At 38.8% G+C, this 72,089-nt stretch overlaps 1 protein-coding gene and 1 long non-coding RNA gene across 4 annotated transcripts; one reads left to right on the top strand and one right to left on the bottom strand.

Annotated features, from left to right (window-relative positions):
* The first annotated feature begins 14,037 nt into the window (after positions 1 to 14,037).
* On the top strand, positions 14,038 to 59,592 carry VSIG4 (V-set and immunoglobulin domain containing 4). Its single transcript, XM_043570331.1, has 8 exons — positions 14,038 to 14,214; positions 20,301 to 20,657; positions 21,394 to 21,675; positions 50,861 to 50,923; positions 51,454 to 51,531; positions 55,982 to 56,086; positions 58,520 to 58,541; positions 58,880 to 59,592. The coding sequence occupies exons 1-8, from the start codon at positions 14,160 to 14,162 to the stop codon at positions 59,130 to 59,132; spliced, it is 1,215 nt and encodes a 404-aa protein (XP_043426266.1). The 5' UTR covers positions 14,038 to 14,159; the 3' UTR covers positions 59,133 to 59,592.
* Positions 59,593 to 62,344: 2,752 nt separating this feature from the next.
* On the bottom strand, positions 62,345 to 66,358 carry LOC122477385. 3 transcript variants are annotated; one of them, XR_006295686.1, is made up of 5 exons: positions 66,234 to 66,346; positions 65,024 to 65,282; positions 63,582 to 63,640; positions 63,015 to 63,402; positions 62,345 to 62,764 (listed from the first exon to the last, which is right to left on the bottom strand). It is a non-coding gene; the product is annotated as an uncharacterized LOC122477385 (long non-coding RNA). The 3 variants fall into 3 exon arrangements; XR_006295687.1 differs by having other exon boundaries at positions 65,024 to 65,278; positions 66,234 to 66,344; XR_006295688.1 differs by lacking the exon at positions 65,024 to 65,282 and having other exon boundaries at positions 66,234 to 66,358.
* Between the last annotated feature and the right edge of the window lie 5,731 nt (positions 66,359 to 72,089).

The following is a 72,089-nucleotide window of genomic DNA, read 5'->3' as shown; positions in this document are numbered from 1 at the left end:
CGGACTCTTCTGCCTCCCTCTTCCACTTTCAAAGTCCCTAGTGATTGCATTGACACTACATGGATAATCCAAAATAATCTCAATGTTGAAGGAAGCTGATTAACAACCTTAACTCTACATATAAATATAAGTCTCTCTTGCCAAGTATTCTAGCATATATGTACAGATTCTGGGAATTAATGGAAATTTGGGGGGGGCAGTATTCTGCCTACCACACTCTCTGCCCCATGACACTTAATTTTAACAGCATGGTACTCATCACCACTTCTCACATTATATCTAATACTCTTATTTTCTTGTTAAACATGCATGTAATCAAAACAATCAGATAATTTTATGATGGTTGTTAAAGCATTTCCCGTTCTTCAGAGACAATTATTTTCAAACATTTTAACTGATTTTGGGGGGGATTTTCACTTAATAACTCTAAATAACATCCTTATATTGCTACCCCTCCTTTCATCTTTTATAAAAGATGAGATTCTAGCTCCCATTTTGCTCCCTTTATTCCATTCACCCCAATCCTGCACATACACACTCATGCATATTTCCTGTTTTCCCATTCTTCTAATAAATTCATAAATAATTTTGGTGATGAAAGCAAGATTTGTCATTTATTTTGCTGAGACTTCATAGCTAAGCTATATTATATATTTTACTTTTATTTTCCATATTTTGAGTTGTTTGTTTAATATCTATCTCTTCCCATTAGAGACTAAGCTCTATGTCTGTTTGGTTTTATATTCCCAGGACCTGGTACAGTATCAGAAATATTGAAGATACATAATAAGCATTTGTTCAGTACCTACTCTGTGTCTAGTCTCATGTGTGGGCTTTTGTACCCAAACCTTGTAAAGCCAGATCTAGCAGGGTCTTTAATGACAAACTATGTCTGTGGTTTTCAAACTAAGTTATAGACCCCTTTCAGACAAAAGACATGTTAGAACCCTAATAGATCTAGCAGATAAAATCAGAGTTATAGTGGTTAATGTGGGTTTAGAGAATTGAAACTGGTAGTATATGGGTAAATGTTTAAAAACAAGCTCTCTGAAGAAAAAAGAAAAAGAAGCCCTTGCTTATGGCATTTGATGATTTTTTTGATGTAAATTTTCTACCATGGCTGATTTCAAACTATCAACATGATGTTACTGAGCATTGATTTGGGATGAAATATGCACAGTTAGTTCTTCAGATTTGATTTGTCTCCAGTACCCATTGGTTGAAATAGTCACATAACCCCCCCAATTCTCCCTATAGTGACACTTTTACGGGACTTCTGGGGATCCCCAGAATGTAGCTTCAAAATCCATGGGTGAATATGACATTGTTAGGATACATATTGGAACACTGAGGCCCAGAGAAGGTGATAAATACAGGCCTCCCCATTCCCATTCCGATGTTTTTTACATTATTATGCTGTCAATAGCCTAATAGTCTCCCTAATAGTCTCCCATCACCCCACCTCCCGTTTTTCCATCTTATTCCATTGGTTTTATGCCAACAGATTTGGCCCTGAAATACCTTCTTGAACAGCAGCGGCAGCAAGTGCTGGCCACACTCTAAAACCTTCTATAGCTACCATAGAAGCTTATAAGGTCAAGTTGAGGCATCTTGGCTTAGTTTTCAAGACCCATCACAATCTTCTCAAGGTTTTCCTGTCCTTACTTTTCTATATATACAGCAAGCTAAAGTCTAATATTCTCCCTCTTTACCAGCATTCTTCTTACCTTTGCTGACTCCAGGCTTTTGTTCTCTCTCCTTACTTCTTACCTGGAATTCCTTTCCCCTTCTCTTTGCCTAGCAAATGCTAATTAAATCTCACGTCCCAGCCCATGATCCAGCTTCTCTGGGGAGCCTTCTTAGATCACTGAAGTCCATGGGATTTGTTAACACGTTACTATTTCCATTATGCAAATTAGATTCTGTTTTTCCCCTGTTTCTTAGTATATGAGATATGTTATTGCTAGTTTGCTTTTAACCAAATCTGCCTACCTTTTTATGTATCTTTTGTTAATATTTATATATGCATATATGTGTGTTTACATGAATGTTCATATGTTTATATGTATGTGTTGTCTGATGTTCTGATTGGTTGGAGGTGTCTGTGTTTCAATGTTTTTTTGTGTGTGTATGTGTGTGGCTGTGTATATTTATGTGTCTATGTGACTTGTGTGTCTGTATGCTATATATTTCTGCATATATATTTTGTGTCTTTTGTGTAAATATGCTAATATTTTATGTCTATGGCCATTTCATATATGTGGGTACATCTGTGTGTTTCTGTGCATCTCTGTTATATGTGGTATTTATGGGTTTATTTGTTTGAGTGTACTTGTGTTCTCAGGCAGGACTTGTGTCGACTTCCTCTTTGCACCACTGCTTCCCTCCAGTTCAGTCAAGCCCAAGGTGCACATGCATAGAGAAGGGTCTCAACTAATGTTTGTACACTAATGAATTATTCCATCTGTCTTTTCAACTGTTTTTTTCTACAGTGGTAGGCTATGGAAGTACAAGTAGGCACAGAGTCACAATAACTTCTGAATACTGGGCTTCAAAAGTTATGGGTTGTTTTCTCTGCTTTTCACCACAGTCTGTGAGCTCTTACCATATATATATATATATATATATATATATATATAATCATCTCAGGAAGCATTGGGTTTAAAGATAAGGAAAAGGTGAACTTTCTAGATTAACATAACTGTGCATTTATCCCTCCTTTTCTTTTCAACCACCTCATAATTCTTGGCTCAGTTCAAGTGTAGCCCTAGGGAATGGGGAAGAAGAACACAGACTTTGGAAATAGACCAACATGAATTGAAAATCTCCTTTCTTACACTTAATAGCTGTGTTATGAGGGAAGGTCCCTTGGTGTCTCTAGACTTTAGTTACCTTAACTAAAAAAAAGAAATTCATAATGTTTTCCTTGCAGGGTGCAGCCTAAAGATGTATCCAACCCAGAGCAGAATTCTATAAATGGTTTTTATATTATTTCCTCTGGGAAGTCTTTCCACATTGTTCACTAGATGCTGTCTAAACCATAAGGCTTAAAGCTAAATTAATAATCCACCTTGTATGTACATATGTATGTATGTATGTATGTGTGTCCACTGGTGTGGTCCATACATGTGTTCTGACACTATCTATACTAAAATTTCAATAAGCCAAGGGTCATGCCTAAAATTTTCTCTCTCTATGTTACAACATTCAGAGAAGGTCTGGAAATACTTCATAAGTGGTCATCAAAAGAATGAAAAAAAAAAGAATAGCGTGATGCTTAACAGTATCATTTTTGGAGACATACAGAGATGGATTTGGATCTTGTCTAAGCAGCAATTGATTTCTTGTCTAACAAGGCAATTGATTTCGCTATTCTAGGCTTCAATGTCATTTGTGAAATGTTGATTTATTTAATTAATTCATTAAAAATACTGTCTATGACTCTTTATGGCACTGTTCTAGACACCGGGGAATATAGCAGTGAACATGCAAAACAAAATTTCTTCCTTTTGTGAGACTTATATCCCAGAGTGGGAAACAGACAACAAACAAGTAAACCAGGAAATATATGATACGCCAAGTAGTGGTAAATTTTATAAAGAAAAAGAAAAGCAATATAAAAGAGTAAAGGGCGACAAAAGAAGACCATGACCAGCCACTGTGCAGCCCCCAGTCACATGGCCCCAGCTACCATTGTGAGTAGACCCAAGATATGCCCCACCATCACTGTGCACCACATCCAGTCTTGCACTTTTGGCCACCCCAGCGAACAGACCTAGCCACTGCATCACTTTCGGGGAGCCAGCATAGGACTAGTGGCCCAGCAAAATAGTTGAAGCACTGCTGCCTCACTCCCATGTTCTCCGACAAGCACACCCCCTCAGAGTTGGCCAGCCTGTGTCCCACTAACACTACAGAGAACAAACACAGCCCACAAAAGGCAGAGTCAGTGCAGACATCTGCAATGAAAGTAAAAGTGACTCAGACACAACTGCAGGGGGTGAGCAACAAATAGAATACTGAAATGCCAAGTTCTGTGACCAGGATACCTGCAAGAAATATTAAAGGGGATTTTTTTAGTGCAAAGGAGACCAAAAGTAACAAAGACAACAAAAGATCAGAAAAAAAATTTCCAGAAACAATGACACAACAAATAAAACAATGACAATAAATACATATCTCTCAATAATTACTTTGAATGTAAATGAACTAACCACTTTAATCAAAACATAGGGTGTCATAAATAATAATAATAATAATAATAATAATAAAACAAGACTTATCTATAAGCTGCCTACAAGAGACTTACTTTAGTCCTAAAGACACCTACAGAATGAAAATGAGGGGATGAAGAAACATTTATCATGCAAATGAATGTCAAAAGAAAGCTGAACTAAGAATACTTAAATAAGACAAACTAGACTTTAAAACAATGATTAGGTGTGCCTGGGTGGCTCAGTCATTTAAGTGTCTGACTCTTGATTTTTGCTCAGGTCATGATCTCTCAGTTCATGAAACTGAGTCTTTCATCAGGCTCAGCACTGAGGGTACAGAGTCTGTTTGGGATTCTCTTACCCTCTATCTCTGCCCTCCTCCCACTAATGAGCTCTCTGTCTCTCAAAATAAAGAACTAAACTTAAAAATATATACCATTTAAAAATAATAATAAATAAAAGTAAAGCAAATACTAAAACAAGAAAAAAAGGACAGTATGTGATAAAGGGGACAATACAAAAAGAAATCTAACAATTATAGATATTTGTGCACCCAACGTGGAACTACTCAAATATATAAAACAATTAATACCAAACATAAAGGAACTCATTAATAATAATACAATAACAGCAGAGGATTTTAACACACCACTGACATCAATGGACAGATCATCTATAGAATAGATCAACAAGGAAACACTGGCTTTAAATAACACCCTAAACTAGATGGACTTAATAGTTATATTCAGATCATTCCATCTTAAAGCAGCAGAATGCACATTCTTTTCAAGTGCACATGGAAAATTCTCCAGAATACATCACATATTAAGTCACAAATCAGGCTTCAACAAATAAAAAAAAGATTAAAGTCATGCCATGCACCTTTTCTGACCACAAAGTTATGAAACTAGAAGTCAATCACAAGAAAACATCTGAAAACAATATAAATACATCATGGTTAAAAAACATCTTAGTAAACAATGAATGCATTAACCATGAAATTAAAAAATAAATTTTTCATGTATTAAAAAAAATACATGGAAAAATGTAAATGAAAACACAACAGTCCAAACCCTTTGGAATGCAGCAAAAGTGGTCCTAAGGGGAAGTATATAACAATATAGGCTTACGTCAATAAGCACAAGAAATCTCAAATAAACAACCTATCTTTTCACCCAAAGGAACTAGAAAAAGAACAACAAATGAAGTCTAAAGTCAGCAGAAGGAAGGAAATACCAAATATTAGAGCAGAAATAAATGATACAGAAACTAAAAAATAATAATAAAACTTATAAATGAAATAAGGAGCTGATTTCTTTGAAAAAAATAAAATTGATAAACCTCTAGCCAGACATATCAAAAGAGAGAAAGAGAGAGAGAGAACACAAATAAATGAAATCACAGATGAGAGGGGAGAAATAACCGACAAACATGGAAATACAAACAATCATAAAAGAATACTGAAAAACTGTGTGCCATGTTTAAAGCAGAGATAATACCTATCTTTCTCAAGCTATTCCAAAAAAAAGAAAGGGAAGGAAAACTTCCAGACTCATTCTATTAAGCCAGTATTACTTTGATTCCTAAACCAGAGACCCAGAAAAAAAGAGAACTACAGGCCAATATCCCTGATGAATATGGATGCAAAAATTCTCAATAAGATACTAGCAAATCGAATTCAACAGCATATAAAAAGAATTATTCACCATTATCAAGTGGGATTCATTCCTGGGCTGCAGGGCTGGTTGACCATTCATAAATCCATCTACGTGATACATCACATTAATAAAAGAAAAGAACCATATGATCCTGTCAATCGATGCAGAAAAAACATTTGACAAAATTCAGCATCCTTTCTTAATAAAAACCCTCGAGAAGTCGGGATAGAAGGAACATACTTAAACTTTACAAAAGCCATTTATGAAAAGCCCACAGCTAACATCATCCTCAATGAGGAAAAGCTGAGAGCTTTTTCCCTGAGATCAGGAACATGACAGGGATGCCCACTCTCACCGCTGGTGTTTAACATAGTGTTGGAAGTTCTAGCATCAGCAATCAGACAACAAAAGGATATCAAAGGCATCAAAATTGGCAAAGATGAAGTCAAGCTTTCACTTTTTGCATATGACATGATATTATACATGGAAAATCCGATAGACTCCACCAAAAGTCTGCTAGAACTGATACAGGAATTCAGCAAAGTTGCAGGATACAAAATCAATGTACAGAAATCAGTTGCATTCTTATACACTAACAATGAAGCAACAGAAAGACAAATAAGAAACTGATCCCATTCACAATTGCACCAAGTAGCATAAAATACCTAGGAATAAACCTAACCAAAGATGTAAAAGATCTGTATGCTGAAGACTATAGAAATCTTATGAAGGAAATTGAAGAAGATATAAAGAAATGGAAAGACATTCCCTGCTCATGGATTGGAAGAATAAATATTGTCAAAATATCAATACTACCCAAAGCTATCTACACATTCAATGCAATCCCAATCAAAATTGCACCAGCATTCTTCTCGAAGCTAGAACAAACAATCCTAAAATTCATATGGAACCACAAAAGGCCCCGAATAGCCAAAGGAATTTTGAAGAAGAAGACCAAAGCAGGAGGCATCACAATCCCAGACTTTAGCCTTGACTGCATAGCTGTAATCATCAAGACAGCATGGTATTGTCACAAAAACAGAAACATAGACCAATGGAATAGAACAGAAACCCCAGAAGTAGACCCACAAAAGTATGCCAACTAAAATTTGACAAAGCAGGAAAGAACATCCAATGGAAAAAAGACAGTTTCTTTAACAAATGGTGCTGGGAGAACTGGACAGCAACACACAGAAGATTGAAACTAGACCACTTTCTCACACCATTCACAAAAATAAACTCAAAATGGATAAAGGACCTAAATGTGAGACAGGAAACCATCAAAACCTTAGAGGAGAAAGCAGGAAAAGACCTCTCTGACCTCAGCCGCAGCAATTTCTTACTTGACATATCCCCCAAAGCAAGGAAATTAAAAGCAAAAATGAACTATTGGCACCTCATGAAGATAAAAAGCTTCTGCACAGCAAAGGAAACAACCAACAAAACCAACAGAATGGGAAAAGATATTTACAAATGACATATCGGACAAAGGGCTAGTATCCAAAATCTATAAAGAGCTCACCAAACTCCACACTTGAAAAACAAAACATCCAGTGAAGAAATGGGCAGAAAACATGAATCAACACTTCTCTAAAGAAGACATCTGGATGGCCAACAGGCACATGAAAAGATGCTCAACGTCGCTCCTCATCAGGGAAATACAAATCAAATCCACACTCAGATATCACCTCATGCCAGTCAGAGTGGCTAAAATGAACAAATCAGGAGCCTATAGATGCTGGAGAGGATGTGGAGAAACGGTAACCCTCTTGAACTGTTGGAGTGAATGCAAATTGGTGCAGCCACTCTGGAAAACAGTGTAGAGGTTCTTCAAAAAATTAAAAATCGATCTACCCTATGACCCAGCGGTAGCACTGCTAGGAATTTACCCAAGGGATACAGAAGTACTGATGCATAGGCACACTTGTACCCCAATGTTCATAGTAGCACTCTCAACAATAGCCAAACTTTGGAAAGAGCCTAAATGTCCAGAAACTGATGAATGGATAAAGAAATTGTGGTTTATATACACAATGGAGTACTACCTGGCAATGAGAAAGAATGAAATATGGCCTTTTGTAGCAACATGGATGGAACTGGAGAGTGTGATGCTAAGTGAAATAAGCCATACAGAGAAATACAGATACCATATGGTTTCACTCTTATGTGGATACTGAGAAACTTAACAGAAATCCATGGGGGAGAGGAAGGGAAAGAAAAAAGAGGTTAGAGTGGGAGAGAGCCAAAGCATAAGAGACTCTTAAAAACTGAGAACAAACTGAAGGTTGATGAGGGGGTGGGAGGGAGGGTAGGGTGGTTGAGGGTATTGAAGAGTGTATCTTTTGGGAGGAACACAGGGTGTTGTATGGAAACCATTTTGACAATAAATCTCATATATTATTAAAAAAAAGAAAAAAAAGAAATACTGTGTGCCAACAAATTAGACAACCTAAAAGAAATGAATAAAGTCCTAGAAACATAAACTCCCAAAAACGAAACAGGAGGAAATAGACAACCTGAACAGACCAATAAGCAGAAAAGAGAATGAGTCAGTAATTCAAAAAAATCCAAAAAACAGAGGTCCACGCCACATGCCTTCACAGGAGATTTCTAAGAAACATTTAAAGAGTTTATACCTTACCTTCTCAAACTATCCCAAAAGTAGAAAGAAAGGAAAACTTACACCTTCATTACTTGAAGCCGGCATTACTCTGATACCAGAACCAGATAAAGACTCCACTAAAAAAAGAACTACAGGCCAATATCCCTTATGAACACAGATGCAAAAATTCTCAATAAAATACTAGCAAACTAAATCCACCAATACGTTAAAAAAATAATTCACCACAATCAAGTGGGATTTATTCCTGAGTTGCAATTGTTGTTCAATATGTGCAAATCACAACAGTAAGAGAAAGGATAAAATATATGATCATTTCAGTAGATGCAGAAAATATTTGCTAAAGTACAACATTAATTCATGGTAAAAACACTAAACAAGGTAGGTTCAGAGTGAACATACCACAACATAATAAAGGCCATATATGAAAAACATGCAGTAAAAATCATCCTCAATGAGGAAAAACTGAGAGTTTTTTTTTTCTCTACAGCTATGGATAAAACAGGGATATCCACTCTTACCACTGTTATTTAACAAAGTACTTGAAGTCCTAGAGATAGTAATCAGACAACAAAAAGAAATAAAAGACATCCAAATCAGTAAGGGAGAAATCAAATTTCCACTATTTACAGATGACATGATATTCTACGTAGAAAACCTGAAAGACTCCACCCAAAAACTGCTAGAATTAATACATGCACTCCGTAAAGTTTCAGGATCCAAAATCAAAGTACATAAATCTGTTGCATTTCTGTACACCGATACTGAAGCAGCAGAAATTGAAATTAAAAAATAAATCCCATTTACAACCACACCAAAAATAACAAGATATCTATGAATAAACCTGACCAAAAAAGTGAAAGATCTGTACTATGAAAAGTATAAAGTGTTAATGAAAGAAACTGAGGATCAAACAAGGAAATGGAAAGACATTCCACACTCATGGAAGAACAAATACTGTCAAAATATCTACACACTATCCAAAGCAATCTACACATTTAATGCAATCCCTATTAAATAACACCAGCATTTTTCACACCGATAGAAAACTCCTAAAATTTGTATGGAACCACCCACTCACATCAAATACCTTAAATAGACAAAGCAATCCTGAAAAGAGAAAAACAAATCTGCAGGCATCAAAATTCCAGACTTCAAGTTATATTGCAAAGCTTTAGTGATCAGCACAGTATGGTACTGACACAAAAAATAGACACATACATCAATGGAACAGAATGAAAATCCCAGGAATGAACCCACAATTATATGGGCAGTTAAACTTCAAAAAGCAGGAAATAATATTCAATGGGAAAAAGACAATCTATTCAACAAATGACGTTGGGGAACCTGGATAGCCACATGCAGAAAAACAAAACTGGACCACCTTTTTTACACTATACACAAAAATAAATTCAAAATGGATAAAAGACCATTTCATTGTATTTCAAAAAATGTGAAACAGGAAACCTTAAAAATGCTAGAGGATCACACAGGCAGTAACCTCTTTGACATCAGCTGTAGCAACTTTTTTGGATATGTCTACTGAGGCTAGGAAAACAAAAGCAAAAATAAACTATTGAGATTTCATCAAAGTGAAAACCTTCTCCATAGTGAAGGAAGCATTTAACAAAACTAAAAGGCAACCTATGGAATGGGGGAAGACATTTACAAATGGCATATCTGATAAAGGGTTGGTATCCCAAATATTTAAAGAACTTATAAAACTTAACACCCCCACAAAAATCTCAACACTGAAAAAATCCAATTTAAAAATGTGCAGAAGACACGAACAGATATTTTTCCAAAGAAGACATCAAGATGGGCAACATACACATGGAAAGATACTCAACATCACTGATCATTAAGAAAATGCATTTCAAAACTAAAATGGACTATCACCTTACATCTGTGAGAATGGTAAAATCAACAACACAGGAAACAATAGGTGTTGGTGAGGATGTAGAAGAAGTGGAACCCTCTTGCAATGTTGGTGGAAGGCAAACTGGTGCAGCCCCTGTGGGAAACAGTATGGAGGTTCCTCAAAAAGTAAAAATACAACTATCCTATGATCCAGCAATTGCACTGGTAGGTATTTACCCAAAGAATTACCAAAATATTAATTCAAAGGGACACATGCACCCTTATTTTTCTAGAGCATTATTTACAATAACCAAGATATGGAAGCAGCCCATGTGTCCATCCCAGATGAATGACTAAAGAAGATGTGGTATTTATATACCATGGAATACTATTAAGCCATTAAAAATAATGAAATCTTGGGGTGCCTGGGTGGCGCAGTCGGTTAAGCGTCCGACTTCAGCCAGGTCACGATCTCGCGGTCCGTGAGTTCGAGCCCTGCGTCGGGCTCTGGGCTGATGGCTCAGAGCCTGGAGCCTGCTTCCGATTCTGTGTCTCCCTCTCTCTCTGCCCCTCCCCCGTTCATGCTCTGTCTCTCTCTGTCTCAAAAATAAATAAAACGTTAAAAAAAATTTTTTTTAAAATAATGAAATCTTGCATTTGAAGCAACGTGGATGGAGCTAGAGAGTATTATGCTAAGTGAAATAAGTCAGGCAGAGAAACACAAATACCATATGATTTCACTCATATATGGAATTTAAGGAACAAAACAAATGAGCAAAGGAGAAAAAAAGAGAGAGAGAGATAGGCACACTACGAAACAGACTCTTAACTATAGAGAAAAACTGATGGTTCCCAGAGGGGTGGTGGGTGAGAGGATGGGTTTAAAAAATAGGTGATGGGGATTAAGGAGTGCACTTGTCTTGATGAGCACAGGGTGATGTTTGGAGCTGTTGAATTACTACATTGTACAACTGAAACTAATATAGTGCTGTATGTTGACTAAATGGAATTAAAATTAAAACTTAAAAAAGTAATATAATTGTAATATATATAATATATATAAATAATAATATATAATATATATATATTTATAATATAAAAATGTTAAAAATAGAACTACCCTAGGAGCCAGCAAGGACATGGATAGAGCTAGAGAGTATAATGCTAAGTGAAATAAGTCAGATAAAGACAAATACAATATGATTTTGCTCATATGTGGAATTAAAGAAACAAAAAGAAAAACAAGCATAGGGAAAGAGAAAGAAATCTAGAAGCAGACTCAATTATAGAGGAGAAACTGATGGTTACTAAAGGGGAGTTTGGTGAGGCAGCGTTAAATAGGTGATGAGGATTAAGGAGTGCACTTGCTGTGATGAGCACCAGATGTCTTATGGAAGTGTTGAATCACACTATTATCCACCTGAAACTAATATAACACCATATATTAACTAAATGGAATTAAAATAAAAATTGGAAAAAAGGAAAGAAAACAATATTTTTTATTAAATATGTCTCTGTGCTTGAAGGGGAAAAAAGAAAAGAGCAACAGAAGAGACATAAGAGTAAGTACAATACCCACCATGAAAGTACCAAATGATATAATCCAAAAAAAGTGCTTAGTACAGTGCATGGAAGAGTAAATGATCAAGAAATATTAGCTGTCATTGTTATAGTCGTTATTGTATGTATGGTGTAGTTTGATTTTTAAAAATCAGAAACTACGTAAACATCAAGTCTAATAGTGCTCATGTTACAATTGGGGAAGCTGAAGTTCAGATTTAACTTGCTCAAATGCTCAGAATGAAGTAGATGCAGAACTAGGCCTTTCGCTAGGCTTCTTGACTTCCCCTTCACTGTCCTTCTCAGGGTTACTGATCTCAACTGTAGAACAGGAATTCTTCCCCAGAGAAAGGCTGTGCATGTTTCCCAGGAAATTTCTTTATCTTCACATCTATAAACTCCTGAGAAGAGGCAAGAGGCAGTTCAAAAATACACTTACCAGGGACCCTGGGTGGCTCAGTTGGTTAAGTATCCAAACCTTGATTTCAGTTCAGGTCATGATCCCATGGTTGTGGGATTGAGCCTCATATCAGGCTCTGTGCTGACAGCCCGTTTGGGATTCTCTCTCTCCCTCTATCTCTCTGCCCCTCCCCAGTTCTCTCTCTCTGTCTCTGTCTCTCTCTCTAAAATCAATAAATAAACATAAAATAAAAACAGTCACCAGGCCAGACAAATTAACACCAGTTCAATGGGACATGGATTTTTGGTAGGCTCTTCATCAGGAAAGACTGTAAAGGAGAGGTGTGTGTGTGTGTGTGTGTGTTGGTAGTGGTGGTAGGGTATTAGTTCTAAAATACAAAAGGAGGGATCTCTAAAATTCAGGGTTCGTTGTGTGAGGACCCAATGGAAATCAATGACTGGAAGTTCAAATGAGGTGGACTGAACCAAAAATCAAAGGGCAACCATACAAGAGGGATTGAATCTGGGAGGCAGAGGTGCTTGACAGAATTCCATGAAATAATAATATTAGACTCAAGAAATGCTGGAGTCTCCTCTTAGCCTTTGTCAAGTCCCAAATCACCTGTATATAACTACCCCTTGGCAATCATGTGTAGGAGATAATGTCTGTCCTTGGGGTCTTACTCACCATTTCTACGAAGTTCACCCCTTCTCTGATCAAGGCCTCTCTTATCCTTCCAATCAAAAACAAAAACAAAAACCATAAAAGCAAAGGCCGAGGTTAGACTTTACTTATATTTTGGTATGAATTTATTGGATGTGTTTCTCCTTTTGAAGGTGTTTATATTTTCAAAGCTTGGTAGACTATGAGCAATGCCAAACCTAAGTGTAGACTGCTGGTGAACTTACAGTTGCTCTGGGGTCTATGAAGAGAAGCAGTTAAGCTTGGAGGCTTAATTCCTTTCTCTCTTGCTAGTCATAGACAAGTAGCAATTGAAAATTATTGAAAAGTTCAACCTAATAGAGCATACCACTACAGGTCAATGGACAAGTACACTGGATGTTAAACTTAACTTTCTCTTAAATAAATAAATAAATAAATAAATAAATAAATAAATAAACAAGCAAACAAACCCTAATGAGCACTAATGGGAATATTTACCACCAAAGAAGTGGAGCTATTGGAGGAAGTGATTCAAAAAGCTTCCCAAAGGTGAGACATAGGGATATATATCCCCATAACGACTTTATGCATGGGCTTGCCAATTACTTACGTTTTGATTTACAGAAATCTCTTTCATACACTTAATCTCTTGTACTCTGAAGCCCACAGGCACCCACTGCCAACACTCTGTTCGTTTGCACAGGCATATCAGGCAGGAGTTAAAGGTATGACTGCTAAATATTGCATAGGCCAGTAATGTTGATCTCTCCTCCCTGGGCCTACCAGAAAGGAAAATATCTCTATAGTAGAGGGAGAAAACTCATACCCAAAGGTCATCCCCAGCCTCAGAGTCTTGTGGAAGAAACAGAAAATAAATACATCCTGGGCGATCAAAGACCAGAAAGCCTTATTTGCTCCAGGGAAAGTCAAATCAATACCCTAACAAGGGGAGGAATTGCTTCTCTCACCCTGAACCCCCAATCCCAGGCAGGGGAGGGAGGGCGTACTCACATGACTTGTGCTGAAATAGGGAAGGAAGGAGAATGTGAGATGAGACTGGGAGTCCAAGTGAGAGATACAGAGAAGGAAGGGAAGTAAGCAGGCACAGAAGCTGACAGCCATCATAAGTTCAAGCCTTTGACAGCAGGAGACTGGAACAAAGGAAAAAACTGTCTAAAGCTGTGATGAGGCTCTTACTGGACCTCCTGCTCCTGGGCCACCTAACAATGGTCACCTATGGTAAGGAAGGAAATTGCTATCTGGCCGCTACTGCTGTCACAGGCAAAAGTCTGGGGTGTGGGGATTGAATGGTTACTGAGGAAAGCCTATTCCTGCTGAATAGGTGAGTATTCTCAAACAGTGCTACAGACTCTCTCAGTTTGGGGCAGCTGAAGACTACTGAAGAAGCTAGAAGGTAAGTTTGGGTAGAAATTAAAAAGGATCCTCTCGAAAATATCCACCTGATTTTCTAGTACTTGTCATATCTCAGGGACATTAAGAAGGTGCCCAATGCCACCCAAATCCTTCCTCCATCTTCTTTCACCTGAAATTATGCCATTATACCTTAACTCCTCTATTTCTAGGTCTTGATCCCTGTTAAGATATATAAGCTTCAAGGAAGGAATGTTGTCCAAGAGTTATATAGGACCTTAAAAGTAATCTAGACCCATTTTTCATATTTATGAACAAGTGCTCAAAATATCTGTTTACATAATTCCAGGCATTGAGAGTTCACCACTTCCCCAGACTATCTAGTCTGTGCAAGAGTAGTTCCAAATGTTAGAAGTTCTTCCTTGTGTTGAACTAAATCCACTTCCTTGTGACTTCCATCCTAAAGCCCCAGCTCTATTTCTTGGATATACAAAGAACATATCTACTCCCTTGATGTTGTGACAGCCCTTTAGAGTTCTGAGGACAGACACCATGTCCCTTTGATTTATCTCTTCTCCAAAATAAACAAGCCCTGGCTTCTTCAATTGCTATTCATAGGACTTGGTGGATTCTTACCACCTCTTGCGGTAGCTCCTTTCCCTGTGAATATGGCCCAGTTTGTCCAGGCTACTTGGGGGAAATTAATGCTGGATATATATCCTAAAAGAAGTCTGGCTATCCCATAGAAGCATTATTTCCTTGGGCATTCCCCCATTCTCATTTATATCCCTGAGAATTGAGATAGACTTTTAGGTAACTAAGCATGAGTAATAGCTAAGTGAGACCCAAGATAGGGCAAATCGGTTCTTGCTGCACCTCTGCTTATTCCATATCTTTAGAGGGAGAGGATGGATGGATGTTAGGTTGGTGCCCCTTTGTGGTTAGAAAGAACTCAGTTTTTCACAACAGACTCAAATTATGCTAATCTATCCTGGGCCTTTGTGACCCATCAAATTCTAGATCCTCAAAGCTAACAGAGATACTAAATCAAGTTACCTGAGAGGAAAAGAATGTGCTCCAGGCCACAGAGCATTAGTGGCAGAGTTAATTTTCCTAAATAATAGTGCTTTTTAAAAACAGCAATATTTCATCATCTGCCAGGTTTTAGAATACACCTTTCTACCTTCTCCAAATCTGTTGTTTTTAGCGGAGACTTACAGAAGCAGGACTGGGGCTCAGGGTAACATTCTGTACATGTTGAAGTTAAATTGTGTGTGTTCACGTGAGTACTCTCATGTATATTGTTCCTTCTTCTGCCTGTGAGGTCCTCTAGACATGGAAGCAGAACTTCCTTTTGTGTGGAGTGTTTAACACTATAGATCTAGAGCTCAGAACATACTGAATGGCCAATAACACCTTCCCTCTCCCTGGATCTCAGTGTCTCCAGCCTACTGTACAGTGATTACATCAGCTTGGCTGGCCTCATAGGGCCTCTAGGGGCCAGAATCAGCTGCTGGGTAAAAGACACATGTTGAAATAATAATAATAATAATAATAATAATAATAATAATAAACATTTTCACTTTATAAACATTATAAACATTTTATTAACAGCTATTATCTAAGCCAGGAGGCAACCCAAGAGAGGGAGAGAGGCCACACATGGGGGTGTGGGGTTATGGGAAGATCCCACTCTCTGTGTGATGGTGAGAGGACGAAGATTTAAAAAAGGACCTAAAATTGGCCCTATAAAGGAACTCTTGCCCAGAAAACTAAGTTTTTCCTTTATTTAGGACTATTACACAGGCCCTGCATTTTGCTTTTCTAAGTCCAGTTCCAAGAACAAGTACTGTCCCCTGTTTCTCAAATTAAACTCTTTTCAACAAAGCCCCTTGAGTCAATGCCTAGCCCAGGTCTTTCTCCTGTAGAGGGATAATATTTAGAGAAAATTAAGTTTTTCCCTGAGAAAAGAGAGTAAGACTCTGAAGACCTGGGAAACGCTTTTCAGAAAATAGCCAGCAGATGGAATTTTTTTTCAGCAATGTCAAATCAAGCAACTTTAAACCATGTCAAGTAAGGGGTTACTAATTTCAGTTGTGGCTAGTGGTTTAATAAGGTAAGAAGGCAGTGTAGCATCCAAAAGCCTTCCTTCTAAGCCCGTGGGCCCAGTTCGGCCCCTGCTTTCTGTGTAACTTTTAGATAAGCATCTTTCTTTCTCTTGGCTTGCCTACATGTACCATGAGGAAATGCAACCAAAAGCCCTTGCAGCCCTGCCATTCTAGAAGTCTCAAATTCTATACTGCCTGGTACCTCAATCCCTGTCAAAGCAAGTGCTTTGCCATTTGGTGGTTTTCACGGATCCATAAAAGGCAGAGCATTTCCCCAGGAGATGAGAGTTTCCTGAAATAGATTTTCCCTACCCAGTCTTCCAGGAAAGCCATCTATATTGCTTAATTTGATCAACGTTTCACATTGGCTTCCAAACGAGTCCTGTTGCTATTTATACAGGCTACTTTATCCTTTCTGGCTCCTTACAATCCATGGATGGCCTATTTCCTGCTCATAACTTGGTAGGCTCCCCCTGGTTGGTGAGGGTAGCCGCTTACCTTCCAATGTGCTAACTCCTCCTTCAGGTCATCATTAAAACTGAAAATGATAGGGGCGCCTGGGTGGCGCAGTCGGTTAAGCGTCCGACTTCAGCCAGGTCACGATCTCGCGGTCCGGGAGTTCGAGCCCCACGTCGGGCTCTGGGCTGATGGCTCGGAGCCTGGAGCCTGTTTCCGATTCTGTGTCTGCCTCTCTCTCTGCCCCTCCCCCGTTCATGCTCTGTTTCTCTCTGTCCCAAAAATAAATAAACATTGAAAAAAAATTTAAATAAAAAAAATAAAACTGAAAATGATATAATCTAATTAATCTTATTAGACATATAGAGGACTTCTGTAAGATAAGAAGAATCAAAACAAATATGAAAAGTTTCTCTTGAGGCATGAGACAGGACTGGCAATTATCTACCACCTACTGAATGCTATCCATCATGCTAGGTGCTTTCACACCTAAAAGCTCATTTGATCTTCAAATAGCCTTGAATGGAAGGTTTATTGTTATCTCCATTTTATTGATAATGACCTGAATCTCATACAGGTTTAGAAATTTACTCCATGTCACACAGAGACATGGTGACACAGGTCACATGTTATGATAGACCTTGGACTTCTATTGGTGTTGTTCTTCTTACTACATCATGCTGTTATTCATTATTCTCCTGATCTCATTAGGTGCTTCTATTCACTGTTTCTCTAGGCTCTCTGAGAATCACAAGGAAAGCTGGCAGGTGAAAGTCAATTCTATTGAGGTTACCTTCACTTTGGAGATCAGAGTACATAATGTACAATGTCTTTTTTTTGTGTGTAATGCTCTATGCCTACCATACACTCTGTCGTTGTGCTACTAATGAAGCAGGAGGAAGAGGGGAAAACAAGAAAAAGAAGGAAGAAGATTAGAAACCAGATGGAAGGACGGGTTGAAGGTAGGAAAGAAGAAAGGAGAGGGGAAGAAAAAAGTAAAAGGGGAAAAATACGTAATTCTTAGAACTATTGTTTCTAACTCTGTCCCATGCCCTTATTCTGGAATGTGGAAGTAAAGCCCAACCAATTCTTTTTTTTTCTTTTTCTTTTTCTTTTTCTTTTTCTTTTTCTTTTCTTTTCTTTTCTTTCCTTTTCTTTTCTTTTCCTCCTTTGTCTTCTTTTTTTTTTTCAAGTAGGCTTCATACCCAGTGTGGAGCCCAACACACGACTTGAACTCACAACCTTGAGATCAAACCCTGAGCTGAGATCAAGAGTCAGACGCTTAACTGACTGAGCCATCCAGGTGCCCCAAGCCCAATCTACTTTTAGAAGTGACTTTCAAGATTGAGAAATTGAGATTGGCTATTCATATTCTTGAGAGACCACAGTGGGCTCTGTGAGATAACCCAGGAAGTTCCCAGAAAGGGTAATGTAAGCCAGGCCTTGCAGTTCCCTAAAGTCCCCCGAGAAGGAAGACATACATACATATAGACAAAGGCATGTTCAGCTGTTCCAAATGTCCTCACAGCAGAATGCTGCTTTGTTGTCCAGGAGAAAAGTGTGAGAATGTTTTCAGAAGAGGGGAGACAGATTTGGGAGAGCTGAAAGATTATTGGGAAAGAGCACATTAAACTGGGAGGCTCAGATGGTTTTCATGGGTCTTAAGGCCCCATATGTGTGTTTGCAAGTGACACGTGTGTGTTCATGATGATGATAAGCTGTATTTGCATGCATATGGAGGCCTACACTAGCAATAGCACAGTGAAACTCACCACCGTCTGGTGATAGTTCACCACCAACTAGAAAATGTAATTATTTAACTTCCATTTCCATTACAATTAGTATTGAACCATCTAGGATTGGAAAGTACCTTAAAGAGTAATACTGTCCAAGACATAAACAAAGCTCAGAATTTCCCCCTGACAACTTAGTCCATCAATAAACAGATATGGATAATTATAAAGTTCATTTTTAGGGCAAACCAAAATCCACCCCTATTATGCTCCCATTCATGGGTCTGAATTCTGCTTCCTACACAATCTGAAACTCTCCAGAGAATATGTGGTGGATTTAACAACATGGACTCATGTTTGTTTATTCTTTTCTACTCAAGGATTTTATCTTGTCCAAAATATGCTAGCTATGCTCTAAGAATCTCTGCTGAGGGCACAGACTAGAGACTTGACTTTAGTCTCCCCACTGATAGAAGCCCTGGTACTTGGCAATAAATTCTGGGAGGATGCCCCCATCCTGTCTTCATCTCTTTGACTGAAGCCTGGGAATCTAAGCTACATAAAAGGCTTTTATTCAGTTACATCTCACAGTTTCAAGCTCATTCTTCTAGTACAGACATAAAGAAATTGTCTAAATACAATCCCTCACTCTTTGTCAGATTTAAGTAAAACACAAAGTCCTCAAAATACAACTTTATGAATGGAAATTTCTAAAGGGAGGTGATGGCTCTCTCAACACCCCCAACTTGCCTTCCCCATGTTTCCTTCCCCAGCATTCCAAGGATCAATCTCCTTTTGTTCCTACTACCATCCTTACCATAGCCAGCTCTAGGATTTTATTCATATCCTTTTCCTCTCCAGACATTTTTCTCTCCATTACCCCTCGGGATGGGATTTTCCAATGTACCTTTGGTGAAACCTAAGAGAAAGCAAAAATAAAGAAAAAAAATAAGGAAAAAAGTCAGGCTTTTAACTGCAAGTTTCAAAGTTAACAATAACTAATGATTTTATTAAACAGGAATAAATTTCACACGTTTCCACCTTCAGAGTTGCCCTTTTCAGCAACCTTCCTCCCTTCTAGAGAAGAGCTTAGGGATGAGGACCCAAAAACTGAGCTCTTCTGTGGAGCAATGGGGAGTAAGCAGGGAATATGGCCCTTTCTTTCTTAGCCCTGAAGCCCACATATTTCTCCAGGTACATAATTACATAATAAAATATCCTAAACACAGCTATTTAGCATTTGCTCCTACACTTCTTTTGGAAAATGTTGAAAGAAGGTTTTTTTAATAGACTTACAGAATTTCACAGTTTGAAGAATCCTTAGAGATCATTCCATTCAAACTCTCTACATTATAGATAAGAAAATGGGTCCTCATGGTGAAAAGTGACTTACCCAGAGTCATCTCACAGGAAGGTAGTGACAGGAAAAGGACTTGAAACTGAAAAAAGCTAACGTGTTAAGAGCTTCCTTCTGAGAACAGGTTCTGATTGATGAGAAGGCTGGCAGAGAACAAAATGACACATCAATCTGACAGTATTTTGGAAGGAAATTTGAGAGGTGTTTCTCAGAAGCCTCTTAAGATCTGCCACTTCTATCCTAGCTTCCAGATGGGTGGGCTATCTATGTCTGCTTTCTTCCTCTGTTTCTCCTCTTCAGGCCATCCCATCCTGGAAGCACCTGAGAGTGTGACAGGGCCTTGGAAAGGGGATGTAAATATTCCATGCACCTATGGTCCTCTGCAAGGTTACACTCAAGTCTTGGTAAAGTGGCTGGTACAACGTGACTTGGACCCAGTCACCATATTTCTACATGATTCCTCTGGAGACCATATCCAGCAAGCAAAGTATCGAGGCCGCCTACAAGTGAGCCACAAGGTTCCAGGAGATGTGTCCCTCCAACTGAATAGCCTGGAGATGGATGACCGGAGCCACTACACATGTGAAGTCACTTGGCAGACCCCTAATGGTAACCAAGTGGTGAAAGATAAGATCATTGAGCTCCGCGTCCAGAAAGGTGAGTCACTGTGGGGGGTAGGAAAGCACTAATAGATGAAGGCCAAATAAAGGACTATAATCCTAGAAAACCTTGATAAACCCAGGGAATTTTGTCTACTTGTATACAGACTCTTTTCAGTTATATGTGCTAATCAAGAGAAGTGGACAGGCATAAGATCCTCAGGGTCACCACTCTTATAGTATAATTTAAGAAGTGTTGAAAAGGGCTCCTCATCTTCAAATATTTACCCCTTGAAGTTTCCCAGAAGTTCCAGCATCCACACCCTGGTTTCCCTCCTTGGGTTATGAGTCTTAAAACTCATGAAAATGAGTATATCTATCTAATCATAATATTGGAGAGTAACTAGAGGTTGACAGAAAAGCTCTGGGGAAAGGGATGCTGGGGTCAGCCAAGATAAATATTGCTGACTTGACAATTTATGAAAGCCTGCCCTGGTAATCCAAAATTGCAGATAATCCAAAAACTCAATCTATTGATGCCTAAAAAAAAATCTCTATACATTTTTAAAAAATCAGTTGATTTTTAATTCCAGATAATCCCCAACCCTAGATAACACAAAACAGTACCTAATCGTCCAAAGAAAGATTTTTTTCTTCTCTCCCAAGTCAAGAGCCCCTTTTAGTTCCCTTTGCAGATATATACTTGTTCCTATACACAGGAAGCATGACTCAGCCTTGTCTTCACATATCCTTGTAACTTCTCAGAGCCTCCCCTCTTGTCTTCCCTTTTGCAGTCTCTGTTTCCAAGCCCACAGTGACGACTGGCAGTGGCTATGGCTTCACAGTACCCCAGGGAATGAGGATTAGTCTTCAATGCCAGGCTTGGGGTTCTCCTCCCATCAGTTATGTTTGGTTTAAGGAACAGACTGTCAATCAAGAACCCATCAAAGTAGCAGGGTCGAGTATCTTACTCTTCAAGCATGCTGTGGTGGCTGACTCCGGCTCCTATTTCTGTACTGCCAAGGGCCGGGTAGGATCTGAGCAGCGCAGTGACACTGTGAAGTTTGTGGTCAAAGGTGAGCAATCCTTTCTTTTGGAGATCCTTGCAATCACAGTCCTTGTAATGGAGATATCTTTATTCCATACAAGACAGTTTGTGGGTGTGGAGGGGGGTGGTGTCCTGGGTTGTGCAATCACAGAAAGAAAAATTCTGAACTGATAATCACAAGGCTGGAGACAATGCCTGTAATGTTGTGGGTTAAGAAGACAAAGAGGGTAATGGGGAAAGTGACATTCACTAGGTAATTCATATTTTGCAGACACAATTCACAAGAACTCAGCAGACATTTTATAATTGATTCCCACATCTATCTGATGAGATAGCTATCATCAGCCTAATTTTATGGAAGAAATTGAAAATCAGAAAGGGAAATATATTTGCCCAGGAGCTCACAGCTAGAAAGTTCAAGTTGGAACTTGCATGAAGATGGCATACTCTTTCCATTACATCTAATTGTCTCTTATGTTTGAATATTTATTAGCTCCTGGACACCCTTTGGAATCTATTTTTGTTGTTGTTATTTTCTTTTTTTTTTTTGTATAGTTGACACACAGTGTTACATTAGTTTCAAGTGCACAACATAGTGAATTGACATGTTTATACATTATGCTATGTTCACTACAAGTGCAACTACTATTACATCACTATTACAATATCATTAACTATATTCCTTTTACTGTGCTTTTATCCTCTTTTATTTCCTAACTAGAAGCCTCTATCTCCCATTCCTCTTCACACATTTTTACCATCTTCCCACACTCCTACCCTCTAGCAACCATCAGCTTGTTCTCTGTGTCTATACATATAATTCTGCTTTTTTTAATTCATTTTTTAGATACCATATGAGTGAAATCATATGGTATTTGTCTTTCTCAGTCTAACTTATTTCACTTACCATAATATCCTCTATGTCCATCCATGTTGTCTCAAATGGCTTGATTGCATCCTCTTTTATGGCTATTTAATATTCCATTGTACATATATACACCACATTTTCCATATCCATTTGTCTAACCATGGACACTTATGTTGCTTCCATATCCTGGCTAGTGTAAATAATGCTTCAATAAGCATAGAGGTGCATATATCTTTTCAAATTAGTGTTTTCATATTCTTTGGGTAGATTGCCAATAGCAGAACTAATGGATCATATAGTATTTCTACATTTATTTATTTATTTATTTATTTATTTATTTTTGAAAAGCCACCAGGCTGTTTTTATTTTATTTTATTTTATTTTTTTGTTGGATTTTTTAAATGAAATTTATTGACAAATTGGTTTCCATACAACACCCAGTGCTCATCCCAAAAGGTGCCCTCCTCAATACCCATCACCCACCCTCTCCTCCCTCCCACCCCCATCAACCCTCAGTTTGTTATCAGTTTTTAACAGTCTCTTATGCTTTGGCTCTCTCCCATTCTAACCTCTTTTTTTTTTCCTTCCCCTCCCCCATGGGTTCCTGTTAAGTTTCTCAGGATCCACATAAGAGTGAAACCATATGGTATCTGTCTTTCTCTGTATGGCTTATTTCACTTAGCATCACACTCTCCAGTTCCATCCACCTTGGTACAAAAGGCCATATTTCATTTTTTCTCATTGCCACGTAATATTCCATTGTGTATATAAACCACAATTTCTTTCTCCATTCATCAGTTGATGGACATTTAGGCTCTTTCCATAATTTGGCTATTGTTGACAGTGCTGCTATGAACATTGGGGTACAAGTGGCCCTATGCATCAGTGCTCCTGTATCCCTTGGATAAATTCCTAGCAGTGCTATTGCTGGGTCATAGGGTAGGTCTATTTTTAATTTTCTGAGGAACCTCCACACTGCTTTCCAGAGCAGCTGCACCAATTTGCATTCCCACCAACAGTGCAAGAGGGTTCCCGTTTCTCCACATCCTCGCCAGCATCTATAGTCTCCTGATTTGTTCATTTTGGCCACTCTGACTGGCATGAGGTGATACCTGAGTGTGGTTTTGATTTGTATTTCCCTGATAAGGAGCAACGCTGAACATCTTTTCATGTGCCTGTTGGCCATCTGGATGTCTTCTTTAGAGAAGTGTCTATTCATGTTTTCTGCCCATTTCTTCACTGGGTTATTTGTTTTTCGGGTGTGGAGTTTGCTGAGCTCTTTATACATTTTGGATACTAGCCCTTTGTCTGATATGTCATTTGCAAATATCTTTTCCCATTCCGTTGGTTGCCTTTTAGTTTTGTTGGTTGTTTCGTTTGCTGTGCAGAAGCTTTTTATCTTCATAAGATCCCAGTAATTCACTTTTGCTTTTAATTCCCTTGCCTTTGGGGATGTGTCGAGTAAGAGATTGCTACGGCTGAGGTCAGAGAGGTCTTTTCCTGCTTTCTCCTCTAAGGTTTTGATGGTTTCCTGTCTCACATTTAGGTCCTTTATCCATTTTGAGTTTATTTTTGTGAATGGTGAGAGAAAGTGGTCTAGTTTCAACCTTCTGCATGATGCTGTCCAGTTCTCCCAGCACCATTTGTTAAAGAGGCTTTTTTCCATTGGATGTTCTTTCCTGCTTTGTCAAAGATGAGTTGGCCATACGTTTGTGGGTCTAGTTCTGGGGTTTCTATTCTATTCCATTGGTCTATGTGTCTGTTTTGGTGCCAATACCATGCTGTCTTGATGATGACAGCTTTGTAGTAGAGGCTAAAGTCTGGGATTGTGATGCCTCCTGCTTTGGTCTTCTTCTTCAAAATTCCTTTGGCTATTCGGGGCCTTTTGTGGTTCCATATGAATTTTAGGATTGCTTGTTCTAGTTTCGAGAAGAATGCTGGTGCAATTTTGATTGGGATTGCATTGAATGTGTAGATAGCTTTGGGTAGTATTGACATTTTGACAATATTTATTTTTCCAATCCATGAGCAGGGAATGTCTTTCCATTTCTTTAAATCTTCTTCAATTTCCTTCATAAGCTTTCTATAGTTTTCAGCATACAGATCCTTTACATCTTTGGTTAGATTTATTCCTAGGTATTTATGCTTCTTGGTGCAATTGTGAATGGGATCAGTTTCTTTATTTGTCTTTCTGTTGCTTCATTGTTAGTGTATAAGAATGCAACTGATTTCTGTACATTGATTTTGTATCCTGCAACTTTGCTGAATTCATGTATCAGTTCTAGCAGACTTTTGGTGGAGTCTATTGGATTTTCCATGTATAATATCATGTCATCTGCAAAAAGCGAAAGCTTGACTTCATCTTTGCCAATTTTGATGCCTTTGATTTCCTTTTGTTGTCTGATTGCTGATGCTAGAACTTCCAGCACTATGTTAAACAGCAGCGGTGAGAGTGGGCATCCCTGTCGTGTTCCTGATCTCAGGGAAAAAGCTCTCAGTTTTTCCCCATTGAGGATGATGTTAGCTGTGGGCTTTTCATAAATGGCTTTGATGATCTTTAAGTATGTTCCTTCTATCGAAACTTTCTCAAGGGTTTTTATTAAGAAAGGGTGCTGGATTTTGTCAAAGGCCTTTTTGGCATCGATTGACAGGATCATATGGTTCTTCTCTTTTTTTTTGTTAATGTGATGTATCACGTTGATTGATTTGCGAATGTTGAACCAGCCCTGCATCCCAGGAATGAATCCCACTTGATCATGGTGAATAATTCTTTTTATATGCCGTTGAATTCGATTTGCTAGTATCTTATTGAGAATTTTTGCATCCATATTCATCAGGGATATTGGCCTGTAGTTCTCTTTTTTTACTGGGTCTCTGTCTGGTTTAGGAATCAAAGGAATACTGGCTTCATAGAATGAGTCTGGGAGTTTTCCTTCCCTATTTCTTGGAATAGCTTGAGAAGGATAGGTATTATCTCTGCTTTAAACGTCTGGTAGAACTCCCCTGGGAAGCCATCTGGTCCTGGACTCTTATTTGTTGGGAGATTTTTTTTTTTTAATTTTTTTTTTCAATTTTTATTTATTTTTGGGACAGAGAGAGACAGAGCATGAACGGGGGAGGGGCAGAGAGAGAGGGAGACACAGAATCGGAAACTGGCTCCAGGCTCCGAGCCATCAGCCCAGAGCCCGACACGGGGCTCGAACTCCCGGACCGCGAGATCGTGACCTGGCTGAAGTCGGAAGCTTAACCGACTGCGCCACCCAGGCGCCCCAAGTTGGGAGATTTTTGATAACCGACTCAATTTCTTCGCTGGTTATGGGTCTGTTCAAGCTTTCTATTTCCTCCTGATTGAGTTTTGGAAGCATATGGGTGTTTAGGAATTTGTCCATTTCTTCCAGGTTGTCCAATTTGTTGGCATATAATTTTTCATAGTATTCCCTGATAATTGTTTGTATCTCTGAGGGATTGGTTGTAATAATTCCATTTTCATTCATGCTTTTATCCATTTGGGTCCTCTCCCTCTTATTTTGGAGAAGCCTGGCTAGAGGTTTATCAATTTTGTTTATTTTTTCAAAAAACCAACTCTTGGTTTCGTTGATCTGCTCTACAGTTTTTTTAGATTCTATATTGTTTATTTCTGCTCTGATCTTTATTATTTCTCCTCTTCTGCTGGGTTTAGGCTGCCTTTGCTCTTCTGCTTCTATTCCCTTTAGGTGTGCTGTTAGATTTTGTATTTGGGATTTTTCTTGTTTCTTGGGGTAAGCCTGGATTGCAATGTATTTTCCTCTTAGGACTGCCTTTGCTGCGTGCCAAAGCGTTTGGATTGTTGTATTTTCATTTTAGTTTGTTCCCATATATTTTTTAATTTCTTCTCTAATTTCCTGGTTGACCCACTCATTCATTAGTAGTGTGTTCTTTAACCTCCATGCTTTTGGAAGTTTTCCAGACTTTTTCCTCTGCTTGATTTCAAGCTTCATAGCATTGTGGTCTGAAAGTATGCATGGCATAATTTCAATTCTTGTAAACTTATGAAGGGCTGTTTTGTGGCCCAGTATATGCTCTATCTTGGAGAATGTTCCATGTGCACTCGAGAAGAAAGTATATTCTGTTGCTTTGGGATGCAGAGTTCTAAATAGATCTGTCAAGTCCATCTGATCCAATGTCTCATTCAGGGCCCTTGTTTCTTTATTGACCGTGTGTCTAGATGATCTATCCATTTCTGTAAGTGGGGTGTTAATGTCCCCTGCAATTACCACATTCTTATCGATAAGGTTGCTTATGTTTATGAGTAATTGTTTTATATATTTGGGGGCTCCGCAATTCGGTGCATAGACATTTATAATTGTTAGCTCTTCCTGATTGATAGACCCTGTAACTATTATATAATGTCCTTCTTCATCTCTTGTTACAGCCTTTAATTTAAAGTCTAGTTTGTCTGATACAAGTATGGCTACTCCAGCTTTCTTTTGGCTTCCAGTCGCATGATACATAGTTCTCCATCCCCTCACTCTCAATCTAAAGGTGTCCTCAGGTCTAAAATGAGTCTCTTGTAGACAGCAAATAGATGGGTCTTGTTTTTTTATCCATTCTGATACCCTATGTCTTTTGGTTGGCGCATTTAATCCATTTACATTCAGTGTTATTATAGAAAGATCCGGGTTTAGAGTCATTGTGATGTCTGTATGTTTTATGCTTGTAGTGATGTCTCTGGAACTTTGTCTTACAGGGTCCCCCTTAGGATCTCTTGTAGGGCTGGTTTAGTGGTGACAAATTCCTTCAGTTTTTGTTTGTTTGGGAAGACCTTAATCTCTCCTTCTATTCTAAATGACAGGCTTGCTGGATAAAGGATTCTTGGCTGCATATTTTTTCTGTCTAGCACCCTGAAAATCTCGTGCCAATTCTTTCTGGCCTGCCAAGTTTCAAAAGAGAGATCAGTCACAAGTCTTATAGGTCTCCCTTTATATGTGAGGGCATGTTTACCCCTTGCTGCTTTCAGAATTTTCTCTTTATCCTTGTATTTTGCCAGTTTCACTATGATATGTCGTGCAGAACATCGATTCAAGTTACGTCTGAAGGGAGTTCTCTGTGCCTCTTGGATTTCAATGCCTTTTTCCTTCCCCAGTTCAGGGAAGTTCTCAGCTATGATTTCTTCAAGTACCCCTTCAGCACCTTTCCCTCTCTCTTCCTCCTCTGGGATACCAATTATGTGTGTATTATTTCTTTTTAGTGTATCACTTTTTCTCTAATTTTCCCCTCATACTCCTGGATTTTTTTATCTCTCTTTTTCTCAGCTTCCTCTTTTTCCATAACTTTATCTTCTAGTTCACCTATTCTCTCCTCTGCCTCTTCAAGCCGAGCTGTGGTGGTTTCCATTTTGTTATGCATTTCGTTTAAAGCGTTTTTCAGCTCCTCGTGACTGTTCCTTAGTCCCTTGATCTCTGTAGCAAGAGATTCTCTGCTGTCCTGTATACTGTTTTCAAGCCCAGCGATTAATTTTATGACTATTATTCTAAATTCACTTTCTGTTATATTATTTAAATCCTTTTTGATCAGCTCATTAGCTGTTGTTATTTCCTGGAGATTCTTCTGAGGGGAATTCTTCCGCTTGGTCATTTTGGATAGTCCCTGGCGTGGTGAGGACCTGCAGGGCACTTCCCCTGTGCTGTGGTGTATAACTGGAGTTGGTGGGCGGGGCCGCAGTCAGACCTGATGTCTGCCCCCAGCCCACCGCTGGGGCCACAGTCAGACTGGTGTGTGCCTTCTCTTCCCCTCTCCTAGGGGCGGGATTCACTGTGGGGTGGTGTGGCTCGTCTGGGCTACTTGCACCCTGCCAGGCTTGTGATGCTGGGGATCTGGCGTATTAGCTGGGGTGTGTAGGCAAGGTGCACGGGGGCAGGAGGGGCAGGCTTAGATCTCTTCTCCTTAGGTGATCCACTTCAGGAGTGGCCCTGTGGCAGCGGGAGGGAGTCAGATCCGCTGCAGGAGGTTTGGCTCCGCAGAAGCGCAGAGTTGGGTGTTTGCGAGGAGCGAGCAAGTTCCCTGGCAGGAACCGGTTCTCTTTGGGATTTTGTCTGGGGGATGGGCGGGGGAGATGGCGCTGGGGAGCGCCTTTGTTCCCCACCAAACTGAGCTCTGTTGTCAGGGGGCTCAGCAGCTCTCCCTCCCTTTGTCCTCCAGGCTTCCCGCTTTCTGAGAGGAGCTGTTAACTTATGACCTCCCAGACACTAAGTCGCGCTTGTTGTGGGAACACAGTCCGTCAGGCCCCTCCGCTTTTGCAAGCCAGACTCGGGGGCTCTGCTTGGCCGGTGAGCCGCCCCTCCGCCCCGCCTCCCTCCCGCCAGTCCGCGGAGCGCGCACCGCCTCGCCGCCCTTCCTACCCTCTTCCGTGGGCCTCTCGTCTGCGTTTGGCTCCGGCGACTCCGTTCTGCTAATCCTCTGGCAGTTTTCTGGGTTATTTAGGCAGGTGTAGATGGAATCTAAGTGATCAGCAGGACGTGCGGTGAGCCCAGCGTCCTCCTAAGCCGCCATCTTGCAAAACCCTCCACCTCCCTGCTGTTTTTAACAGTGGCTGTACCAGTTAACATTCTCACCAGTAGTGTATGAGGGTACCTTTTTCTCCACATCTTCACCAACACTTGTTATTTCTTGTCTTTTTGATTTTAGCCATTATAACAGGTGTAAGGTGATATTTCATTTTGCTTTTTCTTTGTTTTGTTTAGTGAGGATTTTTGTTGTTCTTTTGTTGTTTGTGTTTGGTTTTGCTTCATGAAATAAAGCCCAGATATCTACATACTGGGTTTTTTTTTTTTTTTGATACCACCACCCCCCTCCCTTCCATCTTCTTCTAAAGTCAAATGAAAGTTCTGGTTGATGTCTCTGATTGACTCTGGTAAATCAAGGTCTGGCTGTTTTTTACAGAATTATCCTGGGAGCACAACAAATTATGTACATAAAGGTTGCAGGTTGGGGTTTAAACAGCCATCCCAGCAGTGGTATGTCTAAATGCATCTTGTTGCCTTCCAAGACATCTCCTTGGAAGGGAAGATGTTTATTCCAACAAGGCTGCCATTGCCCAAAACATGTTGGGAACTAACTTTTAGGGACTTATCCTCTGAGCCACCTAAAAATTATTTTCTTCAGAAGATAGCTCTGTGTAAGGAAAATGAGCAAGCTGGCTCTCACTCACTATTTGGATTAGGAGATTAATGTTGGTTTGAGACTCCTTTGTTTTCTTGAAAGAATTTACTTCCCAAAGTTGAGTTGTAATGAGTGTGTATGTGTATGTTTTGGTCTGTTAGTTTTTGGGGGAACAAGGGCAGTCTGACTCTTAGAGAATTACATGGCCCAGTTCTCTGAGAGTTGACAAATGGTCAGGCAGAGAGAGCAGACAGAACATGACCAGAAAGTCCAAGAAAGTATACTTCATAAAGTGATAGTTGAAAATTCTCACTTTTCTGTGAGTTGGTTCCTAGCCAATCTGGGAAGGACCTTGCTTACAAACAACCTATCCATTCCTTATCAAAGTTTATGCTTACAGGCAACAAAGTCGTTAGGCACTTTTTACCATTGTCCTTTAGTGATGAGAAAGGAAAATGAGACTCAGAGAAGTTACTTTCAGTCTTGCACCCTTCTCTGCTCTGTGAGCCTTCACCTTCTTTCTGCACCTCAACCTGGTTCCATGATTCTGGTTGCATTTTATCTCTGACCTACATAGCTCTAAATCCTCATTCCTCTGCCTTACACTCTATGCCATTCCACTTATGATATAGCTCTGGATGCCATGCCTTTCTTCACATTCAGACTGCTAAGCTTTGATTTAAAAAAATGCAGAGCTGGGCCCCTGGGTGGCTCAGTCAGTTGAGCATGCGACTGAGCTTGAGCCCCGTGTCAGGCTCTGTGCTGACAGCTCAGAGCCTGGAGCCTGCTTCAGATTCTGTGTCTCCCCCTCTCTCTGCCCCTCCCCCACTCATGCTGTGTCTGTCTGTCTCTCTCTCTGTCAAAAATAAATAAACATTAATTACATTTTTACTGCAGAGGTGCTTTGGCCTCAGTTATCAGTTTACTTTCATGTTCTGTGACACCCACTGCCTATCCCCATACTGTTTACCAACTTGTGAATTTTTGTCCCATTCCTGATAGCAGCTGTTGAGAACACTTTTACTCTATTTTAAGCCTCCAGTTCAGCTCTCATAACATGAGAGAGTACCCAGATCCGTCTCAGATGTGAATTCTCTCAATTACCCTCTCTGTCTTGACATTTCCCTACCAATTCCTTCTTGGAGCAGAGTAAAATATGCCTTTCTCTCCACAGCAAACCCTCCATCTGTGCTTTTAACCTCAGCTAATCTAACTCTCTGACCCACCTATTGAGTCATCACTAACCTTCAAATTATGAAAATTTTAGACCTTTTCATTCACACTCATCCTCTTCAACATCAGTGTAACAGTTGACATTCCTTCCTCCTCAAAGGTCTTTCAAATTCTATCAGCACCACCATTCTCTTTTGGTTCTCCTAAGACCTATCTGACTGATCCTTCTAAGACCCCTCTGCTGGCTTTTCCTTAATTTATCTCTTGGATCATAAATGTTGTCAAAGACCTAGTTTGAAGCTTCGGCAACATCTTTAACTTCCTCCTCCCCTTCCATTTCAAATAATCATCAATATCACCAAGTGCTGTGAATTCAACTACTGAATCAGCTCTCTTATTAAGCTCCTCTTTTCTTTTCCAATACCCTCATTAGTTTCATCATATTTTTTCTTGAACAATTTCTGGGGAATGGAAATAAGGAGAGTGCCAGTTTTTTTTCCAATCGCCTTTTAAATGACTTCTCTATGTCCATCCATTCACACCAAAGCATCAACTAAATCATCATTTATTGAGTATCTATTCTATGTCATGAGATATAAAATCCATGAGGGTCCAGCAAAGTACTTGGCATATAGGAGGCACTTAATGGATATTTGTAAATGAATAGACAAAATATACCACTCCTTCACCTTCAAAAACCTCACCACACTGTTGTCAGAATTATTTTTGCAAAATTTAGATTGGGCAATGTTTATTCCTTCCTCAGAAACTTTCTGTTGCTCCACATGGACACTTCTACAAAAAACAAAGCCTAAACTCCCTTAGTCTGTTCCCAGACAACCTATCCAGACTTATCTTTCCACACCTGTAACATAAAGTGCTGTTCTTCCTACCTGCAATTTTCTTCCTTCTTCTTAGTCTAAAGAAATTCTATCCACCTCCATTGACATCTTTTTGTCAATGAGATATACTTTGCATACTATAAAATTCAACATTTAAATGAATATGATTCAGTGGTTCAGATTGTTGCACACTCATCACCATTATCCAATTCAAGAGCATTTTAAACACTCCAAAAGGAACCACCATGTTCTTTAAGTAATCACTCTCATCCTCCATTCCTCCAACCCCTAGAAATCACTAATCTACTTTCTGTTTACTTACCTTAGAATACTTATCTATTCTGGGTATTTCATATTAATTGAACCATGCAATATGTGACATTTTGTGTCTGGTTTCTTTTACTTAGCATGATATTTTCAAAGTTCATCCATGGTGTAGCATGTATTAGATGTTCATTCTTTTTATTGCCAAATATTATTCCATTGCATGGATATAACGCATGTTATCATTCACTTGTCAATTGATGGGAACTTGGGTTGTTTCTACTTTTTTGTTATTATGAATAATGCTACTAGTAGCAATCATGTACATGTCTTCATTTGAATTTCATTTCAATTCGCTTAAGTATATGAGTAGGAATGGAATTTCTGGGTCATATAGTCACTCTATACATATATTTTTGAATAACTCCTGAACTCTTTTCCAAAGTGGCTGTACTATTTTACATTCTCATCAGCAGTGTATGAGGGTTGCAATTTCTCCTCATTTTTCATCAACTTATTTTGCATTTTAGTTATTAAATTATAACAAACTAAGTGGGTATGAAGTAGTATCACCTTGTTACACTTTGCATGTCCCTAGTGACTAATGATGTTGACTATCTTTTCATGTGCTTATTGGCCCTTTGTATGCCTTCTTTGGAGGATAGATTATTCAAATATTTTGCACATTATTTTTTATTGAAGTGTAGTTTATTGAAGTATACAATAATATATTAGTTTCAGGTGTACAATGTGGTGATTCAACATTCATAAACATTATGAAGTGATCACCATGTATAGTCTAGCTACCATCATTTACCATACAAAGTTGTTATGTATTATTACATATTATTGACTGTATTTCCCATGTTGTGCATTGTATCCCCATGTCTAATTTTATAAATGTAATTGTGCACATTTCAAAATTTGATTGTTTGCCTTTGTAATTGTTGAGTTGTAATATTGTTTCGTATATTCTTTTTTTTTTTAACATTTATTTATTTTTTGGGACAGAGAGAGACAGAGCATGAACGGGTGAGGGGCAGAGAGAGAGGGAGACACAGAATCGGAAACAGGCTCCAGGCTCTGAGCCATCAGCCCAGAGCCTGACGTGGGGGTCGAACTCACAGACCGCGAGATTGTGACCTGGCTGAAGTCGGATGCTTAACCGACTGCGCCACCCAGGCGCCCCTGTTTCGTATATTCTTAATGCTAGATTATTTTCAGATATATTGTTTGCAAATATTTTATCTCATTCTATAGGTTGAATTTCACTTTCTTGATAGAGTCCTTTGATACACAAAAGTTTTTAATTTTGATGAAGTCTAACTTATTATTTTTTTTTCTTTTGATGCTTATGCTTTTGGTGTCATATCTAAGGATCCACTACCAACACAAGGACACAGATATTTACTCCTATGCTTTCTTTTCAGAGTTTTAAAGTTATATCTCATATGTTTAGATCTCTGATCTATTTAGAATTAATTTTTATATATAGCAGGAGATAGAGGGACCAAGCTCATTATTGTATTCTCTGGTTGTCCCAGCATTATTAGTTGAAGAAACTATGCTTGCCCACTGAATGGTCTTAGCAGTCCTGTCAAATATCAATGACCAAAAATATAAAAATTTATTTATGTCTCTCAATTGTATTACATGATCAATATATTGATACAAGTACCACAGTTTTGATTTCTATAGCTTTGTGGTAAGTTTTTATTTTTTATATTAAATATAATTTATTGTCAAATTGGTTTCCATACAACACCCAGTGCTCATCCCAAGAGGTGCCCTCCTCAATGCCCATCACCCACTTTCCCCTCTCCCCCACCCCCCATCAACCCTCAGTTTGTTTTCAGTATTTAAGGGTCTTTTATGGTTTGCCTCCCTCCCTGTCTGTAACTTTTTTCCCCCTTCCCCTCACCCATGGTTCTCTGTTAAGTTTCTCAGGATCCACATATGAGTGAAAACGTATGGTATCTGTCTCTCTCTGCCTGACTTATTTCACTTAGCATAATGCCCTCCAGTTCCATCCACGTTGCTACAACTATATACAATGCAATACTTGGAAATGAGAAAGAATGTAGAAAGTTTTTAAATTGGTGAGTTTTCCAATTTTGTTTATCTTTTTCAAGATTGTTTTGGTTATTTAGGATCCATGGCAATTCCATCTGGAGTTATATTGATCCATATAGGATCAGCTTTTCCATTTCTGCAAATAGGTCATTGAGATTTTTATAGTGATTGAATTTATTCTACAGATTTTGACAGTATTGCCATCTTAATAATATTAAATTTTTCAATCCATGAACATGAGACGTCTTTCCAGTTATTTGAAACTTCATTCAACAATGTCTTGTAGTTTTCAGTTTGATGCTTCTCTCCTGCATCTCCTACATCTCCCCCTTTTTCTTTCATTTGGCAAAGCTGGAGGGCAAAGACAGAGGCTTGTGAGGCATATTTTTGGCTTCATTGCTGTCCTATTCTCCACATTAGGTATATGCAAAGTAATTAGACAAAGATTAATATAAAACTAACAGTCGCAGAAAAGATTAAGGGTTTTATATAATTCATTGGATTAAATTCTGAGATTCGATTAGTTATCTCAGATAGAGAAGGAACACCTCAAATCATCTCAAGTTTATTTTTGAATGTTTCATAGATGTCCTTTTGTAATTGAACTATATCAGCAGAGGTGTACCTTGATTAAGAAGGTGCCGATGCAGGGCACCTGGGTGGCTCAGTCGATTAAACATCCAACTTCGGCTCAGGTCATGATCTCACAGTTTGTGGGTTCAAGCCCCGCGTTAGGCTCTGTGCTGACAGCTCAGAGCCTATAGCCTGTTTCAGATTCTGTGTCTACCTCTCTCTCTGCCCCTCCCCTGTCCATGCTCTGTCTCTGTCTCAAAAATAAATGAACATTAAAAAAATTTAAAAAAGAAGGTGTTGATGCACCAGGTCCCATGATATTGTAGATTGATTATATATGTGGGGGGTGACACAAAAGGTTCCAATCACATTGAAGCTTTATCTGTTGTTGTAAACTAATCAATTGATCTAGAAAAAGTACAGCTTGTTGCAAGTCATATGATTGGCTCTCTATTCGGCTATCAATCAGCCGTTGGTTGTTACACAGCCTTTCTGAATCTTTGTACAAAGTGGGTGGTTTGTACAGTCTGATGCAGTGCAAAACTGGCTGTTGTTGCTGTAGCTGTAATAGCTATAATCCCAAGTAGAGTGGTTACCAGTAAAGCTACAAAAAACATGGGGTGCAGTGTAAGATACTTTTTAAATATTTCATCTATGAGATACATTTCAGGGGAATGTGGCCAAGACCGATCCATAATTACAGGCATCCAAATCCCATTACGTGCCTTAAGGATATATAAGATTTTTTTATACTGATTAAAAGAAATAGTAGAATTAAGACAAGTATAAAAACAACAATTAGGGGCGCCTGGGTGGCGCAGTCGGTTAAGCGTCCGACTTCAGCCAGGTCACCATCTCGCGGTCCGTGAGTTCGAGCCCCGCGTCGGGCTCTGGGCTGATGGCTCAGAGCCTGGAGCCTGTTTCCGATTCTGTGTCTCCCTCTCTCTCTGCCCCTCCCCCGTTCATGCTCTGTCTCTCTCTGTCCCCAAAATAAATAAACGTTGAAAAAAAAATTAAAAAAAAACAACAACAACAACAACAATTATGGCAAGTCAGAAGATTGTTATCAAGGGCCTAATGAGGCATGCCTAATATAAACAGAAAAGGAAGTCTGATACATGCTTGAATTTTATGAGTCTCATTTAATCTAAGAGAGATGGATAATTTATTTGAAGTATTCATTAAGTGGCCTTTCCACGTGGCCATGCCTAATAATCCAGTGCCAATCTTCCAAAGTTCTCAATGAACTGGCCAATCAGTTAAACGTGGGCTGGGGGAAGTCATCCCTCCTTCATGCCATACAATGGGTTCAGATGTTACATCTAAAATGATGTCGTCTTGATATTGAAGCCATCAGAGCTCTCTTTTGGAGTGTTTGATCTGAGCAGAGCCTACAGAGGCCCAGATAATGACGCTTCCTTTGGAAGTGTTAAGAAGAACTCTACCAACCTCTCCTCTACAGAGCTCCCAATTAACCCATTCCTCAGGATTTATAATCTTTCTTAATTGACATCAAGGCAATTTAGGAGGGTAATTGTATATAATTCATTGACTTCTCATGGAGACACCTGTAGTAAGTACAATATAGAGACATTAGTCCCATTGGGTATTTTTGCTATCCATGCCTGTGAATGAAATATAACACAGTGTTCACCTGTTCCAAAGCATATAGGTGGCCCATCTGCACCTACAGAATATTCAGGGATTATTTTTCCTTCTTCTGGTTTAAATGGACCTCTATTATCATAAGGTCCAGGCAATGAGACTGAATCATTTACATAAACTGGGAAAGAGGGATCATCCCATGTAATTAATCTATTAAGAGGTGGATTTGGAATATAAGCCCAATATGTGTGATTCTCTTTAGTATTCATGGTTAAAGTAAGAACCGACATCATGGCAATAAACAGAGTAGTAGAAGTCTTAGGTGTTCCTCTTTTTTGGAGGATCTGTTCTGCTTCTAGAGTCATCTTCTTCATCTGTCCCCATGTTGGAGGTTTGGCTTTCATTGTTTTTTTTTTTTTTTGGTTCTTCTTTTTATCTTTCATTCCAGGCTTAATTCTTCCGTATCTTTCTTCAGTGGTCGAAAATCGTCAACTCTTTCTTTTCACCCATCTGTTCATATCGTGCTTTTAATTGCCAGGCTGGGAGCCAGATATACCCGTTATCTGTGGACACAAGAGCAAATCCTTGACCCCACAATTTAACATACCCAGGGCACCATTGGTTATTATCATTTTTCCAAAATATTGGTTGTGAAAGGGGTCTGGTATTAGAGACTTTGTGATGTTTTTCAGCTGCGGTGAGCTCGTGTTCACCTCTTAAATCAAAAAAAATAAGTGTAAATAATGTTTTCATTAATTGATCCTTTGGATTCAAGGCCATATCCCCTGTTTTTGTTTTTGTCACATGGTTTTTAATGTACGATTAGCATGTTCAATAATAGCTTGACTACAGGAATGCCTGTAGTATGATGAATGCCCCATTTTTGGCAAAATATAAGAAGAGTGTGAGAAGCAAAAGCGGGGCCATTGTCAGTTTAAAGATTCTGGGGGAGTCCCATCATGGCAAATGCTTCTAAAAGGTGCTGAATAACATGGGCCGTTTCTTCTCCTGACAAAGGTGTAGCCCATATAAAACCAGAATATGTGTTTATTGATATATGTATATATGCAAGGCAACCAAATTGTGCAACATGAGTAACATCCATTTGCCATAAATCATTAGGTTGTTGACCTCTGGGATTAACCCCCTAAGAGTACGGAGGAATAACAATGGGCCCACAAGTGGGGCAGTGTGATAATTTCTCTGGCTTGTTTAAGGGAAATAGAAAAGCATTTACTTAAGCCTTTAGCATTAAGATGAGTCATAATGTGAAAATCTTGTGCTGTAATAACAGGAGCTGCCAATAAGGAATCCGCTGTAGCGTTTCCTTCTGCCAAGCGGCCAGGGAGGCCAGAATGAGATCCTATGTGAGTAATGTATATAGGATGGGATTGGTGTTGGAGACAATGTTGGACTTGAAAAAATAAGTCAGACAATTCTGAGCCATCTGAATAAATATTAATGGTTTCCAAAATTTCTTTTAGTATGAAATTAATTGTCAAGTTGGTTTCCATATAACATCCAGTGCTCATCCCAACAGGTGCCCTCCTCAATGTCCATCACCCACTTTCCCCTCCCTCCCACCAGATTTTCAATCATTTGTTTAGAATAGGTTGAATCCGTTAAGATATTGATGGAGGAGGAAACATCCTTAAGTAATAGAAATATGGCAGCGAGTTCAGCCTTTTGTACTGAGGCATTTGGGGATTTTACACATTTAGAAGTAGGACCATAATATGCAGAATAACTGGATTTGTTGGCATCTGTAAAATAATTAGGTCCATTTACATGTACTGCTTGTACAATTCGAGGCATGATAAAGGAGGTGGTTTTGATAAATTCAATTAACTTGGATTTAGGATAATGGATGTCTATGTGACCTATATTATCTGGAACTCCAAGTTGCCCATGAAATGCATTGCTGATAGGCCATGGATATTTGTGCATGAGACAGAAGTACTATAATTGTCTCAGGGTCTTGGGCTGTTATTTCCTTAAGTCTCTCCCGACCCTTAAAAATCAACATTCCTATTTTGTCTAAATATGTAGGTAATTTTTTAAAGGCTTTGTTGGAAAGAAATATCCATTCTATGATTCCATTAGCCTGCCAAAGTACTCCTGTAGGAGAATGAGGTGATGGTAAAATTAACAAGGAAACAGGTAGCGAGGGGTCAACTTGAGTAAGCTGACTGGAAGCAATTTTTTGTTCATTCCATTGTAATTCTTGGGATGCTTCCAGAGTTAATTTTCTAGAGCTATTTAAATTGGAATTCCCTTTAAGTACATCAAAAAGATGAGTCAGTTGATAAGTAGGTATACCTAGAGTAGGACTTAACCAGTTAATGTCTCCTAATAACTTCTGGAAATCATTCAAAGTATGCAAGGTATCTCTACGAATTTGAACATTTTGAGGCATTATTGAATTTTGTACTAATTTTTGACCTAAATAGAATAAGGGACCTTCAAATTGAACTTTGTCTTCTGTAATAATGAGGCCATCTTCTGAGAGGGTTGCCTGAGCTGCTAAAAAGAGTGCATGTAAATCATGTTCCAGTAACGCTAATAGGCTGTCATCCATGTAATGAATGATCTGAGCATGAGGAAACAGATAATAAATATCAGAGAGGGTCTGCAACAAAAAGCTGACAAAGAACAGGACTATTTAACATTCCTTGAGGTAAAACTTTCCATTGAAATCTGTTTTTGGGCTTCTCATGATTAATTACAGGAATGGAGAATGCAAATCTTTCCGAATCTTTAGGGTTTAAGGTAATGGAGAAAAAACAATCCTTAAGATCAATAATTATAATTTTCCAGTCTCGAGGGATAGCAGCAGGTGTCAGAAGGCAAGGCTGTAGAGCCCCCATAGATTGTTTGATTTTATTTATGGGTCGGAGATCAGTCAGCATTCTCCATTTTCCAGATTTCTTTTTTATGACAAAAACCGGAGAATTCCAGGGACTAGTTGAAGGTTCAATATGTCCCGCTTCTAATTGTTCAGAAACTAAAAATTTTAAAGCTGCCAGTTTTTCTTGAGAAAGCAGCCACTGCTCTATCCATATCAATAAGATATGGCGCATAAATGGCTCATCAATAAGCCATCTTAAAGGCAGCACACATTTTTTGTTCTCTGGCAGTGGCCACTAGGATAAATTTGGATATCCTAGACTTGTGGCTTTATGTTTGGGGAAAATATTGAGGGGTGTTTTAATGCCTTGTTGATTTATATATAATCCCTTCAGTGGGTCATATCCCATGGCACACATTATATTTTTACTTTGAGTAAATACAGATGGGAGGGGCGCCTGGGTGGCGCAGTCGGTTAAGCGTCGGACTTCAGCCAGGTCACGATCTCGCGGTCCGTGAGTTCGAGCCCCGCGTCAGGCTCTGGGCTGATGGCTCAGGGCCTGGAGCCTGTTTCTGATTCTGTGTCTCCCTCTCTCTCTGCCCCTCCCCCGTTATGCTCTGTCTCTCTCTGTCCCAAAAATAAATAAAAAAACGTTGAAAAAAAATACAGATGGGATATTAATATATGCACCCCATTGTTGAAGTATATCTCTACCCTACAGATTAATGGCAATGTTAACCACATAGGGTTTAAGAGTTGCTATCTGATCCTCGGGTCCTTCACATCTCATAATCTGTTGACTCTTTCTATTCCCCCTAAGGAGCCAAGTCCTGTAAAAATTACAGGTACATTTTCAACAGGCCAAGATGAAGGCCAAAACTTTTCAGATATGATGGTAACGTCAGCTCCAGTGTCTCCTAATCCTATAAAAGGTTTATTATTAATTTTAAGATGTATTTTGGAGTGAAAATCTTTCAAAAATGTTTGCCAATATAATTGTTTTCCGGTACTGCAAAAACCTCCAGTTCTGATAACAGGATTGCTTTGGCCCTCTATATAAAGAAGAAAAAGTAATTGAGCAATTTTATCTCCTGGTTGAATATTATAAGGGTTATCGGCCGATATCATAACTTGAATTTCATTTTCCTAATCACAGTCAATAACACCAGGATGCACATGAATACCTTTAAGTGTAAGACTACTCTGCCCAAAAATAAGGCCTACTGTGCCTTTTCCAAAGGCCCATAAATTCCTGTTCTAACTTTAACGACACCTAAAGAAGGCTGGGTCTATAGCAGGGAGATCTAAGGCAGGACTCCCAGTTGTTGCATGACAGAGGTCTGTGACCTGTCGATGTTGTGGTGTTGAGACCCATTGCTGGCTGGATAAAAGCTCATTTTGTTTGTTGGGCCCTGAGCTAGGCCCTGTGAGAAGTTTCCCTGATTTTGATCAATATTAAGAGATGGAAGAGGATGCCCATCTTTGTGATATTTGGAATGGCACTGATTGGCCCAATGATATCCTTTTTTACAACGAGGGCATAAAACAGTTGGAGACATTAATTTAGATAGATTATCAGTACTGGTATTATTAACATTATGCTTGTTTTTTTTTAATTTGTCCTTTATTTTTCAACAGTCTTTTTTCATATGGCCAATTTTTCCACAACCAAACCATTTGGTGTTAGTTTTAAAAGGGCCTGTCTGTCTTATAGTGGCAGCAAAGGGGTTCATATTGTAAAGTGGGGTACCAGTATCAGCACATGCTTTCACATAGTCAGCCATGGACCCAGCAGCCACTCTTATAGGATGAAGAGCTGGCTGGCATTCTGAATTAGCATTACATAAGCCACAATAGGAACCAACAAATCTCTTAGGCCTGCCTGAGGAATTGTTTTAGCCAAAACATCTCTTGATCTTGCTACAAAGTCAACATAAGGTTCAGTATTTCCCTGTTTAACATTTACAAATGAGGGGGTAAGTTCCCCTAGAGTAGCTGTACTTTGCCAAGCCATCTTACAGCAATTCTGTACTTGTTGTATTGCTTGATCACTCATACCACATTGATATCTTAGTTGAGAATATTCTCCTTGTCCAAAAAGTTGTTCCTTGTCAATAGGAATATTATCATGAATGTTTCTTTCCTCTTGAATCTTAGTCTGATCTTCCCACCAAGTCATAAGTCATAAATATTCAGCACGGGATAAAACAGTTCTAGCCAACATTTCCCAATCTTTAGGAATCAAGCGTTTGGTATCAGAAAATGCTGAAAGTAAGCCCTGCACATAAAGAGTTAGTGCCGTATTGGACACAAGCCATTTTAAGATCTTTCAAAATTTTTACAGGGATCTGAGAGTATTATAGCATTATAGTTTCCATTAGGATATTGTGCATTTGGTGGAAAAGCATTCAGAGTAACCGGAAATATTTCTGGTACCGGTTGTATCAATTCTAAATCTCCTTCCTCCTTAGCCTTTATCAACCCTCACATCAGAGGTGTAATTATAGGGCCCCCATATCCCTTGGAAAGAACTATTATGTGAGGCTGATCATTAGAAAAAGGATTGGAAGTGACTGGATAGGCAGTCTTTCGTTTAACATGAGTAGGAATTTTTGTATTTTTAGGTAAAGGAGCTGGGGGGTATACTTTATTATAAGGGGAGGCACTATCCTCCAAGTTATCATTTGTGGGTGGTGGCAGAGGCCATTCTGGTAAAGTATCTTCCTCAGGCGCTATAGCTTTGATTTCTTCAGAGGAAGACTCATCCTCCATCCTCAAAACTATCAGATGTAAAATCTGACTCATCATCTTCTTCTTGATGAATTTTTAATTTAGGTGAACTTATATTTTGTTCTGAGTCGGACTGTAAAGGCTGTAAAGCCATCTTAAAGAGCATAAAGACCAAACTTTTAAAGAAATGATATCTCCATTTTGATGAGCACGTCTAAGCGATTTCATAATTAATCTCCATTGTTTAAGGTGTAAAAGATTTTTTCCAGAATGGTTAAACCAATAGCAATGTTTTTTAACCAAGTACCAGAACTCATCAAAAGTTCCTCTTTTCACTTTTACTCCAGAACTTCGCAATAAAGTACGAAGTAATTTAGAGTAAGCTTCATGATCATGAGACAGTGAGTTTCCCATACTTCACTCTCCCAGAGCCGGGACTTACCTGTCCTACAGCTCCGCTTTAATCCTCTGCGACTGTAAACCAAAGTAGTCTGGAAGACTGCCTTAACCTGCTGACTAGGCCAATTGTTGCAGGGAATATAGCTGGAGTCACAAAAGATGAGTCCGCAAAGTTCAGTTAAGTGAAGGTCCTCATACTCGAGTCAGAATGAGGCCCAACTCCAGAATGAAGCTTCTTTTTATTACGATAATTGCTAAAGACTATGTGCATAAAGTCAACTGAGTGTGTTAATCGATCTAATTGTTTTGCTTTTCAAGGTTGAATTTCGAGTTCACTGGTTTCTCTAGCTATAATAAGGGTCAGGTGTGAAGGAGAATCCAGCCCTGGGCAATGTTAATGGCTCTAGGGTTCCTTACAAGCTGCAGCCACATTCAGCTGTGTAAAAATGTCCTAAGGCCTTGTACCTTCTCCAGCCCTTTCCTTTTGAAGTCTTTTCCTTTATTGCTTCCCTCCTGCAACTCCCACACAAAGATCCCACTAAAAAGAAGAACTATACACCAATTTCCCTGTTGAATATAGATGCAAAAATCCTCAACAAGATATTAGCCAACTTGGATCCAACCATACATTAAAAAAATTATTAGCCCTAAGTAAGTACAAAAAGATCAAGATCATACCGTGCATATTTTCAGACCATAATGCTATGAAACTTGAAATCAACCACAAGAAAAAATTTGGAAAGGTAACAAATACTTGGAGACTGAAGAACATCCTACTAAAGAATGAATGGGCTAAACAAGCAGTTAAAGAGGAAATTAAAAAGTACATGGAAGTCAATGAAAATGATAACACCACAACCCAAAACCTTTGGGATGCAGCAAAGGCGTTCATAAGAAGACACTATATAGCAGTCCAGGCCTTCCTAAAGAGGAAACAAAGATCTCAGATACACCACCTAACGTTGCGCCTTAAGGAGCTAGGAAAAGAACAGCAAACAAAACCCAAAACCAGCAGAAGACAGGAAATAAATATTAGAACAGAACTTAATTCCATTAAAACCAAAATAACTGTATAACAGTTCAATGAAACCAAAAGCTGGTTCTTTCAAAGAATTAACAAAACTGATAAGCTACTAGCCAGTTTGATCAAAAAGAAAAAAAAAAGGAAAAGACCCAAATAAATAAAATCAAGAATGTAAGAGGAGAGGTCACAACCAACACAACAGGAAAAAAAAAAAACAATAAACAGGGAATATTACGAGCAAGAATATGCCAATAAAAATGGGTAATCTGGAAGAAATGGAAAAATTCCTAGAAATGTATACACTATCAAAACTGAAACAGGAAGAAATATAAAAATTGAACAGACCCATAACCAGTAAGGAAATCAAATTAGTAATCAAAAATCTGCCAAAAAACAAGAGTCCAGGGCAAGATGGCTTTCCAGGGGAATTTTACCAAACATTTCTGGAAGAGTTCACACCTATTCTCTTGAAGCTGTTCCAAAAAAATAGAAATGGAAGGAAAACTTCCAAACTGTTTCTATGAAGCCAGCATTACCTTGATTCTAAAACCAGAGACCACTGTAAAAAGAAGAACTTTAGACCAATTTTCCTGATGAACATGGATGCAAAAATCTTCAACAAGACATTAGCCAACAGGATCCAACAATACATTAAAAAAATTATTCACCACAACCACGTGGGATTTGTACCTGGGATGCAGGGCTGGTTCAATATCCACAAAACAATTAATGTGATTCATCACATCAATAAAAGAAAGGACAAGAACCATGTGATGCTCTCAAAAGATGCAGAGAAAGCATTTGACAAAATACAGCATCCTTTTTGATAAAAACCCTCAAGAAAGTATGGATAGAAGGAGCATACCTGCAGATCATAAAAGCCATATATGAACGACCCAACACTAATATTATCCTCAATGGGGAAAAACTGACATCTTTCCCCCTAAGGTCAGGAACAAGACAGGGATGTCCATTCTCGCCACTGTTATTCAACATAGTATTGGAAGACTTAGCCTCTGTAATCAGACAACACAAAGAAATAAAAGGAATCCAAATCAGCCTGGAGGAGGTCAAACTTTCACTCTTCACACATGACATGATACTCTACATGGAAAACCCAAAAGATTCCACAAAAAAACTGCCAGAACTGATTCATGAATTCAGTAAAATGTCAGGGTATAAAAATCAATGCACAGAAATCTGTTGAATTTCTATAACAATGAATCAATAGAAAGAGAAATCAAGGAATCGATCCCATTTACAATTGCACCAAAAACCATAAAATACCTAGGAATAAATCTTACCAAAGAGGTGAAAAACCATACACTGAAAATGATATAAAGCTTATGAAAGAAATTGAAGAAGACACACACAAAAAGGGGAAAATATTCCATGCTCCTGGATAGGAAGAACAAATATCGTTAAAATGTCAATACTACCCAAAGCAATCTACATATTCAATGCAATCCCTATCAAAATAACACAAGCATTCTTCACAGACCTAGAACAAATAATCTTAAAATGTGTATGGAGCCAGAAAAGTCCCAGAATAGCCAAAGCAATCTTGAAAAAGAAAACCAAAGCAGGAGGCATCACAATCGCAGACTTCAAGCTATACTACAAAGCTGTAATCATCAAGACAGTATGGTACTGGCACAAGAACAGATACTCAGATCAATGGAACAGAATAGAGAACCCAGAAATGGGCACAAAAACGTATGGCCAACTAATATTTGACAAAGCAAGAAAGAATATCCAATGGAATAAAGACAGTCTCTTCAGCAAGTGGTGCTGGGAAAACTGGACAGGGACATGCAGAAGAATGAACCTGGACCACTTTCTTACACCATACACAAAAATGAACTCAAACTGGATTAAAGACCTAAATGTAAGACAGGAAACCATCAAAATCCTCAAGGAGAAAGCAGGCAAATACCTCTTTGATCATGGCCACAGCAAGTTCTTACTCAACACGTCTCCAGAAGCAAGGGAAACAAAAACAAAAATGAACTACTGGGACCTCATCAAAATAAAAAGCTTCTGCACAGCGAAGGAAGCAATCAGCAAAACTAAAAGGCAATTGACAGAATGGGGGAAGACATTTGCAAATGACATGTAGTCTTTCTTTCCAATATTGATGTGTTTTATTTTTTTATTGCACAATTTCCTTGGTTAATACCTCAGTACAATGGTAAATAAGCATGGTGAGAGTGGACATAATTGTCTTGTTTTTGATCTTATAAGAAAAGCTTTCAGTCTTTTACCATTAAGTACAATGTTTGCTGTATGTGTTTTTTTTAATGTTTTCTTATTTTTCAGAAAGAGTGTGAGCAGGGGAAGGACAGGGAGAGGGGGAGAGAGGTTCTGAAGTGGGCTTTTCTCTGACAGCAGCAAAACCCATGCGCGGCTCAAACTCGAACTGCGAGATCATAACCTGAGTTTAAGTCAGATGCTCAACTGATTGAGACACCTAGGTGCCCCATGTGTGTTTTATATAAATACTTTTATCAGGCTGAGAAAATTGCCTCTATTCCTAGTTTGCTTAATGTTTTTTTGTTTTTTTTTATAATTAAAGAGTGTTGGATTACATCAAGTGCATTTTCTGTGTCTTTTCTATTAATAGAGTGTATTGCATTGATTCATTTCTCGTATGTTGAATCAATCCTGCATTCCTGGGATAAACCCTAATGGTCATGGTACATAATCTTTTTAATATGCTTCTGGATTTTATATGCTTGTATTTTATTAAGTAGTTTTACATTTATATTCATAATGCATAGTGTTTTTTTTGTTTGTTTGTTTGTTTTCTTTTCTTTTGATGTCTTTATCTGCTTTTGTATCAGGGTAATACTGGTCTCATATATGAAGTTGGGAAGAGTTACCTTCCTGGTTTTAGAAAGAATTGGTGAAGAATAGGCATTAATTTTTCTTTAAACTTTTTGTAGAATTCATCATTGAAGCCATCTGGGCCTAACCTTTACTTTGTGGGAAGGTATTGAATTAGAGATCCAATCTTTTTACTTGTTAAATTTCTACCTATTCGAGTTTTCTATCTCTTCTTTTGTCAGTTTTAATAGTTTGTAAATTTCTAGGAATTTCTCTTACATCTTAACTAATTCATTGTCTTACAGTTATTCATAGTATTCCCTTAGAATTATTTTTATTTCTACAAAGTTAGTAGTAAGGTCCTCTTTTTATTAAATATATTAAATATTTTAACAATTTGAGTTTTCTTTCTTTTTCCCAGGTTGGTCTAGCCAAAGGTTTGTCAATTTTGTTGATTTTCTTTAATAACCAAATTTTGGGTTTGTTGATTTTCTCTATTAATTTCCACTTACTATTTCATTTATTTCTGCTAAGTATTTTCTTCCTTCTCTTTGTTCTCTGTTTAATTTGCTTTTCTCTTTCTAGTTTTCATTTTAAGGTGGAAGATTAGATTATTGGCTTGAGAGCTTCCTTATTTTCTGAAGTAGGTATTTATAGTTATTAATTTTTCTTTGAGTACTACTTTCACTGCCTCCAATAAGTTTCAATATGTTGTGTTTTAATTTTTGATCATCTCAAAGTATTTTCTTATTTCCTGATAAGTTTCTTTTGACCCACTGGTTAATTGGGAATGTGTCATTTAATTTCCACATATTTGTGAATTTCTCTAATTTTCTTCTGTTAATTATTTCTAATTTAATTTCATTGTGGTTGGAGAAAATAGTTTGTATTGTTTTAGTTGTTTCAAATTTACTGAGCCTGAATTTGTGGCCTAACATATGGTCTGTTCTGGATAATGTTCCATATGCACTTCAGAAGCGCATATATTCTGCTGTTGTGTGGAGTGCTCTGTATATGTCAGTTAGAGCCATTTAGTTAACAGTCTTGTTCAAGAAGTGTTGTTCAAATCTTAAATTTTCTTCTGATCTTTCATCTAATTTTTCTATCCATAATTGAAACTACAGTATTGAAGCCTCAAACTATTATTGTTGAATTGTTTATTTCTCTCTAAAATTCTGTCAGTTTTTGCTTCTTGTATTTTGGGGCTGTTTTATTAGAAGTAGTTATGTTTATAATTGTAATGTTTTCTTGATGGATTGACTCTTAAAATTATAAAATGTCTTTCTTTATCTCTAATAACAGTTTTTGTCTTTAAGTCTATTTTGTTGAATACTTGTATAGCTACTCCAGCTGTATTTTAGTTACTGTTTGCATGGTATATCTTTTTCCATACTTTCAAAACATTTATGTGTTTGAATCCTACATATACATACAATGCAGTTAGATTGTTTTCTTTTTTAATGTAAGTTGTCTTTTTAAATTTTGTTGTGGTTTGAGTACAGTTGACAAACAATGTTACATTAGTTTCAGATGTACAACATAGTGATGTAACATCTCTATATGTTATGCTATGCTAACAACAAGTGTAGCTACTACTTGTCACCATACAATGCTATTACATATCATTGACTATATTCCCTATGTCGTGCCTTTTATTCCCATGACTTATTCATTCCATAATTGGAAGCCTGTATCTCTTACTCCCCTTCATGCATTTTCCCCTTCCCTTAACCCCCATTCCCTCTGGCAAGCATCAGTTTGTTTTCTGTATGTATAGGTATGATTATGCTTTTTGTTTATTTGTTTATGTGTTTTGTTTTTTTAGATTCCACATAATTATGTTTTCCTATCCACACTACCAGTCTTTGCCTTTAAATGTGATAATTTAATCTATTCATATTTAATGTAATTGTTTACAAAACAATGTGTCTGCCCTTTTGTTATTTGTTTTATATATATCCTGTTATTATTTCATTTTTCAATTTACCCTCCTTTATGCTATTACTGTAAAAGATTACATCTTTATGCATTATAATCACATTAACATTATTGCTTTATGTAGTTGTCTTTTAAATCAGATAGAAAAAAATGAGTTACAAACAAAAAATACACTTATACTTTCTTTATATTTACTTATGTAGTTATATTTTTTGATGTTTTATTTCTTCATGTTGATCCAAGTTACTATCTAGTGTCCTTTTATTTCCAATTGAAGACTACCCATAGGATTCTTCATACAACAAATCTGCTGGTGACAAACTCTCCCAGTTATTGCTAATCTTGGAATACTTTAATTTCTTCTTTGTTGTTAAACTGCAGTTTTGCTAAATATATAATTCTTGATTGAAATTCATTTTTTAGTACTTTGAATATTATCTCACTGTCTTATGGCTTCCATTGTTTCCATTGAGAAATCAGCCATAAATCTTTTTTTTTTACATAAATTCATGTTATTTTTTAAAATTTATTTCTTTAAATTCAAATTAGTTGACATACAGTGTAGTACTGGTTTCAGGAGTGGAACCCTGTGATTCATCACTTACACATAACAGCCAGTGATCATCACAACTAGTGCCCTCCTTAATACCCATCACACATTTAGCCCATCTTCCCACCCACCGCCCCTCCATCAATCCTTAGTTTGTTCTCTGTATTTAAGAGTTTCTCATGGTTTGCCTTCCTCACTGGTTTTATTTTATGTTTCCCTCCCTTCCTCTATGTTCATTTCTTTCGTTTCTTAAACTTTACATATGAGTGAAAATTTAGAATTTCATATATGATGACTTCCTTCTCTCTTGTTTCATTGGCTTTGGCTTTTGATTATGTGTCTAATTATAGATTTTTTTTTCAAAAATTTTTTTTCCTACTGGGGTTCATTGAGCTTCTTATATTTGAAGAATAATGCTTTTCATCAAATTGAGATTTTTAAAGTTATTTTAAAAATAATATTCCATCTGTAATTTTCCATTCTCTCTTTTTAGGACTTTCATTATGTGTACATTGGTACACTTGATGGTGTCCCACATGTCTCTGAGGGACTGCTCACTTTTCCTCATTCATTCTATTTTCTGTTTTTGTGGCTAATTTCAATTGTCATCTTTTCAAGTTTAATGATTTTTTTGCCACGTTAATTAACTCTAGTAAAATTTTCTCCCAATGATTTTTTCTTTTGGTTATTGTAAATTTCAACTGAAGCATTTGTAGATGGCTCCTGTTTTATTATTTATGTCTCTTTTGATATTCTCTATTTGGTTTGAATCAGTTTCATTCTTTTAGGTCTTCAGACATGAAATTTTTAATTTTTGAACAGATTTAAAATAATTTATTTAAAATCTTGGTTTAGCAAGTCTAATACCTATACTATGTCAGAAACAGTTTCTATTCATTGAGTTTTTACCTGTTTATGAGCTGTACTTTCTAATTTTTTTGAATATCTCATATTTTTGTTGAAAACTGTTTTTTAAACAGTTTTTTATATTTTTATATTTTAAACAATATAATGTAGCTATTCTGGAAGGCTGATTCTCTCTCTCTTTCTCCAGGGCTAAATGTTGGCATTGCTTGTTGTCTTAGGTACTGTTTATTTGTTTAGTGACTTTACTGAACTAATTCAGCATAGTCTTTTGTATTCTTTATCATGGATGGCCAACAAAGTCTCTACTAGTTTAGCTTGATAGTTAGCAAATGATTGGATAGAGAATTCCTTAAATACCTAAGACAAACAAATGTCCCACTCTTTTCTAAAGAGCTCTGTTGCCTGTAGACATATGTCCTTAACACTCACCCAGGAAGCTTATAACTGCCATAACCTTCACTCCCTGCTTATGCAGAGCCCCAAGGCTAGCCAGAGGTAAGGACTTATGACCTTCTCATGTCTTTCCTGAACATGAACACAGCACTATGCTTGGCAAGTGCATTCCTTCTAGATTCTTAGGAATGTGTCAGAGATTTTCATAGCCCTTATTGACATTTAATTCTTCAGTTTTTCCTTTTAAACTTTTTGGTCAGTCTCTTGTTTCCCTCAACTGTTATCCATTGCTTCAAGCAGATGTATGACACATATACCCTTTTCCCAAGGGAGAATTTTAGCATGGAGAAATCAATAAAGACAAGCGTTTTGAGTCAGAGAACTGACACAAATGTCAAATAATGACAGTTGCTTGGAAACTAAACTGTTCTGCTAACTCAAGGCTACTAATGGCCTGAGGAGGAGTAATGTTTTTAGAAAAAGTTAAAATGCCACACAATTGCTGTTATTAACAACATTTAGCTGTTTTTATCCTAAAAATGCTCCCTGGATTGATGCAAACCTCTAGCTATTTATTTTTTATTTTGGAAAACAGTTGATTTTCGTTTGTTTGTTTGTTTGTTTGTAAAAAAAAAGTTGATTTTTAAAAACTTTGCCAGTTATTTTATTGATTTTGTAGAGAAGTAAATACCCAGAAGTCATAACTGTACCATTTCCACTGACATCACCCATAGCCACCTTCTTTGTAATACTTCCTAAATCTCTCTCAAGAAAATTGATAGCTAAATTTCATAAGTTATTAAAAGCAAAATATGTCTTTTTAATCAATGTTGAAAGATGCTCAGGACTATAGCTACACATTTATTAGAGGCCTATGAATCCTGGCTTAAGCTTGCCTTAGGAAGATGTAAAGGATGACCAGGTAACACCCAACTTTTCAGCATCATAAGAAAAGTGTTGAGACAGGTCCAGGTATGGACCTGACTGACCTTTACTTACTTTCTCTTACTTAGCTTTCTTTATTACTTACTAATTTCTCCAGAGCATTCAACTGTTCACTCAAGGGTACCAGGGCCCTTGACTGGTCTCCCTTTTCCTTGCAGACTCTTCCAAGTCACTCAAGACTAAGACTGAGACACCTACAACAATGCAATCTCCCTTGAAAGGTGAGTTTTACTATGGTTCTGTGGGTGCAATAGAGGTCTGAAATGATGTCATGGAAACCAAAGAAGAAGGTTCAATGCCATTATATTTGTAATAAGAGGTTACTGGGTTCCTCAGAGAAAACATAGCAATAACAGAATGGAAATAAAAGAGAGGGAGAAATGATTAAAATGTTGTGAAGATGTGGAATAATGAATATGTATATTCTTCTTTGTGAGAACATCTGAGGCAAAAGTAAGAAAAGAGAGTACTCATGTTGGAAAAGAGAAAACTCTGACTTCTGTTTTGCTCCTAATCTGACTTTCTGTGGGACTTTGGATATGTTGCCCACCCTCCATGGGCCTCTTCCCACCACCAACAGTAAGAAACTAAGATACATCATCTCATAGTACCAGTGGTCAATTCCTTTCCAGGAATTCTGGAAAGCTCAGAATAAATTCCCAGTGAAGGTACCCAAACTTTTCAGCCACCCTTTGCCTCATAGTTCTTGGATGGAAGAGAGGCCTCTGATCCTAATACCTTGTTCTTATAGCAACATCTACAGTGACCTCATTTTGGAAGTGGACCACTGAAGTGGATGGCTACTCTGGGGACACCAGTGCTGAACCAGGTAAGGAAATGGACAGGACTTCTATCCTTCCTTCTTGGCTCTGAACTTTGCAACTGAAACTTTTCATAATACACTATTCTGTGGAATTCAACTCTTCAAACGAATGCTGCACAATGTTCAAAGGCCCTGGAGATGAGCTTAATGGGTGGGACGGGGAGGGACAGATGCAGATTCAGTAATGAGTCAGAGTGTGGTTAAGTGGTAGTTGTGTTTTTAGCTGGTTTACTGTTGTCATAGTAATACACCTCCCAAACACTCTAAGCAAGAATAGGAATTGGACTATGACCTCAGCCAGCTCTCTTAGGGATATAGGTATTGGATCATATAAGGATAATGTGAGGGCCTCGTTACTTGAGCTCTTAACCAGGGCTCACCAAGAAGCTTGTAGCTGATTTCTGAGTTCTCGAGAGTTTCAAGGATCCCTAAGTCATGGTATCAAAGATCCAAACCCCGAAGAGAAGCTTGTTTTCCCTGGAACTTAGTCAGCTTGTTTGCACTGGTATGCCTGCATTGATTGTTAAAATAATGAAATATAGGGGTGCCTGGGTGGCTCAGTCAGTTAAGCGTCTGACTTCACCTCAGATCATGATCTCATGGTCCGTGGTTTCATGCCCCGCATCCGGCTTTGTGCTGACAGCTCAGAGCCTGGAGCTTGCTTCAGATTCTGTGTCTCTGTATCTCTCTGTCCTTCCCCTGCTTTCTCTTTCTCTCTTTCTCTCTCAAAAAGAAATCAGTGATAATTTTTTTCAAAAAATAATGAAATGCATTCATACTACTTGATAATTAGCTACTTCCCTTAATAATCGAGATCCCCATTATCAGCAGAGCTGCCCTCACTTATCCCTTAGAACTCTCCAGACCACACATTGTCCTGCAACAAAAGTGTGTAGTAGAGACCCCAAGTTTATAGTAAACATCTATTTCGATTAGCTGATGCTAAATAGTGACGACTGTCACTATTGGTCTCATTCTCTGATTGTATACCGTTAATGGTGGACTTCTTAATGCCCATGTACTTCTCCCCTTTTGGCTGCACAACATTTTATCTTTAGGCATAGCCCAAAGCTGTTTTGTGGGCTACTTTTGAATTGCCACCTTTGGTTTGAAGGTTTCCATATTGCATGGCTTTTGCAGGGCAACATCCAATAAGACAAGGGAGATGAGAAGATAACTTTTGGAGAGTTATTTTGATAAAATGAGAAGATAACCCCAAGGGAATGGAAATTTTCAGATATTGGGTGTGTGCATTGCATCCTCTATCAAGTTTTGTTCTTGTTGTTGTTTGTTTGTTTTTGTTTTTGTTTTTACTACTTGATTCCTTCCAAGGGAGAGTCTTCCTTCAATCTCTAACGGTTTATAGCTTGGGTTCTCTTATTCCATCCTAAAGCATCAGAATACACATTCTTCTCAAGTGCACATGGAACATTCTCCAAAGTAGATCACATACTAGATCACAAACCAGGCCTCAACAAGAACAAAAAGACTGAGATCACACCATGCATATTTTCTGATGACAGCACTATGAAACTTGAAGTTAACCACAAGAAAAAATTGGAAAAACTGCAAATACATGGAGATTAAACAACATGCTACTGTAGAATGAATAGGTTAAGAAAGAAATCAAGGAAGAAATTTTTTAAATACATGGAAACAAATGAAAATGAAAACACAATGGTCTAAAACTTTTGGGATGCAGCAAAGGTGATGATAAGAGGGAAGTATATAGAAATACAGGCCTGCCTCAAGAAGCAAGAAAAATCTAAAACAACCTAACCTTACACCTAAAGGAGCTAGAAAAATAACAACAATGAAGCCTAAAACCAGAAGGAGTAGGGAAATAATAAAAATTAGAGCAGAAATACATGATGTAGAAACCAAAACAACCAAACAAAAACAGTAGAACAGATCAATGAAACCAGGAGATGGTTCCTTGAAAGAATCAATAAAATTGATAAACCTCTAGCCATACTTATTAAAAAGAAGACAGAAAGGACCCAAATAAATAAAATCACAAATGAAAGAGGAGAGATAACAACCAACACCACAAAAATAAAATTATAGGAGAATATTATGAAAAATTGCATGTTAACAAATTGAACAATCTGGAAGAAATGGAGAATCAAAAAATCAAAGAAATACAGCTTGGATTCTCTCAGCTTCAATCACAGTTCTGGGGACCACAAATACTAGATGTTTTTATTTTATTTTTTAATTCAAGTATAATTAACACACAGTGTTATATTAGTTTCAAGTATAAAATGTAATGATTCAATAATTCTATACACTGCTGAGCACTCATCACGATAAGTGTACTCCTAATCCCCTTCACTTATTTTACCCATCCTTCCACCCACCTCCCCTATGACAATCACCAGTTTGTTCTCTATATTTGAGTGTTTTTGTTGTTTCTTATTCTATTTGTTTCATTTCTTACTTAAATTCCACGTATGAGTAAAGTTATGTGTTATTTGTCTGTCTCTGACTTACTTATTTCACTTAGCATTATATCTTCTAGATCTATTTTATTCAAATGACAAGATAGTACTTTTTATAGGTGAGTAATATTACAGAGAGAGAGCACAAGTGGGGGAAGGACAGAGAGAGAGGGTGAGAGAGAATCCCAAGCAGACTCCATGCTGTCAGCACAGAGCATAATACGTGCTTGATCATATGAACCATGAGATCATGACCTGAGCTGAAATCAAGAGTCAGATGCTTAACCAACTCAGCCATCCAATGCCCAATATTCCAGATTTATAAGACAAAATATTTTAGGGTCTGGTAAAAATAAAGCCAGTTGTAATCCTAAGGATAATTGAGTTTCTTTCTCTACCCTCTCTATCCACTGACCTCACCCCTTAGATTCAGAATATTGTATCTATAAGTGCATTAGACATTATATAATCTTTTCACTAAACTTACAGGGAAACTAATACATACTCAATAATTTGACTAAAGTCACTATAATTTATTTTTCTAAGATGTCTATAAAAATAAGTGCCTCAAACTTAGTGCCTTAAAATAACACAAATCTATTATCATACACTTCTGGTGATCAGACGTTTGACACATTGAGCTAAGATCAAGGTATCAGAAGGGCTGTGTTTTTTTCTGGAGGTTTTGGGGAAAAATTAGTTTCTTTTTTTTTTTTCTAGCATCTAGAAGCTGCTCACATTCTTTGGATCTTGATCTCCTTCCACCATTTTCAAAACTAGCAATGCAACATCCTCAAGTCTCTCTCTAATTCTGACCTCTTTTGCTTCCTCAACTTTTTAAAAATTTATTTATTTATTTTGAGGGAGAGAGAGAACATGAGCAGAGTAGGGGCAGAGAGAGGGGAAAGGAAGAGAATCCCAGGTTGTCTCTGCAGTATCAGCGCAGAGCCTGATGTGGGGCTTGAACTCACTAACTGTAAGATCATGACTTGAGCTAAAATCAAGAGCTGGTTGCTTAGCTGACTGAACCACCCAGGTGCCCCACCCCTCTTTAACTTTTAAAAGACTGATTACATTGAGTCCACCAAGGTAATTCAAAATAATATCCCCATCTCATGGTCAGCTAATTAGCAACTTTAAATATATCTGCAACCTTAATTCTTCCTTACAATTTAAAATTCTCACAGGTTCTGGGGATTTGGATGTGGACATTTTTGGAGAACTATTATTCTGCCTACCACAGTCATACAGCAAGGAAATAACAGATCCAGGACTAAAAGCCCAGTCCAGTGGTTTCCTTCAGCTTATAGGCATAATTGGGATAGTTAACTCAGGAGACTCTAGAAATATGTTTTGAGGAAAAAGAAATCTGAGTACTTGTCCAGAAAGTGTGAAGAAAATAATTCTTTTGGCTAGACATAATTAACCAGAGTATCAATTAGGTAGCATTTTGTGAAGTGGGGAAGTCAAGGTACTATTTTCCTTTAAGAGAATGTGAAAATATCTTGTCTTGGCCCCCGGGAAAGCCTGGATGACTAGTTCAAATGCCCAAGCCAATCAGCCATCAGTTAGTGGGCTTGGAAGATTGTATTTATACATGGAGTCTCTCGCCTCTCTCAACTCTTTCTCGTAGGTCTCGGGTCTTGTCTCTCTGAATAGAAAATAAAGCCAGGAGAAAATTAAAAATGGAAAAGAAAATGTTATGGCGGGGTGCCTGGTTGGCTAGTTGGTTAAGTGGCCAAGTCTTGATTTCAGCTCAGGTCATGATCTCACGGTTTGTGCTTTTCAGCCCCACATCAGTCTCTGTGCTCACAGTGCAGAGCCTCCTTCAGATCCACTGTTTCCCTCTCTCTTTCCCTCGCCCACTACTGCTCTCTCTCTCTCTCAAAAATAAATGAATGTTTAAAAAAATAAAAAATTTAAAAAAGTTATGGGCTGATTGGGCTGTTCCTTGGAGTTTCTGTTTTTAAACTCATTTTCAACCATATACTTCTTGGTCTTGTTTTGCCTCCTAGGAAAGGGCCTATCTACCTTTTCCATCATTCTCATCATTTCCCTGTGCTGTATGATGGTCTCCATCCTGGCTTATGTCATGCTCTGCCGGAAGACATCCCAACAAGGTCAGTTATGAATATAACTGAGTGGCTTTTGCTCATTAATTCATTCTGATAGTATAGTTAAGCATAAATTCTGTACCAGCCACTGTGATAGGCACTTCAAAGAGCTCCCAGCCTAGAGTGGGAGTGAGAAAAGGAGTGTATGGAGATAGATATGCAAGCCAACAATGACAAGATCATGTGTGGAAGTTAATTCAGAAATCTTTGTTAACTACCTTAATGAAAGCCATCACTGTAATGGTTTGTCTCATGAGGATGCAAGAGAAATGGAAGTCACAATCCTTGGCTTCAAGTTTCTTACAATTTATTTAGAAGATTCAAGGTAGAAATATGAAGTTTATCAATAATCATACATAACAATAAAGGTTATAGACTCAAAGTCTGGAGAATATAATCAATGATAAGGTTTCCAGAGGAAAGGAGAGTCAGTTAAGGCTGAAGAGATTAGCAAGAAATTTTTTTTTTTTAATTTTTTTTCAACGTTTATTTCTTTTTGGGACAGAGAGAGAGCATGAACGGGGGAGGGGCAGAGAGAGAGGGAGACACAGAATCGGAAACAGGCTCCAGGCTCTGAGCCATCAGCCCAGAGCCTGACGCGGGGGTCGAACTCCCGGACCGCGAGATCGTGACCTGGCTGAGGTTGGACGCTTAACCGACTGCGCCACCCAGGCGCCCCTTGAGATTAGCAAGAACTTTTAGGAGGCGGTGGGACTTAGACTAGGCCTTCGAGGATGAAAAAAAAAATTAGAAGGCAGTATTCCAGGAAGAAGGAATTACATGAGCAAAGGTGCAAAAGCTTACAAGATGACGGTGAGTGGGGCCATCAATGTAGAAAATTCAGAGGAGAAATTCAGGAGAAAAGGAAATTTTATTATTGATAACAGAGTATCTTAAATAACAGGCTAAGGAATTTGGAAATTTTTTCTCTAGGCCTTCCAAAGGAACTAAAATCGGCGATTTTTTTTTAAATAAATGGATGACATCATGGAGGTGCAGTTGTCAGGGCCATTTAATAACTGTGAGCCAACAGAGGAGTAAAAAGGGAATTTGGATGTTGATTTCTAAGTAAAATCTAGTTACACCTCAATGCCTGCTGCACTGGCCATTTTGCCTAACATTAGTGTGTCTTTTTCTCCATAGAAGCTTCTATTCCCAAGTAGCCTAGTTTCCACCATGAGTTTCTGCAGCCAAAGAGGAGAAGGTAACCTGAGTATTTCCTTCTCCTGGATCTTAAGTATAAGCTCAGGTCTTGGCCAGTCAGGGTGGCTATGACCCATGAGGCTGAACTTGGAAGTAGAGATAACTCAAGTAGCCACAAATCCCAGTGAAAACAACATTCATCATAGTCTCAATGAGATTAGGTGTAAACTGTAAACATATTAGGTTGTTTCCCACACAAAAGCCTTATAGGGCTGTTCATGGCCCAGGGAATAGAAGTCAAAATTTGAATTCCATTCAAGGCCCTCTCTGATGTGGCTTTAGCCTATTTTCTTGACCCCCATCACTCCTTAATTTCATTTCCAATCACTGGGCTCAAATAGGCAAATATGCCACATACACCTAATGCCTCTATGCTTTTTCCCTTCTGGATTGCCTTCTCATGATTGCCTTCCCAGAATTTCTATTTTTATCTCTCTATAATGGAGATAGCCTTAGGCCATTAATTCAATTTAACATGTGAATACTATGTGCCAAAGTGTGGACATATAAAAAATGAAATAGATAACACCTGTGGTATGGGAGCTATCAGGCCAGTGGGGCAGGTAAGACATGGAAACACAGGGCTGTATCACAAAGCAGAGGACCTGTGTCATGCTCTGTTTTCTTTCTTGTGTTTGAATGCATGCATTCCCAGTTGCATTCTTGAAAGTTTATAAACTCCTAGAGGGAAGTACCAAGAAACATCCATGTTTGTATCAGGTTATAGAGCCTTTAAGCCTGCACGGACTGCAGATAGTTCTCCTCCACAGACACTAGGGGGAAATGTTGACCTACTTAAAGATTTTTTCTGAGTGCAGAGTGGAGATGAGTGCATTTGGAAATGGCTTAGGCCATGGTGCCTGAGAGGCTAATTTAGCCCCTTCTGCCTGGGCCCTGGCCTGGCCAAGTTTTCACAAAAATTCCCTGGGGATCTTTGGCAAGATTTCTGGGTTGAGAGTGGGTCCAGCTCCAGTGTTCCTTCCTCTACCACACCAAGCAACTGTTCCAGCCCAATGTCCTGAACGAGAGTATACCAAAGAGGATAGTAACAAAGTGTACTTACTCTTCCTTTCTCTGAGAAATCTGTATCCCTGTGTTTCAGTTTATCTTCCCAATACCTCCCAATGGAGATATTTCTTTTTGTCTCTCCTTCCATCATTCTTTGGTAACCAGTGTCCATGTTTGGCCCTTGTCCACTCCCCATGGAGACTTCTGACTTGATTTCTTCTTTTCTAGAGCACGTCTATGAAGTGGCCAGGTAAGATTACCTCTGCTTTTCCATCTTCTGACCCCTTCCCTGCCCTCATTCTGTTTGTCACTGGCATGGAGGAAAGAGAGGTTGGCACAAACCCAATTCTAAGCCCAGAGACCTTCAGGGTCAGGGAATAGCTTTCTTCCCCCTCTGAAGCACCTCCGGAGGTTCTTTCTTGGCCCACTGATGACATGGAATAATCCAGGCCCACCAGCCTCCTGTTCCCAGAATCTCTTAGTAACAAGAGCCTAAGGGTCAGTTGGCAAGAATTGGGGCAGAAGTGTGGGAAACTAGAGTCCCAGCTTCAAGCCCCTTTTTATGTGTGGTGGGATCTTGGGCCACAGGGCACATTCCAGGGAGGACAGCAATTCTGGTGAAACCTGGAGAGTGGCTATTTTCACAAGTGACTGCTCCAGTGAAGAGCCATCTTCCCAGACTCCGGGCAATGACTACTCTGACGATCCCTGCTTGGGCCAGGAGCACCAGATCATCGCCCAGATCAATGGTGACTATTCTCGCTTGCTGCACACAGTTCCTCCAGATTATGAGTTTTTGACCACCAAAGAGCACCTGGTAGGCCATGGTCTGCTGACATAATTGCCTAGTCAGCCCCTGAATTCTGCACAGCCATCCTCCCTGCTACTTCCATTCCTGGATAGCCCAATGGGTCTTTCATCACTGAAGTTCTAAGAGTGACTGGCTTTGCCCAAGAAGTTATATGCACTTCAAGCAAGCCTGCTGCTGGGTCATGTCTTAGACCCTTCTATTATCCCTTCTGCTTCTTCTCTTCAAACACCAGAGGGAAGTTCCGATAGCACTAAGACGTGGTCATCATGCTTCCAGACACCACACAGCTTTGGTCTCTTGCCACCAGAAGACCAGAGGGAAATGCAGCTTTGCCTGCTTGGGGGATCGGTTGTGTCCAGGATCACTTCCCTTTCTTCAGGGCCAGATACCTTTTTGTGTAACAAGCTAGGGTTAAGTTTTGCTCCTGAGATGTGAGTCTAGTGCTCTGGTATTCTTTTGGTGCTCAATAAATATCAAATCATGATAGCAACCTTGGTTATATTTGTCTTCCCTCAAGTACCTATCAAGTGATTAAAATGAGACTGGTTGAGATGTTTGGGGACTTGGAATTATGAATAGTACCTTTTCTTTTTTTTTTTTTTTTGTCTTTCTCTTTCCCACACATACCATCTTTACTTTACTTCAGATGTGGGCCCATCTGGGACACAATGAATATTTGGCAAATTCGTATTCAACTATCTTCCATTCCCTTCCCTGTTATCCTGCCAACGCCATTTGGATGACTCTCTTAAGTCAATTGGAAACCTGAAAATGAGGGACCCCCTCTTCTGTTTCAGGGGACTGTGGAAGCAGAGATGAAAGGCTCCATTTATTTCCAAAGTATGAATACACCACCCTCAAAGATTTCTACCTCCTGGAATCCTGAAATCTTTGCAGTAGTTGTCTTCACCATAAGTCATCCCTATACTCTGGTCTTCTTACAATGTGGGGGTCCAAGCAAATAAATATTTTTCCTCAAGCACAAATGAGAACTAGGAGTGTGTGTGTGTGTGTGTGCGCGTGCGCGCTCATGCCTACATGCATGCATGTGTTTGACAATTTGTATGTGTGAACGCATGCATACACCTTTATTTCAATCTCCTCTATGAGGACCTGTTCTAGGTTGACTCAACACTTCTTCCTTTTCTTCATGTAATTCATGTCAAATAAACTTCTTTGCTCTTCATGGAAACTGTTTTTGACACTTTGGGTTCTAATGCAGCCCAAGGTCAGCTCAGGTTTCACCAGGAGATTCTCTCTTTTGGGATGATTACAGAAGTCAAAATAGTACACAGAAGTGAACAAGAATTATTCCTTTGCTTCACCACCATCAACCTGCCAAGTCCATGGTCAAAACCTCAGCATTTTCTTCATCCTCATATGCCAGCTTCACATAGCTGGTGAAAGGAGCAACTTATTCTTCCCCATCATGCTTACAAGCCTCTGAAACAGGGACCCACCCAGTGGAAACCTCAGCTTCCTTCATGAAACAGCTGTTTCCAGACCCTTAGGCTCAGAAAAAAAGCCATTATTCTCTTCCTACTACCCTTAGAGAAATAAATGATTGGAGTTAGGAAGACAATCCTAATTGCATGTCAGTTAATAAAAAGATCCTCAGTGGTGCCTGGGTGGCTCAGTCAGTTGAGCACCCAACTCTTGATTTCAGCTCAGGTCATGGTCCCAGAATTGTAGGATTGAGCCCCAAGTCGGTGTCCTTGCTGAGCATGGAACCTGTTTGAGTTTCTCTCTCTCTCTCTCTGTCTCTTTACCTCTTCCCCTCTCCCCCACTTGTGAATGTTATTTCTCTCTCTAAAATAAAAATAAATGTAATGGGGTGCCTGGGTGGCTCAGTCAGTCAGTGTCCAACTTTGGCTCAGCACAATCTTACAGTTTTGTGGGCTTAAGCCCCATGTCAGACTTTGTGCTGACAGCACGGAGTCTGCTTCAGATTTTATCTCCCTCTCTCTCTGCTCCTCACCAGCTTGCTCTCACTCTCTATCAAAAATAAACACTGAAAAAAGTTTTAAAAAATTAAAAACACAAGCAAAGTAAATTAATAAAAGGATTTCCAAACCCAGGAACACTCCCCTGCTACTCCCATAGAAGCTATGAATTCTAAAGGATATCTCAAAGTCTCTTATCTTAGAAATCTTGGAGATTATTAATTTTAATTCTCCCATATTACATATGAGGAAATACATCCTAGAGAGGGACATGACAGTATAAAATCACATACATCAAGTCAGTGATAGAGGAGAGACCAGAAAACAGGCCTGTGAACTGTTAGGATCATATATTCATTGCAGTAGGAATCATCTTTGCCCGAAAACTAATATTTTTTTTTTCCATACAAGACAAGTCAGTAAGAGAGTCATAGGTACAGGGTTATCTCAAAACTGTAGGATAGGCTAAACAAACATGGGATGATAACAGAATTTGTCTTAGGCAGATAGCCATTCAGGGAAAGCTGGAAGAGAAAAAAAAAAAAGCAGATCTCCAAAAGAGAGACAGAAGATATGGAGTCCCTCTAGGGCATTTTCCCAGATTCTGACCAAGAGATGGCCCTGGGAGGGGGGGGGGGAATCCACAATTAGGAATAAAAAATGCTTCATTCTGTAAATCTTTCTACTTGAGATTTCCAATGCAACATTAGAAAATTAAAGACACTGAAAATTCTGCAATAAAACACCTGTATAACTTTGAGTTACCAAATAATTTCAAAACATATTTGTCCTCTGAGCATGTTTTTGCTTTTCCATTTCATTCCTTGACCCTATTTCTCAGGAGGAAAATCCCTCAATGTTGATTATTACCTCACATATCCTATAACATTATGGTGACCACAGTTTAATTTTTTTCACAAATTTCTGAATAGCATCTTGACCCAAATCCAAGGATAATAGCCTAGTAGAAAGTCAATCAGTAAAGATGTATTATTTTCTGCAACCAGAGCTACTGGGTGTAGGGATAGAAAGGGGAGACAGCAATTCAAGAAAACAGTATTTTCCTCACAATTTCATGGGGGGAATTAAAAATATCCACTGCAGGGGCGCCTGGGTGGCGCAGTCGGTTAAGCGTCCGACTTCAGCCAGGTCACGATCTCGCGGTCCGTGAGTTCGAGCCCCGCGTCAGGCTCACTGGAGCCTGTTTCCGATTCTGTGTCTCCCTCTCTCTCTGCCCCTCTCTTGTTCATGCTCTGTCTCTCTCTCTCCCAAAAAAATAAATAAATGTTGAAAAAAAAATCCACTGCAAAAGTTTATTAATAATGCAAGAAGTGCCATTGGACAATAGAAGAAATGGGTACATACAAGGGCTAAGGCAAGGTGTGTTCTTCAAATGAAGAAGAAAAAAAGTGTAGGTTGACTTTCAAAAGTCCTTGGAGAGACTGGAATTTTTCTGAGCCAGAAGTATGAGAAATAATTGAGTAGGCAGAAAAAAATAGATAAAGTATTATCAGAAGGAGAAAAGACATGAAGAAGAAGAGAAAGATAAGGTCAAAGTGTGTCTAGAAGCCAAGGCTGAGTGTCAGGAAAGTGGGTTTCTAAGCCCTATCATGAAGCTTGTGTGAGAATTCTGGTGTCCTTTCTAGGAGACTCTGTAAGAGGAATGTGAAGAAAAAAAATACAAATCAAAGAGCACTTCCATCCCTGGATTCCATATACCTTTTCTTTTTTTTTTTTTTTTTTAAATTTTTTTTTTCAACGTTTATTTATTTTTTTGGGGACAGAGAGAGACAGAGCATGAACAGGGCAGGGGCAGAGAGAGAGGGAGACAGAATCGGAAACAGGCTCCAGGCTCCGAGCCATCAGCCCAGAGCCTGACGTGGGGCTCGAACTCACGGACCACGAGATCGTGACCTGGCTGAAGTCGGACGCTTAACCGACTGCGCCACCCAGGCGCCCCTCCATATACCTTTTCAAGACCATTATGTCCTGCTTGGGCTCTGACAATGTGTGTAGAAACATTCCAGATCTGTGGCTTCAAGAGTTGCCCTGGCAACTTTTCCCCTGGCACCCTCAGATACAATGCTTCAGTTCCCTCAAGTCACTGAAAATAACTTGTGAAAGTTTAGTTTGTGTTTGGAGAGTGATCTTGTATTCAGCTGGCAATTTGTTTGTTGTATCCCAACTGCCCTGGCTTGGAGCTGTTAGGCATATGCCGCACTTGGGGTATTTGACAAACTGACACTCTACCACATGGAGTGTCCAACTCAGCTTGTCAAATACACGGAGTGTGGCACTGCAGGAGGCCAGGCCAGGAGCTTCAGTGAGGAGGCAAGATCTTCCTGGGAGATATGGCCCTGGAGGGAATGAAAGAAAAAGGAGTCACACCCTGAGCCCCAGAGAAACTTCAAAGGCTAAGGACTAGCAGAAACATCAGAATAAGGAAGTGAGCAAAAACAGGCATAAGTCTCCCAACCAGAAGATGGATCCTTAAGGGAAGCCCAGCTGGGACTGCAGATGAGGCCCCAGTGCTCACCCAGAGGTCCTCGGGCTATAGCTTTAGCATTCCTTGGAGTTCCAAGCTTCAGTTGGCTCCTATATGCATAAGGGAGAGAATTTTGTCATTGTCCTGCTTCTCTGACCTCAGGAAAAGACTAGGCCCCAGATTAGTATCCATGAGACCCCCACTCACTTTCCAATGTCCCACAGTCTTGTGGGTATGAACATAGTCTTTGAGGTTAAACATGGGCTTAAATTTTGACTGTCATTAAGTAGCTGGGAAACCTCAGATAAATTATCTCGTCTCTCTGAGCTACAGTTTTCCACATCCACAAAATGGGTTTGAGTACCTACATAATAAGTTATTGTGAGAATGGCATGAGTTAATGTATGCAAAGCCTTTAGTTCAGTATTTGATATTCAAAAAATGGTGGTTGTGCTATTGAGAAGGAAAGCAAGGGCCAGTGACAATTGATTTAACAGGATCAGGCCAGATGAAACAGGACTGTTGTATGGCTTCAGCCTTGCCTAACATGGGCCCCCTTGTCCCATCAGGACTCACGAATGGAAGCTATAAACGAAACATCATCTAGTCTTACCCACTCATATTATAAATGAGGAAATGAAGGTTAATATTGAAGAAGAAAGTAGATGCAGGTTATACAAGTTGTTCATAGTTTAGGGTTATGCCTTATATCACCTCATTGTGCCTTTCAGCTTTCCTCATTGTTTCTTTTAGCTCTCTGCTCTGTATATCTCTCTCTCTCCAGGAAAAGGGAGACACGTCCACAATGATGGCAAAAGACAAGCAGTAGATGTGGCAGTGAGGCATTGTTATCTTTCAATCCACAACCATTAGGGAAATAAGGAAGCTGTTAGGAACATGGTCATGTCTGGAATTTACAGAGTAATTCCCTTGGCAACACCCAGATCTTGTTGATAAAAAAAAAAATCCAGGTTGTCTGTGTCAAATGCTTCAACTTTCCAGCTGTGGCAGTTGATCTGTGAGAAATTAGCTGGCTCATATTAAATACTGGTATGACAAGTGGCAAACATTACAAGATTGTCAGGAATAGAAAAGTACCCCATGAGGCCAGAAGGCCCTATTTGAGCTAAGACAAGGCAGAGGGACTTGTCTTTTAGGAACAACAATATTTTTTTAATATTATTTCCTTTAGTTTAACAGATGTTGATGAGGGGATGACATGCTTCTCCAATTTGAAATATAGGAGTGACTTTAAATACAAGTCTATAAACAATTTTCTCCATCCCCTTATTTCCCATACCAGTCAATTCATCCCAAGCCACCCAGAGCAGCAAAAGCAACAATCTTGGTCACCATATACAGTATAGTGGGAAAAATCAGACAAATTTGGATTCTAATACTGCCTTGAGTACCAACTAGCCAATCATGGCATTGGGAAAATCTTTCTTTGAGCTTCCGTTGTCTTCTTTGGAAATGGGAATAAGAAGACTTACCTGGCAGAATTGTTAGGAAAGTTTTCTCAGCTTTTCAGAGCTTCCCATATAGGAGCTAATAGGCACTGTGGCTCAGTCCCTGGAGTTGTGGGTGGAGGCCAGCCAAGAAAGTTGATTAATAGAGCTTGCATTCACGGTGGCAAGACAGAACTGGACTCATGTCCAGAAAGCTCTATCATTACCCTCATTGGCTACCGGCTCCCGTGAGAAGACCTGGATAAACTGGAGGTGCCTGTAGCCTCGTGAAACCTCTTTCTGACTTCATCAGAGAGAGAGAGAGAGAGAGAGAGAGAAATATGAAGTGGCTAAATATTCCTTCTTAGTATACTCGAAATTGAAGAGCCTTATAGACCATGTCACCTCAATATTAATGGAAGGAGTCAGTGGCTGAGCTGAAACCAGATAGGTTTTATTCCCACTCTTGATGTTCTAGTGCATGCCTCTCCAAATGAGTGTATATAAGAAAAACAGGTTCAAATTGAGAAAGGCTTGCCAAACCCATGGGAAGAAAATGTGAATATCGACATAGAGGTATTAAGGAACTCTGAAAGCTCTTCTCTTAGTGTGTCATACTACACAAAATAAAATCATTTGCCCCTAATCTACCCTAGCAGGGCTAACACAACAAGCAGCAGGATGTATCCTGCTTCTGAACCAGTTGGACCTCCTCATACTGGAAGCAGTCTGGATTTTTTTAGGCATGGTTTAATCCCCTCATTCAGCCCCACCCAGATATATTTATTCAGCATCTCTCTTATGTCTTTCTCAACAGAGGGTGGACAACCATAAAAATAAGGGATATAAAAACTAAATGAGCCTCTAGACACTATTCATCTAATATTTCCCTTCCTTTTCTTTGCATAATAGGCCAAAAATGTGTTCTAGAAAGGTGAGAGGACTTATCAAAGATACATAGTGCGTAAATGGCAAATTCAAGACTGCTATTCAAATTTCCTGACCCATGATTCCAAAGAACACTCCATTTCCAAGTGGCTAGCTCCTAAACAATATTTTTGAGGAGGAAATGTTATATTTCCTTCTCACCATTAGAATTTTCAAGATAGAAAACCAATGGGAACCTTCTTCTCACCCACCCTTCACTCAGAATCCCTGAGGAGAGTCCAAAGAGAATAGGGTAGGTAGGTCCAAGCCACCTTTGGACCTCCCCCAGCTTGGGAATCCAAGCAGGGAGGGAAAATGGATATTATACCTGTTACTGGAGTGGTGCCTTGGTCTTGGAGGAGGCAAAGGTTCCCTGATGATGAGCCAAACTGCAGTGGCCAGAGGTAACTGGGCTTTTTGCCTGGGGCAGGAACGTCTTGTGTTTTGAAGGGTCCTTGATGTCTTCAAGAGGAAACATAAATGAGGAAGTTAAGGCTGAGGTTAACCAACGGAAATCTGGGTGAAAAATGGCAAAACAGTGCTATTGTGAAAGGGTCCATTACTGCAGCAACAGTTCCCACTGTCATGCACCCCCCAGCCCATTTGTAGCTGACATCCTACAGACAATGGTTCTCCAAGCTGCAGAGAGTTGAAGCAGAAAGCCTCTGGCTGCCCTAGGCTCTACCTATGGGTCAGAGTTTTCCCTAGAGTTAATGAGGAATGGGTTAATGAGTTAATGAGGAATGTCAGAGCTGAGACATTATCAAATGAAAATCTACATTGTCAAAATTGAGAAACAGATCTGAGGGATGAAAGAAAATGTCTGATATCAAAAAGCAAATTAGTGGTATATGTGTAATTTAAATCCACTTCTATCAACTTCAAAGCATGTGTTCTCTCACTCTGTCAGAATATCTTCAGGTCCTGAAACACCTTTTTTACTTCCCCTGGCACAGCTTCTCACCTGGTACAGCTACATAATTTGCAGGGCCTAGTGTAAAATGAAAATGGGGGGGGGGGCTCCTGTAAAAAAAAAAAAAAAGAAGATTTCAGAATGGTGACAGCAGAATAGTATGCCAGAGCACCTGGGTGGCTCAGTCAATTAAGCATCTGACTTAGGCTTAGGTCATGATCTTGTGGTTAATGAGTTCGAGCCCAGAATCGGGCTCCTCACTGACAGGGCAGCTTGGAATTCTCTCTCTTTCTGCCCCTTCCCCACTCTCTCTCTCCCAAAACAAATAAACTTTTCCAAAAATAAAGAAGAAGAAGAAGAAGAAGAAGAAGAAGAAGAAGAACATTGAGCCAAGTGTGAGGTATTTCTAAGTATGGGGACCTGGAAAACTTTACAGGTCACATGCCTATAAAGCTGGCCCTGATGGCACAGCTCTGACCACAGATCACATTTTGGCATGAAGGGCCTTAAAGAAAGAAGGGAAGAAAGAAATTCACTTCTATTAATAATAAAATTATGTGCTTTACATGTGTTATCTTATTTAATCATCAACCCTTTGGTATGGTATGTATTATTATCCTTATTTATATGTGAAGAAAGTGAGGCACATAAAAGTAAAGTGACTTACCTATGAACACAAAACTTAGAAATAATGGAGAAGATATAATTTCCACTCAGGTCTTTCTGGCTCCAAAGTTAGGCTTTTTCTACTCTCACACACTGGCTACAAGGAGAGAAAAAAGTAGTTGACCTTGAGAAGAAAAATATGGTGCCAGATCCTTAAGTTCAATTGTGACTTTCAGGCTTCATGAAGGACGTGAAAAGTGTGAGAAGAAATTGAGTGACCTCTTGGTGCCACATGTTTGCAATCTTTGGGCAGTCCCCATTCATAGTTTGGAAGACACTTGATTCCCATTATGCAGTATTCTACATCATGAATCCTGATGGTATTGAAGAAGAGAGAGGCAATTTTTTTTCAATTCTTTTAGGGTATACTTGTGATTGCCTTCAATGATTGCAGTGCTCAAGTCCCAGTCCTTAGTCTACATAGCAGAAGTAGTACCCTGGACCATGCTCAAGCCCTGTTGAATAATCTATCCAAGCTACATCCAGTTTTATAAATTCAAGTTCAAGAGAAAAGACCGTATGCTTGGAGCCAGGGCTCTTGTGCCCCAGTCCTAGGTTTTTCAGCTGTGTTTCCCCCCCTAGCTTGGGTTTTCCATTTAAACAACAAAAGCTGGATTAGATGATCTTAGTGGCTCAATATTCAAATACTCCCTGGTTTCTTTATAAACTTCTCTATCCCTGCCCTCCCCTCACTGTGTACTTGTGGTTGCAGGGCTTAGAGGCTGTAGGCACAGCTTGGGATAGAGATTCACTTGCAGTTACACTATTCTGCAGAAACTCCTTTCTACCAGAATAATTTATTGGCTAGTCCTTGAGACCAATTTCCCCAGATATGGCTTCTAGAACGATTCAGTTCCTTTTTATTTTTGATTTCTGACTAAAGCTTGGGGTGGAGTCAAGGTTGTCCTGTGGGCACTTTCCCAGGGAGGGGCTCCCTCCTTTCTACTCACTCCACAGAGATTAAGTTCAGCTGCCCACTCTTTTTTTCCTCACCTATCAGTTAAAGTATTCTACTGTGTGTTTTTTTTTTTTAACACGGGCCTTCTGGAAACAATGTCTTTACATAAAGTAGTAATTAATAGTGGCCCCTTGGAGCCACGAACTACGCCCATGGAAGAGAGCATTAGAAGCCAGGAAGACCTGAATATCATGCCATCTATGCAGAAGACCTGAATTAGAGCAAAGGCATTGGGATTCTTGGAGTTCCTCTTTACCAGACAAGCACAAAGCATGCTGGGAAGGGCCAACTTTGCAGCAACAGCACAAAGGGAACTTTCCTTTAAGTCTGTTGTGCAACCAAAAGATACACAGTTCTCTCATTTTGGATGCTTTTTGACTTGGCTAAGTCTATGAAGGAGGATAAGAGAGAAGGGCGTTGGGTAGGGATAGCTGTTAGTCTGTGCTGGAGTCCCACATTGGACTCAGTACTGGAATGGAAAGAAAAACTGAATTTTAGGTCAGAGTCTTTTGCTTTGGACTGTAGGTTTTAGCCCTTGAGTTATAGACCCACCTCTATAACTCATTGACTATATGCCCTTAAAAAATCAGGCACAGCCTGTCTGAGCCTCAGCCATCACATCATATTGAAGGATTCTTGGACAGGCATGCATCCAAGGAACCATGTATTTCTTCAGTATAAGTAATTTGACAAAGGTACAAGTGCTATCAGAAGAGTGGGTAAGAAAGGTGTAATTGTTCCAGGGCAGGGGCAAGAAGGTGGCTCTTAGAAAAGTAGTATTTTAGCTAGATGTCAAAAGATGGAGAGAGAAAATAATGATGCTCATTGTCTCTGAAAAGACTTCTCTGACTAGTCTTCTCCCAGTGAAAATAATTAATCCCTGCTTTGCTTGCCTCTAGTGTCCAAAACCTTTTAATACTACCTTATGTGTCTGTCTCTTCCAGGAGACCAAGAACAGCCCAAAGTAAGTAAGTAATGTTTGGTCCGCTATTTTCTTCACAGGGTCAGACATGAAATAGTTTCCCAGGAACTGCAAATTGAATAAATGAATTTATCAGTGAATTAGCAAAAGAAGGCATCCCCATAGCCCAAGTTGCCCACACTCTTTAGCTTGCCTCACCTCCATGAAGAAACTGAGAAGGCCTCCCTTTAACTTCCAGTTTCTCTCTCTGTTCACTTACCCCCAACTTCCTGTTGGAAACCTGTCAAGAAAAGTCCCCAAGAACAATTGCAAAGCTGAGGCCACTTCCTGTGCAAGAGGCCAGTGTCTACACAATCCACCTTAACCCTGGTGATTGCTGTGCACATGATTGCAATGGGGCTTCCTCTGAAAGGGAACTAAAGGCTGAAGATATTTATAAGGCACCTCCAAGCCAGGACTGAAAAACTTCATGTACACCTGGGCCTGGGGACAAAAGATTTACTGTGATGTTCCACACAAGCCCAGTGACATTGGCAAGAGAGGTGGCAGCAATTAACCTACCAACTACAGTTCAACTTTATTCAACAATGGTGTGTTGAGCACTTACTGACTACAAAGCTCTATGCTTGGTACCAAGGAGAAAAAATAAATATATAACAGACCAGTAATATATATCTAATATAATGTAATGTGAGCTACAATTTTTTCTAATAGCTACATTAAAATTTGAAAGATAAATAGGTGAAAATAATTTTGATAATATATTTTATTTAACCCAATGCATCTAAAATGTTATCTTAACCTGTAAGCAATGTAAAAATGTATTAATGAGATATTTTACATTCTTTGAAATGTAGTGTGCATTTTACACAATTAGAAAATTTGGACTAGCCATGTTTCCCAGTGTTCAACTGGCACATATAGCAAGTAGCTAATTGGACAGCACATGTAGAAGATGTGGTCCCTGCCCTCAAGGAATTCACAGCCTAGTCTATGAGCCAGACTGATACATAAGCATGTATAAGTAACAAGTACTATAGTAGAGTGCATGGATGTCAAAGAGCACTTCACCAGAGTTTAGGAGTCCTGGCCTATGGTTTCTTCTCTGTCACTGATTTTCTGTGTGACCTTGAGTAAATCCCTCTCCCTCTATGGGCCTCCATATTTCCATCTCTACAATGAGGTTTAAATAGATTATTTTTATTCAACAAATATATGTTGAATGATTTCTAAGTATCAGGCATAGTGCAAGGCACTCAGGATACGTAGATGAACAAGACACATACAATTCTTGCCTTCTTGACACTTGCAGTGTAGTGGAAAGTAGCTATTAAACAAACAGTTATGGGTAAATATGACAAGAAAGAGGAAAGCACAGAAGGCTGGGAGAACATATAACATAATCTACCAGGCTTGGATAGACGAAGGAAGCCTCTCACAAGAAGTAACCTTTGAAGGCTGTCTGAAAAATGAGAAGTGAACTAAGTAAATAATTGGTGAAATGTCATTCCAAGCAAAGGAAAAAGCAGGTGTAAAGGTTCTGATATGCAAAAGAATGTGTTCTATTCCAGGAAAATAAGGAGGCTCATGTGGCCTCGAATTGAGTGAGCAAAGGAAAGAATAGCTCAAAGAATGGTAGTAGGAGAGGTAAGCAGGGTGCCAAAGTGGGAAAGGTCTTGTATATTATGTGGAGGGTTTGATATTTACCCAATGAGTCATGAATAGCCAGGGAAGGTACAGATGCAGTGCCCTTTAATCACCAAGACAAGGAATTTTTAAGTTAAGATCAAGGAAAGAAAAGTTAATTCCAACTAGTTGGACAAGAAACTTCACAGAAGAGGCAGTTTTAAAAGGTCATTAAAGAATAATAAGATCACTAGTCAGAAAAGTCTTTCAGGCAGAGGAGAAGACATGAATAAAAGTGTAGAGATAAGGAAGAACATGGTGACCTTGTGTAAATTGAGGAACCACTTATGCAACAAGGTAAATATTAATCTAAGAAAATCTATGAGTATCTACAGATGTACTAGAATAATTGAAGCCCAAAGTCCTATCCAACACACTAAATGTGTTCTGGGAGAAACCAGGCAAAGACATTGGAGCTACAAAGAGATTAAATTTGAATAATAATAATAATAACAATAATAATAATAAATAGGGGTGCCTGGGTGGCTCAGTTGGTTGAATGACTCTTGATTTCAGCTGAGGTCATGATCCCAGGGTCATGGGATCAAGCCCCACATTGGGCACTATGCTGAGCATACAGCCTGCTTGGGATTCTCTCTTTCTCAAATTAAAAATAAATAAAAATCTTAAAAAATAGTAATGAATACATATTGTGAACTTACCAAGTAACAGGCACTGTTTCAAGCCCTTTACGTGTATTATTTTATGAAATTTCCTCACAATGACCTTATGAGGGAGATATTATGATTATCTCCCTTTGACAGATGAAGAGCTGTCACTTGCCTAAAGTTGAAGAGCTAGTAAATAGCAGAGACAGGATTGAAATGTAATGAAACAATTTATGAAGGGTAGGGATTTTGAAGCAATCAACAAAAATATATAATATGGTTCTGACTAACAAATATGAAATTCAGGCCAGTTATCTTCACAGTCTACAAGGGCAATTTTAGGCAGAAAAGAACTCAATTTCCAATTTATGATCATTAGAAATGCTGAGCTGAAGATGACCTTTGTTTAGCTTCTTAGATATAAAGAATGA

This window comes from Prionailurus bengalensis, chromosome X (assembly GCF_016509475.1).
Source record: "Prionailurus bengalensis isolate Pbe53 chromosome X, Fcat_Pben_1.1_paternal_pri, whole genome shotgun sequence".
Lineage (NCBI taxonomy): Eukaryota > Metazoa > Chordata > Mammalia > Carnivora > Felidae > Prionailurus > Prionailurus bengalensis.
Note: the sequence above shows the minus strand (reverse complement) of the source record. Positions and strands in the feature narration are given on the sequence as shown.

Excerpts from the sequence above, each read along its gene's own strand:
- VSIG4 (XM_043570331.1), top strand. The coding sequence starts at position 14,160 with ATGAGGCTCTTACTGGACCTCCTGCTCCTGGGCCACCTAACAATGGTC. Across the intron at positions 51,532-55,981 it reads GGACACCAGTGCTGAACCAG|GAAAGGGCCTATCTACCTTT; the intron begins GTAAGGAAATGG and ends TTTGCCTCCTAG. Across the intron at positions 56,087-58,519 it reads CCGGAAGACATCCCAACAAG|AGCACGTCTATGAAGTGGCC; the intron begins GTCAGTTATGAA and ends CTTCTTTTCTAG.